The following is a 72,089-nucleotide window of genomic DNA, read 5'->3' as shown; positions in this document are numbered from 1 at the left end:
AAGCCTCTCTTTACTATAGAATGTGGTGGAAGATCAGTTAAAGTCTGCTACTACAGGCTTAAGGGAAGAATCATAAAATCAGTGTCCAAATGACTGTGGGGAGACAACAATATATATACAGGGATGAGAGCAATGCTACAGGAGTCAGAAATCCAGAAGACAGTAAAGGAGGAGCCAGGAGAACACCTACTGCTCTGCAGAGGTGTCTAAAATTCTGTTTTCATCACTACTCATTAGGTTCCTTCCCCAAAAGGATTTTTTTTCCTCTGGTGAGGAAATATTTACTCTAGTCAGGATTTTTACGAGTAAATATAAGGTGCAGATGAAAATGCCTTTACAACTTCACAAATTACCCAGTAAATGAAAAAGTGAAATTATAGTCTCAGGCTTGCAGCACTTCAGTAGTATCCAGGAAAACACAGTTACACAATTTTACAAAGCCGAGATGGTCTTTACACTGCACCTTTTTTCCCAACTAATTATAGCCTCTTCATTTTCTGGGTGCCCAGCAAGCAATACCTGGGCTATATGTACAGCCTTTCTAGATGCAGTGTTTAGCTTCATAATGTAATTTTTAATTTTTCTGTTCCATCGAAGGGCTAGAGGTCTTTTTGGCTGTAATAAAATATTACTTGTAGATAATCACTTCCCCCTCCTTCCCTCTCAATTCCAACAAAGGAAAGTTTTTGTAAACCTTTTAAAAGCTCAGTTATTTGTAATTCTCTCTTTTTGCCTTTAAGAAAGAACTGTGTTTTCTTCAGTTTACACTATTCACTTAATTTCCTTACAGCTAGGATTGATTAAACACATAATAACTAAACCTTCTCTTGAAAGGCAATTTGCAATGGCTATGATGCCATGCATTTCAGATTATATTTTTAAAATAACTGTTTCCCCAAGGGTATTACCTAATCTCTAATACCACTAAAAATTTAAAGGTTTGCATTTAAGAATTCAATTTCATATACAAAAATAGCTGTTTATTACAAACCCACTCTTCGCATTTCAGTCAAAACTGTTCAGACTCTACCTCTAACATGTACTCCCCACTCTGTGATCATGAAGTTATTTTTTAACCTCAGTGGCTTTGATGAAATACCAGATTGAATAAGACCTCCCAAAGTCTTTCAATACTATTAAACTATTTCAACAGAACTTTTCCAGGCTTTTCATTCACAACAGATGTTAACTGGTCACATTGCTTCCATAGATATAATCTGTCACTTATTGCATGTTACTCTCACTTCCAATGACAGCCTTAGCTAAATTACATTTATTTACATTTTGCCTGAATGCTCAAACATATAATTTCTTAATGAAAAGTCATATGTAAAAAGCTGACAAAATAAAAATGAATCAATCCCTGCAGTCACACATAAGAGTATATTAGATATTAAGTATTTTAATTCAAAATTTTACAAATGCACATCTTTTATTTCATGCAATACTGCATACATGCATTAGGAATGGTTTATTTAATTGTTTGGCATTTTCACAATTTTTGGTGAGTTTTAATTACTAAAGCAATTAAGAAGAACCTAGAAAATACTTATAATGAGCTGAAGTCATATGCTTTAGTGTCACCCTGGAGTTTTAAGGCACCTGCCATATGTTCTCTTTAATAATTGCTACTTTTGCTTTCAGTAAGTAAGAGAATTATTAACTTGTAGAAGCTTTTGAGATATATGCACTTGTGACTAGAAATGTCACAAGAAATAATGTGAAAATGTTATTTCAGTCTTAAGCAGTCTGAGTTAATACAAGGTTATACTTAAGGACAGGGGTTAAATTGACACATTTCCATGAAAAAGCAGACACCAGATGAAAAATCACTGTTTTAAAAATGTATATGAAAAATTAAGGAAATTCTTCTGAATTTATCAGTCATGGGGATTACCAGATCTAGTATGTCTGATTGGGTTGAATTACACCCCTAACACATTTCTGAGTTGTGTTTTCTCTAGTACTACTTTATTTATCAGTATTCACTCATTAAACAACAGAGTTTGCTATGCTTTACATTTGCATGTTGCAACAAGCTATATACGAATGTATGAAATTGATACTTGTATTTTTGAGCAGAATTTCTATCAGATTTATACCTGACATTTAAAAAAAGATCCCTACACATTATATATGCTTAAATGCTTCAATTTAAACAAAAAACAAAGAAACAAAAAAGTCATATGACAAAGAAACAGATAGCTGTCACACTTATTAGGGAAGTAACTGATGACTAAAAGCTATCCCATACTACTCATATCCACCACATAAAAGAAATGTATTGTTTTATATAATGACATATGTAATTTATTGCATATCCCGTCATCCAAAACTAAAGCTTTAGAGAGATTGGTTCTAAATTAATTGCTAATATAGCAGTTTCCTTTTACTTACTTTGCTGCCCAATAAACACAGCAAACAAAGTTTTTAGTACATCATATTTTAATATTTTGGAATTGAAATTAGCATCAGCTATTCATTTTAAAGCCATGATGAAATATTTCAGCAAAACCATATGCATTTTCTTGTGCTGAAATCTGGATTGTACTGAAGTAAATGAAGGGTTTGCCATTTACCTCAATGGAGCTGGAATTTCATGCTAACATTTAAGGAAAGAAGCCATCAATCATGACATATTAAAAAGGAAAAGTCCAATTTATGATTGTTTTTCTCATCAGAGGCCTCATCACAGAGTCTGTTAAAGCAATTGGCTTTAAATGATTTTAAATCCTGCTCTTCTTCAGGAGCTTCACTGAGGAAAAAACATTCAGCATATCTTAGTATTATTGGAGAAACAGCAGGCTCAATTGCCCTTGTTAAGTACAAAACAGGGGTTAACAACAGATCACCCATGGATCTATATATCTAATCTACATTTTTATGTACACCTATTTATCTTTGTGTCTCTCTATGCATAAATATTTGAAGACAGCAACAGAAGGAAGAGTTAGTATTTCTTTGTACAAAGTTTAAAGCTTTCATCAGTGAAAACTGCTAGAGTTGATCCATTCTGATAATTAGATGAATATTAAATAGGGCATTTCCTTCAGCAAAGCAAAAGTGCCTCTATCCCAACCAAGCAAAAACATCACAGAAGCAACATTTCTAGCATCTTCATATTGTGATGTGCTTTAAAAATATTCTTTTAGCTTGATGTTATAAGAGACAATCCAATTCCCAAGGCTTTGACACCTGCACTCTTAGCAAACCTTTGCCCAATGTTTTTATTAACTCAATTTAATGGAACCTTTTTTATGGTGACCTTAAGAATTTAATAACTCCTCAATGCAAGGACAATACCACCTGCAGGCTCCTCTGGGATTAAACTGTGGTAGTTCAATATGTCTGCAGGAACACATAGAAGAAAAGCAGAAGAAAAATATTCGAGAACTACACAAATCAGTCACTCATTGCTGAGGCTGGGTATTATGCCTGGTTATGATGTCTGCTCCAAGACATGTGACATGAAACTCTGCATCAGATATATGCTGCAGCCTACTTATTGCTGCTTAATAGTATTAATCTGGCTTTGATCATGTCAGATGTGCTAGCAATTTTCAATTCCAGAGTGTCTTCCTTTCTGACAGACACTATGCATATCTTACAGATACGATCAATACGTTATTAGTCAACAACCTGACAAGAGGCACATAAATTAATCCCTTTCTGTCAACCCAGCAGTTTGTACTCTAGTGAAACCTCACCCTTGCAGTATGCATGAGACTTATCTTAATCCAATTAGGGTAAAATGAACTTTTTTTTTCCTATGGCTCTCTCCATCTATGTTAATTCCAACCTCTGAAGACAGCTGCTCTGAGGAAATAATTTTATGCTTGACCTGTTATGGGCAAGGTTAAAATCAGTATAGATACATATATATGCAAGGAAAGTCAATGAGCTCTCTCTCTTACTTCCCCCTTTAACCTCCACTAGCATCTGTAAAATAATGCCAGGGAACACTGCTGATTTCAAAGTGACAGGGATGTATTTATTTTAGTTGCATAAAGGACTCTGTCACTTTGGCTTTACACTTGGTACAACATGTACCTTTGTTTTGCTGAGGGGGAAATTAATATGGAATGACAGCCCTGTCTGTTGTATTGCAGAATTTGACAAGCAAGGGGTGTTAACAGCCTAGAATATGCAATACAAATAATGTCTTCTCTTTGTGATAGTTATCATATGTAATGACAACCACCATTAAGGAAGGAAGATTTGTTCAGTACTATTATTTCTCCAGCAGAAAATACTTCAGATTGCATTTGAACTCTTTTTGGTGGTAACAGAGAGGGGTGCAGTTCTGTAATAATGATACAGTGCATGTCGAGGAGTCTTTAGTAAGGCAGTACTGACTGATTTCTTTCTTTACTCAGTTTCTCTTACAAGAATACATAATATGACCAATGTGGGCCATGACTGTTCTTCTTTCACCTACACTTCCACTAAATATCTCCCCTACCCATACCTAACTGCCCTGGGCTATTTTACATGGCTAAACTCCACCCCATCCCGCTGCCTAGGCAGCGGAAGGAGGGTGCCTAGAAGATGGCTGCAACTACAGTGTTGCATTTGTGTTGCAGGGGTCCTGTGCTGCTCAGTCAGCTTGGCTGCATGATTGAAACCAGGGACAGGAAAAGACAGAGAAAAATGGCTGCTGCAAACTACAGTAACAGCCTTCTCATGGGAGCACCTGGGGATACCCTACTTGTGCCCATTTTCCTTACTGTACCATCCCACAGCTGTGCAGAATGGAGAGACTTTGTTTTGCACTAGTTTGGACTACTACAGGTTGTGGGAAAGCACCATTTGCATACATGTTGTGACAAGAGGCAGGTGTGTAACCACACTGCCCTATATTCTTTGGTCCTATCTAGATAAGATGTATTCATATAAAATGCTAGCATATGATAACATTACCTAACAGCTGAACCAAAACCTTTAGGTTTTGCAGCACAAAGGGCACCAGACTCTTTTCCAATCTGGATTGTTTACATATAACATTATCCCACTAACAGACAAAAGACCCCACAAAAAACCTGGTCTCTGAAAACTCCCTGAGGCAAAGAAGACGAAGCAAAGACTGCTATTTCTGTATCTAGAAAAGAATGATTTTTAATGCCATTTATGGGGCACTGCAAAACAGACTGTAATCATCTTAAAATCAGCCCAAAGGTTTTCTGAACTGCAGCTTTTAGCCTCTGCTTAGTCAGACATAATTGTAAGACTCATGCCTTACTTAAACCTTTCCCAATTTTATTCACACTAAGAATTTAGTCCTAAGGTTTGTTCCACTTTAATATTATTTTTTTTCTATCTGAAACAAGCAGCTGCATTAAATCAGGAAATCCTTATTTTCCAGCATAATTAAAAAAATAAAAGAATTTTCTCAAACACTTAAAAGTAAAAATCTCAGCTCTGAGAAAGGACAAGCAAAGAAATCTGCAGATCAAAAGTCTGAGGAGTTATGGATGTGTAACCCCTATGCTTATGTCTCATCATAGTATCTCAATACCCAATTCCAAACCTTTGAAACTTTCAACATTATTGTAGCATATCTGTACTATGAAGGGATAATAGGCATTCTGGGTTTGAGCAAAATATTTCTCCAGCTAATAAACATTTACCTTTCTTCATTAAAAGTATATCAACATGCATAATTATATCAAATGCCATCTCACAGCACCCTTTCTAAGCAAAACTATGTGTCAAATTCAGTTCTCAAAAAAACCTAGCTGAAAAAGAATCACATGCCCCTGGCACTAAGTGTCACACCATGAAGGATAGGAAAACAAAGAGGTGAGATGAAAGGAAGTCTCTTTGAAGAAACATTTCCTAAAGGTAAAACTGCATTCCTCTCTTTTTCCTGTACTTAATTCTGGAAAACTTCTTGGCAAGTTGCTCTGTAGATGTTCCTGAACAAGAAGCACCAAGTTCACTGTCAAAGCATAATTCTAGTTATCCTTGATGCCAAAAGATTTAGCCATATCCAAAACCTGTAAGTTCAGGGAAGAAATTATTATTGTTTGGGAATGTTCTAGACAGATTAAAATGAGGTAGGAGCTTCATAACCAAAACCTTTATGTATAACAAATGGTCAGAAGTACTGCTGAAAGTTTTTTCTAATTAGTGGTGGCAGATAGCTATATTTGTCTGACTTTGTAGATTGCTCAGTTCCCAACATATTTGATCATATTCATTGATATGTCATCTTGCAAACAGGGAGCTAAAGCAGAGTTTCCAAGAGTCTGCCACAGGACAAAATATTATCTGCATACAGATTTTTACATACTGATTGATATTCACGGGGCTAACATCTGGATTTACACAGAAATGCACCTATGTAGATAACTTATCAGGCCAACGTTCCAGCTAGCAAAACAGAAGTGGTCAACAGCCCACTGTTCGGAAGGACACTGCATCCAGTTAAGAATACTTACACATACAGCAAGATGTTTCATTCATAATGCCTTTCCTTGATAGTGGGATGCCAATGGAATATACCATAAACACGGTGTCAACATTTTAAAATACCATGTGAATAAGCACACGAAAATTAAGGAATCACCACAAACCTAAATAAAGCCAAATCAAACCATTATTTCTCTAACCTGAATCAAATCCTGAAAGAGCTTGTGTCCCAGCTTGGATTTTGCTTCTTCTTCCATGAAAGTGTGAAAGTACCTCAGCAGAGATCCTGATACCTGGATTTGTTGGTCTGGCTCATGTTGGAGTGAGCAATGCTGTCAGGAAAGGCTGCCTCTCCCCACAGCAGGCACTAGTCTGCACACTCACTTCACAGATGTATGACAAGTGGAGCTGTGGCCATTTTGCTAAGCCCAAGTAACATCCAACATTGCTAAAGCCTGCAGCGAATACTGCCTTTTAGTGTCCTCTCATTCCTTTATCTCATTTGTACACTTTATTGTTCGGACATGCACTACTGTATGTATATGCCTGTTTCCATACATTTGCATATACAAAGCATTTAATGGTGGAGAAGTATTCAAAACATCTCATTTCTTTTCTGACACCTGAAAAGGTACCATCTCCCTTTTCCTTACCATTGTACACTACCATTTGTTTTGGGTAAAGTATGATTTTGCAACTTGTCTCTAAATCCATGATCCTACCAGAAAAGTTCAGAGAGGTGGATGAACTGACAGTGGTGATTACACCCTAGTGAAAATTCAAAAGTGGGGACTAAATCTGCACCTTCACAGCTTTCTCCATCTCAGATGTTACATTTTCTGATGCAGATAGATTACACCACAGCAACTTGAAAGTGTCCGGGTAAAACTGAAACTGGCTTGGACCGGCACTGAACCTAAATAGTTTATAGCATAGTTGAATCTGAATCAGAACTGAACTGAAAAAATTAGTCACTTGACTCCCTGTCAAGAAGCCCAAACAAATATTTTTCACAAATACTTTCCCTATAACTTAAGTACACTATGATCAGCAGAGAGGTGGTTTTGTTTCATTTTACATATTCATTGTATTGTAATACAAAGTTTAATTATAGTCTATTGCCCTCAACACATTCTGAGTTCTATTTGTGAATGCCCAGTGTTGTTTAAGATTTATGCAAGACCACTTGAAATACCCCTACATACAACCCTTCTGAACACTGTAATATTCTGTCTCATAGATGGCTGGCATTCACCTTCCCAAGGAGAAAATTTTCTCCCATTGTAACATTCATGTTTTGTGCGTGGATGGGATGCTTGAGTCAACCTGTTCAGTGATAAATTCTGAAGGAAAAGGAAAAAAAAAAAAGTCTTCATATTGTATTAATTTAGAGAAAGAGACTGTTAATCCACTTAGAGGCATTTTTTTAACCTTTCTGAAAAGGTCTCAGTTGCCCTTCCCTCAGTCCAAGTGCCATCTTCATTACCCTATTTCTGCTGCTCTGATACACATCAAAGTGGGTAGTACTCACTGAGAGTTGAGCATACAATGCAGACCCCCCAGTAAGAGGATAACTGGCACATGTCTTCAAGTAACAGTGACACCTGAGGCCAAGAAGCAGTGGAAGTTCAACTGGACTACTTTTGGAGGCTGGATATTGATGGGATATTAATGTTCCTTATTTATCTGAACTGCTATATTCTCTAAAGCACATACAAATATTAGCACAAGACACTGAAGTAAAACAAGTTCATTCTCCTCAAGATGCAGTTTCTGAGGGAGGAGCCTGAGTATTCTATCTTTACTGCTTTCCAGGAGGTAAGATGGTATGAAACCTGAAGGCAATGGAAGAAAGCAGTCAATGCATAATTTTTTTAATTGCTATAGTTTCCTGTTTATTGTTTGAAGAATGACTTTGACTGTAAATATTCTGTATTTTCATACAACAGAGGTACACAGTCTCTCAGCGCCAAAACATTCTGCTGCCTGTGTCACAGCAGGAACTCACCAAAATGTATGTTCCAGTACCAAAAGATGTTTGTGGTTTGTTTTGGTTTTTTCCTACAGAAGATGCTTTCCTCTATCATTTCATGCTCCTCTGCCTAGAATTGAGAGTGTTTTTCTAATTGGAATAGAGACTGAGAAATCCTGTCATGCACTGAACAGAAGTAAGAATCTCAAGTGCTTTAAAGTCAAGAGCAAATTTCAATAACATATAAATTAAAATATCCTACTAAAAATATCCTAGTAACAAATTTTAGCAATCATAGGGAATTAAATACATTGGTAGCAAGTAGTAGCCATGAAATGAATTTCAGATACTGGCTATTTCTGAACTAATAAATGGAATGACAAAGGAGGCCTCTCAGTACTACAGCCTGAAACGTATTATAGCAAACAATTTCATAGCTGCATTTTTTAAAAGCACTATTCACAATGGTAGAATTGTTGCATTTCTTAAAAGATTTCAGCAGTCTTGGGTGTCTCACTAGATACTTTCTCTGTCTTATATTTTAAAAAGTTAAGTATTCCAAATCTTAGAAAAGGACAGGCCATTGTTACTCATGTACACTTGAGAGCTATTTAATACATCACTTTACAGAGGAGGGGGAAAAAAAAGGAAACTCAGAACCATGTCTGCATCTCCTTGGAGATAGCCAAGGCACAATAGACCAGGTCTCAGAAAGGGCAACTAACACATTATCGCAGGCTTCAAAACTCAACAATTACTTTTTTTTTTTTTTTAAATCATTTCAAATCTTTTCTGAAGTTTTTTTTTGTCAAGAATAAAAACAATTAAGCTCTCACCATCTTTTCCCTAATGGCATCTTGAACTTTTACTGGAAATTTCTGATTTTTCTGTGTGCCCAGTTAAAAGGAAAATACAAAGAAATTAATTTAACCTTTTCTTTCATTTCAGTTCACAGCTTCTATAACAAGGTCACTGGGAGAAGCGTTCTTGTGCTGGTTTTGGCTGGGATAGAGTTAATTTTCTTCACAGTAGCTAGTATGGGGCTATGTTTTGGATTTGTGCTGAAAACACTGTCAATAATGCAGAGACATTTCTGTTATGGCTGAGCAGCGCTGACACAGAGCCCAGGCCTTTTCTGCTTCTCACCCACCCCACCAGTGAGTAGGCTGGGGGTGCACAAGAAGTTGTGAGGGGACACAGCTGGGACAGCTGATCCCAACTGACCAAAGGGATGTTTCATACCATATGACATCATGCTCAGCATGTACAGCTGGGTGAAGAAGAAGGAAAGGGAGGAGACATTCAGAGCAATGGCATTTGTCTTCCTAAGTAACCATTACTTACGCTGGAGCCCTGCTTGCCTGATGGTGGCTGAACACCTGCCTGCTGATGGGAAGTGATGAATGAGTTCCTTGCTTTGATTTGCTTGTGTGCATGGCTTTTGCTTTACTTACTACATTGTTCATATCTCAGCCCTGGAGTTTCACCTTTCTCCCTAGTGCTCCTCCCCATCCTGCTGGGGAGGGGAGAGGGGGGTCAGTGAGTGAGCAGCTTTGTAATACTTAGTTGACAGCTGGGGCTAAATTACAACAGTTCTCATTTCTAAGCCTATGCCACTGACATACAACATTGAAGTATTTTGTTTGTATGCTACCTGAACCCAAGTAGCTACATAGAAGAAAAGAAATCACAGTTCAGCCAGCTCATCTCTCCTTTTTTTAGCTTAGTTTGACATCCACCTAACGATGTCCCATTGGAGCAGTCAGAAGTTTCATGAGCATTTAATCAATCTCAGACAGATTTTCCAAAGATCAACATGCTGATTTTTACAGTAAACACAGTTGGGAGGGATGACACAGTCTTAATTCTTCCTTTTCTTTTACCCTACTGCAAGGAAGCAGTTTAAGATGCCCTTCTTTTTCCCTATCCCTCTTTTCTCCCTTTCTTTTAAAATAGACTAATAGAAAATATATTGTAATATTGAAAAAGAAAGTAAACCAAAAAAGTGGGAAGTGGGGTGGGGGGTGGGGAGGAAAACACACCAGACCCAAGAAAAGCAAATTATTTCGCATGGGAAAGTTTATTTACATTTATCGTCACCTTACTTTTAAAAAAACTGATATTTCCCATCAAACTGTCCTCTAGTCAAATTCCAAAGGGCTTACCATGTGAGCAAAATAATCCAAACTTATTTCACTACCAACTAACTATATTACTAATCAAAATACAGTGAACCTGTAGCTGCAGTAGGCTTTGGAATCAGCATGGTGAAAACATGAAGATTATTGGCTAATAATAGATACATTTTAGCATGTCATTATATTTTATTAGCTACCCAGGATATAAACAAAAACATGCTTGTTGCAAAGCCAAGGAGATTTCACAGGTCACATGGAAAGCAAAGCCCAGTTGCCAATCAGGTAAAATGTGCTCCTTCACATCATATTAAAAAAAAAAAATTAAAAAAAGACTCAAACCTGGATACTGACATATCTTTCATTCCCAGTCAGTCGTAATGAAATATAATCTTGATAAAGATGATATTTTAAAATCACAGAATATGGCATTTAAAAAATGAATAGTATTGTTTGATTTAAAATGCAGTAGCACTGCCTCAAGCAAAAGTAAATCTACTTCCAACCACAAGTATAAAGGAAAAAATATTAGTTTATGTAAACAATACTCATTAATGAATTTCTTCTTAATAGCAGCATTCCAAGGAGTTTAAACTATTTGCTAAAGAATAATAAACTGGTGAATGGTATCTGGTATCTGGCCTTCCTCATGAGTTGTACTAAGTACATTAAAAAGCAATAAATAGACTCTAGAAACTTTGGAAAAAAAACCCCAAGCATTGTCAGGTAACTAGTAACTAGTAATTAAACCAGTTTTCAGTCTTGTTAAAAATCTTAATGATTTTCCACTCTGAAATGATATTACTTTATCATTGGTAATAAAAATTCTTAAAAAATAAATACTAAAACTCTTGATAGAAACTGAAGTAAAGGAAGATTAATTTTGATCCAAAATGGGGAAGAGAAAGAAAGAAAGAAAACTGGCTGGTCTTCTCTATCTGCACGGACCATGTAAGCCCATGAAGGGCAGAAAACAGGTAAGAACAAATATTTTTCACCTTTCCCTTCCACTTTTCTTTCCTATCTGATCCAGAGGTTCATACTTCATGCTCTTCTGAGGCTAATAAAATTTCAATTTCTGGGTACTTCTAACGAATTTAACATGGCATCATCACACCAGAACTCCAATATTTTCTGCTGTGGTGTGCATTTTTCCCAGGAATGATTCTCAAGGTTAGGTCAAAACCACAAGATTTCATCAAGTTCTCTCAGCAGAAATGTCAGCATATTATTACTGACCAAGAAAATTTATAGCAAAATAAATATCTCAAGGGTAATTTCTTGTTCTATTAACCAAGAGAATATTATTACCAACAAGAAGGCTGATGTGATAGAATACAGTTATGGAATTACAAAATGAATGATACAAAGTCTCCAGAAAGATTTTTTTTAAAAGTGACTCAACTATTGGTGTTCTTGATATTCCAGAGAAAACTCCAGAGCACCATCTGATATGCCAACATGTTTAAAAATAATTTTTTGTATGTTTTATATTATTATTTACAACTAGAAGCCAATTAGTATTGAATACAATGAGGAACAAATTCCCATCTTCCTGGCAAAACAGAATTATTACTTTTCTATATTCCTTTCTAGGAAGCATATCACAATAAAAAAGGGAAAAATCTACCCTCACGTTTAAAGCATTCTGCAACAAACTGTGAACAGCTCAATGTCTCCTAAAAAAGAAAAATAAATATTTTATGATAGAACTCAAATAATATGTAAGTTTATATTACTTCTGTATACATGCAAATCATGCAGAAAAACAAATTATTATTGTTATATGTATATTACAGGCTTATCACAAAGCATTTCTGCACTGTTTTGTGGACCCCATTAATAGACACAAAAATAAGTGTTCCTTTGATCATATTACTTGTCATCCATCTGTTTAACCGAGACCTTTGCAACAACAGCTTAAACATGACAACCCCATTTCTCAGATGCTTCTACAAAGTCTTCAGTAAATGAGCAACACAGAAAGGAATTATTGTTCAAAATCTTAAGGCCAGATTTTATGCTTTAAATAAGTGGAAAAGTTTAAGTTGGAAGGCACATCTGAAGGCCTGCTTAAAGCAGCTTCAAAGTGTTATCAGGTTGCTTAAGGCCTTGCTCTGGCAAGTTTATTCAATCTCTAGGGATGGACATTCCACATTCTCTCTGGGCAACCTGTTCCAGTGCATGAGCTAATTGCTACTTTGCCTCATACTTTAAAGAATTTCCAGTAATTTTCCTTTATTTATAACTGTGTATTTTACTATTTTCTAGCACTACTGAAGAAAGAAATCTAAAAATATGCTGATAAAAGTGATTGTGATAACATAGATAAGTGTGAAAAACTTAAGTATAAAATATACATCAGAAAACCTGGGTTTATCAACTTAATTTCAACACGCTGTTATTGCGGTGTCCTATGCTGATCTTTACCATGCCAGTTACTTGTTGCAAATGTCAGATATTGCAGTGCATAGAATTTAGGTAATTTATTAGTTTGGCAGACACCGGAAAGAAATACAGTAAATGGACAGTTGACTATTTACAAAGATAAAAAGAGTTTCCAATCTTTATGTGTTTGAGAGTGTCTCTGATAACCAAAGTTTAGCAGGATGATACAATTTCTCTGATGGTGACCTAGTAACATGTATAAGTCTGCTGTGAGGGAGTGCTCACAAGAGCAGCACGCAAGGTCAGCATGCAACTTGAAACGTTCCTTCTATAGCCACGTGTCCAGTATGCTTTATACTCTGTGTCCTCTTAGAACCTGCTTTCCTTCAGTGCATTCTCCTGCTCAGTTCAGAAAACATAAGGGCACTGAGGAAATGAGATTGTGTTATAAGTCCCTACAAAAGGGGCAGTGCAGAAAGCAGGAAGCTGACAATGATGCACATTACATTGGGAAGCACAGCAGGTCTCTCATCTCCTGCAGAGTAAAGCATCTTTAAAAGGAAGAAGATGTACAAATTTACTGGTTGCTACAGAGAAGGGTAAGAAAATGGCCTCATCTCCTTCCCTTGGAAGACCCCGGTATAAAAAAGTTCAGTAGCCCTTAAAATTAAAGGCAGGCATTTAAAATACTGTCCTTTGTGTTCTGAAAGTGAGACAATATCTAAAGTTCTTATTTCTTCTGAGTTGTCAGAAACTAATCACCTCTTTCCAAATTTTCTTCATGAAATGAGTTCCTCTTTTGCAGTTGGTTTCATTTTATTTTGAAATGGTAGGTTCTTCAATGAACTAAAGTGTGTACAACAAGGTAAACAAATGCTAATCTTTATCAGAATAGCAAAGCACCTAGCCTAATAACTAACCACAAATACTTCTGAATAAGTCATAACAAATGCTGAAATTACCCAGCTACCCAGCATATGCTCCTGTATTCTACTCTTTTCAATTATTCCAGATGATATCCTTAACACCATCAAATGCTGAAAGACACCGCCTTCCCCAGATAGGAGATATCCTCTAAACAGGAAATGTTTGTAGTATTAATTTGGGTTTGTTTGAGTTTTTAAAGTTTTCCAGCAATAGTGATGCCTTGTCTAGTACTGCCAGCCATGGGATCCCTATATACACGGAACTGTTTTTCTGCGGTGTCAGAATGAGACAAAGTGACAGTTAAAATGTGAAGGGATGCTCAGGTCATGAGTCTTCACATGTTGCAGTGTGATCAATGGTACATGACAATGTGCTTGATTTAAACAAAACCCAAACCCACAGTCTCTAGAAACCTGGTTTTGTATTCTTATGGCTCCTAGGTTTTGTTGTTGGTTTTTTGTTTTGGGTTTATTTTTTTGTTGTTGTTGTAGGTTTTTTTTTTTTTATCTAAATTAATTTGTGATTTAGGAAATCACCTGATTTTAAAAGTCTTTGCTGTTTTCAAAGCCATCTCTCACACTTACCCTTCTAACTCTCTCTCACCTTCCTGTCATACCATACACATAGTTTTTACAAACTCGCCTTCATTTATGTATCTTCTAACAGCTTCTGAATTGATTAGTAATATTAATTGACTGCCAGAATCTGCATGAATAGTCTCATTCTTTCTCCCTGCCTCTTTTTAACAGTTCAATGTTCTTTTTACTTTGTTTTACACTGATTTAAAATAGCTTTTAGTACAATCCTTTGGCAATAACTCTTTCACATTTAGTCAAGGGTCAACAAACGTTGGCACAGAACTGCTTTCAAACCAGAAAGGGCTTACCAGGCTAGAGGAATGGCTGTGTTGCTGGATCTCCCGCTTCTCTGTCCAATTTCCATGACTGTATTATTGCAAACTGGATTCTGTTCCTTCTGCCTGCCCTCCTTCACACCTAAAATAAAAGAAGAGCATACATCTTCGTTTTCTAGTGATGGTAGCAGGATTGTTGTTTCTCTGTGTATTAAATACTTAGATACTTTGGCTTTCTTTAGTCAGCAAATTAAAATTAATTCCTTTAAACCTAGTAGATACATAAGATATACCTTGATTTTTCTTACTATAAATCTGTCAGGTGCAGACTTATCCAAAAGGTGAGTGACTAAGAAGCTTTTGCTTTCTTCCCTTCTCCATACAGTATTACTTAGCACAAATAAAAAGACAAGTGACCACACTGTAGGTCTGGAAGCTGAAATACTGTGCTTCACTGCCTCTAACCTCCCCAATTACTGCTGAATTTTCAGTCAAAAACCATGACTGATTTTATAACTCAAATACCATTTTATGTTCTTTAGTTGTTATTTAACAGTGGTTATTTATTCTTTGCTACTTGAGAGCCATTTTTCAGTAAAATCAAATGAGCAAACTGAATATATTGCAGGTAATCCAGTGTAAAAAATCACAGCATTAATTTAATGAGAACTCTGTTATCCGTTTGGCAAATGAGACAGTGGAGTGGCACTGACATATGTAGAGCAGGGACCAGTCAGAGATGAAAATACATTGATTCATGAGTGGCAAAGAGCAGCTTAATGTGACTTGCTGATAAAACTGTCACTGATCTTGCTCTCTATCTGGCATTCCAAGAGAAAATGATGGGAAAGCCATTCTGTGCCATTAATGACCACTGAGTAAAATGTGCCAATGAGAGCTAATAATACACCTGCATGACACAGACCATTAAGCAGCCAGCTACAACAGTCTCAAATAACACAAACAAATGAAAATGACATTTATGGTCAAACCCTTGTGTTATTAAGCTGTTAAATGCTTTTCAGAATAATTAATATGACCTGGAACTGATCATTCAAAATTTTAAACAACTGGCTTGTCTGCTTTCTCCTAGTTAATAACTATTTAAACCACCACTGACAAAATGTGAAACAGTAACAAGCAGAACTATGCAGAAGGAAATGCTTGCGGATGAAATTCAGAGAGGCTAGCAACCCGCAGAATTTAACAGAAAGGACTTCTACCACCGTGAAAAGCCACTGCCATAATACTCTCCCAGGTATGTACATAAAATATGTTTTGAGGTTAAAAGCACCAAAAGTATAAGAATGAGAAATAAATGCAGCATCCTATTTATCATTTCTTTTCCCACTGCACTGGAAACATCTGTGAATATTTTGTGATCTACTGATAGAGATTTTTGGTTTTTCTAAATAACAAATCTGACACAGTTGTCCCCTCTGCACACATGGAGCTGATGCAAGATCTATCTGAAAAGATTTGGAGATACCATTCCTGTGGTACAATCATCTTTCCTATGCCTATATGAGGAATTGTATTACATTCAGCCTTGATCACAGGAAGGAAAAAGACAAAAGACTCCTGAGCAATTCCTCCAAGGCATGTGATACCTACTTACATATGCAAAACCAAGAGAGCTGTTTGCATTGGATGTATTACGTCTTCACGTATTATGTTTTTTAAAACCTCTCAGATGGAGGGTGTTGACAGGACCACAGACAGACAGCAGCCCCCTGTGAGGATACAGTCCTCCCCTCTGTGTATGTCCTGAAAGCTGCACTGCCTTGGGCCCATGCAAAGGAGGACACTGTGCTTGCTCCTCTATAAAGTGTAACATTATCAGCTCCTGCTAGTCTCATTTCAGGGCTGGGAAAATCAGGTCAGTTACCTTGGCTAAATTTCAGAATCAAGACACTTGGAGATAAGCACCCAGCGAAAGCAAAGTGACACACACACAGCTGACACCAACAAAATGATGCACACCTAAAAATTCTTGAATGCTGAGACAGGGGGCAGGGGCTGGGACACAAATGTTTCTTAGGAAGTGAGACTAAAGTCAATACTTTAAAAAACAAGGGCAACCCCCTAATTAAAATAAATTATAATCTCTCAGAAGTCTTAAAAATCACTGCAATTATGTTTAATCTCACCCCATAATATATTTAAGGTGCCTTTTTGCATAACTCTGCTCATACTGATTAATATTAAAAATCTTATCGCAGCAGACAAGACTGATAAACTAAATGTACGGGTAAATAAATGCACAATTTAAATAGTTCCAGTACTGGAATTTAGTGTCATATTTTTCAAACATCATTTTAAACCCAACTATTCTTAGTAATTTTTGTTGTGAGAATAATGATAAAATGTTTTTATTAGGAAATCTTAGATTTTATTTAATGCCAAATCAGTTCAGATGTGGAAATGCAATCTTATTTCTTTAAGCAGACCGATAAATTTATAAGCCTTTGAAAATGCACTTTACTGTATAACTTTTCATTAGGAAAAAAAAACCCAGCAAATAACCACCAAAACCCGTTAAAATCAGAACTATAGAAATTTAAACATTCATTTCCAAATAACAAAAGTAGTCTTTTCATTTACTTAATCTAGGTTAGTAAGGGTCTTGACTCTATTTTGTGTTATAATGGTGTAAATTCAGTGTAACTCTATTCACTTCAAAGAAACTGTACTAGAATAAAGCAAGAGATAATAAAAATAAATAAATAAAGCAGAGGACAAAGTTTATGCACATTCCTTAAAATTAGAAGAGAAAATTCAGATCTCTTTTACTGTGCAGATTCCTACACAACGTAACCTACTATCTTCCCACTTTTCCCATTTCCAAGTCTATTAAAATAATCTGTTAAGTGAGAGGTGCTTTAAATGACTCTCTTGTTCTCATCTTCCATTGCAATGTCATCTACTTAACTTGGTTTAGTTCAAGTGCATCTTTATCATTCTATTCAAATCCAGCCACCTTGCTTTTTTCCCTTGGCTTGCTTCTTTTTTTTGCTTTTGTCAGTCTGGTTGTAGATTCTCTTGGGTAAAGAGCAGCTGTTAATATGCACAGCATCTCCCTCTGTAATCAGTAGTTCTGAAAGGCTGTTACTAATTTTCTCGAAGGACTACTACAAATCATGAATAAGTAGAAAGCCTACACCGTTTCAGGAAAGCTCTGCACCCTGGATATTAGATTACATCCTTTTTATTTTCCACTCTGTGCATCAGTTCGTACACTAGTGACAAAATAAAACCTTGGTCATGTATATACAATTTAACCCAAAATGATGTTCAGCTGTCTTCCTATTTGATTCAAATGGGTCCTTTTTCCTTAATGTTGTGTGCAAATCACTGCATTCTGTGACAAAAAGTGAAATTATCTTGCTTATCTACTTGTTCCCTTCAGGGACACATTTCATTAAAAGCCTTTCTGGTGAAGTATACTCTTTCACAATCCCTCCAAAGAGATGTAAAAATGATCTGATACTGTAGCTTTTGCACTGTCTCAAAAAATCAGTACCAGGATTATTGATATTATTGAAAACAATGCAACATAGAAGCAAATCCCTTTATTGTGCCAAGTATTTTATGAATTATTAATTAGTCCAATACACTTTTGCCTGCAATGGAAACATTAAACAAGACAAAAGTACTTTGAAAGGTGAAACTTCAAGTGGTCTTGCCTGGCAAGCCTACAGCTGCATTCATATTTACAATAAAATCTCTCTATTAGTTAAGTTTTATCTGAATCATTATATTAAAGTGTATAAATAACTGTAGATCTATGGGGGTTCAAAAACGTGAATGCGTAACAGCAATACATCAGCCAGTGAGAGGATTCAAATAGAAAAAGGAAGAAGACGATAGACACATTTGGATGAAGCACAGCTGCAGTGTCTAAAAATATCTCTGCACAATGTTGTTAATGGCTTACTGCATTGATGTATTCAATTTGTGATGTCTAATGAAATATAGCACTCATCTCAATATTTTATCATAAGCTTGTATTGGTTAAAAGCATTTGTCTAAATGCCTAATATTGATGATGGTACTCCTGTGTTGTATTTCACTTCACAGATTTGCAAAGATAATGGCACAGATAAATTCTAGGTATTTCAGACTTTGGAAAGCACACTTTGAAAGGCAAAAGACAGATTAGTAACAGAAAAGGCCAAGAGGGTAACTCAGTTTCTAATAGAAATAGTGCAAGTAGCAAATAATTGTGCCATAATTAAAGAAAATAAAACATGTCATCGTACTTCTAGTGGAAAAAGCTGGAAAGCAATCACATCTGGCATTAATAGTTCCAGTGCTCTGTGCAGTATAAATCTAACAAACTAGAAACAAAGGCTATACTTTTAGAAAGAAAACATTTAGGTGTTCACACTGAGACTTTGCAAGTCTTTTTCTTGCCTCAATGTCCTCATCAGTTTTTAAAATTTATATAAAGCTTGAACAGTCTTATAAAAAATGCATTTATAAGCAGTTCAGTGTTCACTAGATTGCATTTGTTTATAATAAGGTCCATACATTATGTTTTTATAACACAGAGAAAAATCACTATCTCTGTTCTTGGTGGCAATGAATAAAAAGTACCGTAAAAACAGAACATATTTGGTGCAGTTAATAACCTGCCATCGTCACTGGACTGTTGACCCAATAAAAATATCTTTTAAAAACTGTCAGCAAAACAAACTGTTGTTTGCCCAGCTGTATTATGGTTTCACTGGAATTCCAAAAACAATTCAATTAGCAAATGCATCAAGAAGGCCAAGACCAAAATCACATTTACCTAAATCTGAAAACATTGTCAAGCACAGGTTCATCTCATAGCCTGGTTCTTGGTTTATCTGTTCTGTATAAAATACGTCTCGAGACTTTCACTCAGGTTTAATTTGGACAAAACTTCAATTAGCATTAGTGAAATGTGCATGATTCAGAAATTCTAGATTAGCCCAGCATGTGGACCCCATAAGATCATAAAAAAGTAAACAATTCAGAGAAACCATTGGGGAGACCATATTTATGAATTAGAGATTAAGCTTTACAAATAGTAGCAACAACTAAATGCTACAGAAATGCAAGGTTTCAATGACTTCACATAAAGTTGTTTTACACTCATGTGGACTATGCTGCCTTTAAAATATTTCTAAAAGTCTCAGAGCACAAAAGTGTCTGAGGGCAATGCGATCACAGTGTGCTGGTCTTTGGTATTAGTATTTCTGAAACTAGTTTACTAGTTGCATTAGAACTGACTCGGTTTGCTTTAAGGACTATTAGTAGCTGAACAGCTGAAGAACTCTACCTTAAGCCTTTGGCCTTCTATCAGCTTTGGCATGAAAAAGCATAATAAAACTGGATATATATAGAATATATAAATAATTCACTGTCTGTATCACATAGCCCTGACTGTATTATATGGGTACCCATAACTGCATCAAAATGAGTTTTTACATATATTTATAAGAACTACCAGTAGTATCTTACCCAGTGAAACAGTCTATTTCTAATTCTCCAGCTACTCCAGAAATGACTGAAGGAAAACACCCCACTCATTCATTAAATCTCTGGTGTTCCCCACTTTCAGTTACCTTATAGAACCACACTGAGAGAAACGTTTTAGGACACTTAGGTGCAGAGCTGCTGTAACAGAGTAAACTGGCACAGCGTTGCCTTCAAGAACAACACAGCACCACAGACTCAAGTACAAAGGAAATATGACCTTGAAATTCAAGTTTCTGTACAAAAATAGAGTCACTTAGGATTCAGGGCTGAGCTTTGGTCACAAACCTCCACTGTAATCCTAAAGCAATTGATTAAGTTCCAAATTTTGCCACTGACCCATCAAAATGTTACCTCACCCTTGTATAACTACTTGAGCCCTAAATAAAAGATTTCTACAGAAGAAAATGCAGAAAAGAGCAAAATTGTCCCTAACTCATGTGGGGATAGAACCATTACCTGAATGCCAGACTTGTCCGGCTGGCCCATTTAGATATTAGTAGGATAATCTATTACTGCATGTATGTGCGGTACTCAATGAAACTAAGTGCCAATCTCTATGTAGAGGCTGCATGTACTCCTGTAATAGATATAGAAAATGAAGGGTTCGGGGGAAAGAAATGTTAAATATAGAAGATACAAAATAAAAACCTACACCACCAATTCTTAATCACCCTGCATAAACAAAATACTACTATTTCTAATCAACTCTACTGCCCAGACTAAGAACAGAATATTTAATTTGGAACTAGCATCTACCAACAATTATATTAAGCAGTTTGCACAGGAAAATGTATTTGTTAACAAAGACAGTAACATTACTTGTAAAGTGTTGGGTCCAAACTAATTTTCCTAAAGCCCTCATGATTATTGTTTCCTGGAAACATTTAGGCTTCTCTTTGACTGCAGTAGGAGAAGAGAACTCAAAATCTTTCACCTTCCAGTGCAATTTTTTACTTAAACAAAATAAAAATGTCTCCTTCCTAAGGAAGAGAGATATTCACTGGTACTTACAACCATGTTTGCTTTTCTAAATAATCCCCAAATATACAGCATTGCTTTTAGTTTGTAAAATTAAAAGTCAGGTACAGGGCAATATTTTCCAGACATATGGTACAGCCCTTGAAGGTTCTGTTCCCATTAGATGGTAACACACACACATGCGTCACGAGATGCAGTAAATCTCAACAAGTCAGTCAACAGGCTCCGCTTTGTTCACAAGTAAGCCAGTATGAAGGACACCATTACCTGAAAAAGCCCAGCTGTGCTATAATTTGAAGAAATACTTTGTTACAAATCTTATCCTGACTCATAGGCTGTCAACAAGCTTGAGAGCAGGTATCACTGGGTACCTCCATGCATTAAAGCACAACCTACTTTCTCATCTTTCCTAACTGTCTTAAAGTGCCCTGAAGTTGTCCAGCAGAGCGCTCAGTTAGGTCATCTGTTTCGGTTCTGTAACTCCAGTGATGCCATAGTGCTGGCTACCCACAGTCCTATGCCTGCTTTCCTTTTAAACCCCATCTCATCTGTAGGCTTGGTTTCCAGCCCCCCAGTTTAAAGCTCTCATTACTCAAGTTCTCTTTTGCTGCTGCTGAAAATTCATGGTAGATTTTTATTTCCTTGGCATATGAAAGTGAAGTGTTCCCAAAGTAATAATCCCCTCTATATGTTGCTCCAAGCTGGTGAAGCAGTGGTTGCTGTTATCCAAAGGACAGCAATGAAAACATGCAGCCCTGGCTTAGTGTATTATTTTTCTGCCTGCACTTGCAATGTGCCCAGAATCCTTGTTTTCCTTAGTTCCGTGTCAGTAGCTTTGTTTAAAGTACAAACTTGACAGTTTATTTTCTTTAAGGAATTTTACTTCAGGATTTCTACTAAATTTGGAGTCTGTATAATTCATTTACAGATAAAATTCAATATTATTACCTTCATGTTAATATTTTATTTTGATATTGCAGCATTCAAGCATGTAACATTTAATTTGCACCTGATATGCTCAGCCAGGCTGGAAAGGTTATCAGTAAGGACACCTCCCCCTGCCCCAAGTCATTTTTCTCACGGGGAGTTCTAAAACCTGCAGTCTGAAATCAAAAAAGGGACAAGAAGTAAAAATACTTCCCTTGGCTGAAAAGGACATCATGTTTTAAACACTAATTTCTGACATACTTAGTTCCCAAGAAACCCATACTGGAGAACTGAACCACTTGCATAAAATGGTACCCTATAAGAACGGCATTACTTAGCCCAAGTTGAACATAGAAGTAAACTTATTTCTTCCCTTATGCACCAAACATGGGAAAATCACCGCTTAATCTTTGGCATTTGCTCTTTATCTTGTAAATCATGCCTCAGCAGGGAGATTTGCTGCTTGCCCCCATAAATGTAACTTTCGAACAGAATGAGCTCCCGTTCTCTCCTCCCTATAAAACTGGAATAAAATAACTACAAAAATACTGAATTTTTATCTTTACAAAAATCCTGAAAGAAATTGATCACTTAAAATACAATTAAAAACCAATAATTTTGAGCATTCTGTCTCTGAAGTACCTGATAAAGTTTTTTCCTTTACATTTCTCATGGAGTAGTTTTCAGAACTAAATCAAACCTTTCCAAACTAATTCATTTGCTCTGTTCTCTTGTATTAAAGAAAAATTCTGTATACCCCAATCGTTAGCTGAACACTACGTAGCTATTACACATTTTGCATGCATGTGTACTCTGTAGATCAACATGTATCTTACGCTTAGCAACGACTGCTATTCCAAATCCATAACTGTGTGCTGCTGCTCAGGGCAGCCTGTGGTCTGTTTTCTCACTGATGTGCCTTTGCACACACCTTACAGGTCTCAGACATTAGGGATTGCTGTCACTAGAAAAAAAAAACAATCTTGCAACTAGTGTGGAAGAGTCCTGTAACAGCAGGCATCAGCAGGCAGAGTTATGTGCACACATATTTTCAAATAACTCAGCTAAATGATGTTAATGGAGTTTAAAACATTCCCAGCTGCTTCTGTGTAGGTGTGGCAACATTTGTTGTTTCAAAACCTGCATTCAACCTTTTTTGCTGTTGCTTTTTTAATCAGGCACCCAACTTTCAACAGACATAGGCCAAAACATTACAGCCAAAATCCCAATTAATTTTAAGATTTCAGCTTACCAACAATGCCACAACACATAACATTGTTGCCTTGATTGTTATTATTTTTTCCTAGTGGAAGAATCTAGAATTTTTTAAAAGGACAGCTGAGGAGGCAGGCTGTCTCAGAAAGGAAGCTACTGAGCTGCAGTGACTATAAAAGAGGGGAAACAAAGAAACATACTCCTTTGCAGAAAAAAATAATAATAAAAATAGGCAGTTAATTTTTATATGGTAGCCTATTAAAAATTAATCAGAGCTAATTCTAGGTCTATATTAAGACACAGATTTTCAGTTGTGTTCAGAGCATGTTTGCCCTTTTTCTTCAAAAAACATTAATTAGTGATCAAGATAAAATTTATTAACCTGTTGAATAAAAACCTGTCTGAGAGCCATACATTAACCAGTTTAGCTTGAGTCAGCTGCACTTCATGTTACTCTAAATAAAGTTCTAGGTTAAACTGGAAATTATCTCCTGATCATGTTTGTTATCCATGAAACAGAGAGTGGTCTGGATTGACAATACTGGCAGGTTTCAGTACAGTGACAGCATCACTGCCACTGTAGGAGGTACTCTGAAAGCTACATTCTCTCTGACCTAGATTCTAAGGCCAGTCAAGATGATCAGTCAAGGAGGAGTGCAGCAACCCATCTATAAGGAGTGCTGCTGCTGGGACCAAACTATACCTAAACTGCACTGGAATATTTATACTTCCCACATTTATTTCCCATGCTTTAAACTCTTGGACTACATTAGAAACCTGGAATAGATCATTCCAGTTCATCTTAAAAGAGCCTCTTCTCTCATGCAGTACCATGGCAGTCTTCAAGTGTCCAAGACAGCATTCCAAAAAATCAATGCAAAGGACTGCATGTCTTTGAAAACTCGCTTCTAAAATTTAATGTGTTATAAAATTTCTTTCAAAAAAGTTTGACCTTCCAGTGTAAACGATTTAGGATGTTCTAGGTAGGCTTTCTAGCAAGTATTACAAAGCAAGTTTGTACCCCAAAATAATTTTCACTTATTCTCCCTTTGGTATCGTTAGAGTCATCTCTTAATTCTCTTAAATGTAGAGAAAATGTAGTTGCTAACATGGATGCATCAGTTATGCTGTCTGAAGATAGAAAACCTATGTGTTATTATAGTGTCAGAAATAATTCAGTTACAAAGCAGTCATACAGGAGAGAATGCTCTTAACAGAATTGCTTCAGTTTTACAAAAAACAGCAGAGAAAGCTCATTGCAACTTTTCTTAAGCTCCACAATAAAACCATCTGAATACACATTTAGGATCATTTTCTTCTGGATCTGAACCATTAGGGGCTCTACCTATCATTTATACCACTAGATGCCTGTTATTATAGCAAATGCCTTAATATGAAGAGCTATAAGGGATTTTTAAAATTATTATCTTCTTGAATTACTTTGGAAGAATTTTTAGGCACTAACTGCCTAAAGCAAAGAATCAGGTAATTTTATTACCATCTCTAAGTCATTTTTTTTTATGTTATCTTTCTCTTAGTACCTAAGAATTAAAGAAGTAGCAGAGCTAGGTAGAAATCCAGTGATAGGTGAGCTGTTGTAAGGAGGTTCTAAGCACTCTAACATGACACTGATGTTTAGGGTGGAACACCCCTACTATTGTCTTCAATAACTCTTATTCTCACAGTCACTTTGATAATGAAAGACTAGCTATGCTGCCAGTAGCTTTTGGTCCTGGTTGAGCACAATTCAGAAGTTCCTATAAAAAGCATTTTGAGAGTATTGGTGGTTTGGAAGAGGAGTTATCTGCAGCAACACTATGTATCATCCATTGTCTGCCTATCAGTTTCATTACAATAATCCTTCAAAAGATCTTGTTTTGCAGTGTGAGGGGCAGGCAGAAGGTAAAGTTCCAGTAAAGTCAGTAGAGCTTTGAAACGCCCATGACTGTAATGACAGCCAGATCCTTGTGAGGTCCTAGAACCGTCATATATTAAGCCATGCAGTAAAAATATGGACTTGTTTTTTTATCAGAATATTTTATGGAGTTAAACACAAAGACTCCAAGTCCCTACTGTTCATACTATGCTGAATTGTTACAACCAGGCATAAGGAAAATATATTAGAACATGTCAGAAAAAACAAGCCAACTTGCAGAAAAGAAATAAGATGCATGAAAAATTAATTTCCAAAGAATCTGTACCTTTTAAAAACTGACACGAATTTACAGCATTGCATAAGCAGAATTAAAAGACAACACAAACTCCAAACATGACCAAATACATGAATTAATATGGCAGAAGACAAAATAACATCATACTACTGATGAGAGATTAATGCTATGCAAAGACAGAGCCTATCTAATCTTTATTACTAGTGACAGCTCTCAGTTACAACCATAAAAATCCACTGAGCTCCATAGCTCTGTTCCTCTACGTACACATGGACTGAACCAGTCTGCTAGAAGAAAAGCTCAAGAATTCAAAATGTTCACAAGCCACGCTGCTATCCAGCATCTTTTGTATGCAACAAGTACTAAGATGCAATGTCATCAAAATCTACCTCTTATTTCATGTATGAAGAACACTATCGACTTTAATTTGCTAGTTCCATGGATTTTTCTATGGAATTCAATGACAATTGCTTTAATATGACCTACTGTGGCTGGAGTCTTCTATGTAATAAACCAAACAATTGCTAATAAGCGATCACACACTAGAAAAACCTGTCTATCTGCTCTAGTGACCCAAATTGTAACAAAAAATTCACTATACAATCAAGAGCTAAGAGTGAGATTGGACTCCTAGGTCTTGAGGAGCAAGGAAGATACTACATTTTCCAACAACTCTAAAAATATTTTTAAGCACTGGTTTTAAATTTTGAAGGTAAATTCTAAATAGAAAAAGGATATTAAAACATTTTTAAAATAATAAAAATCAATCAGTTGTCTTTGTAGTTGTTTGATATCCCCCTAATCAGACAGTTACATTAAATAATGTGATCAATTTACATGTAATTTAATGTAATATTTTATGTAATTGAATATAATGAAACATATTAGAGCTTAGGTGAATAGTGACAAATCATAATTTTACTTACAAGTACAGTAATTACTCTTATTTCTAAAACAAGAAGTAGCTCATTTGAGGGTGGTTGCAAATATAAAGCCAAAACACAGAAAGCAGAAATTCAGCCTTGGATACTCACTTCTTAAACATAGGTATAACATTTGAGGACTGATTTTCACTCAGCTCTCTACTGTTTTCAAGGAGATTATCATTCAGCAAAAACACTGAACTACTTTACGGTCACACTTTTTACTAAGAGAAAGCTCAGTAAAAGAACCATATATGTTTTTTGAAATGGGTAGGAACCAAGGTCATCTTGATCGCAGATGGTAGAAGTTAACTTAACTAGCAAATTCCCTTTCCAGTGTGCATCTTTTTAAAGTACGAGCAAATCATGATGAGCTGATAAAACCTTTAAATCTGAGGAACCTTCTTAACTTAGATTAAAACCTCACTTTGAAATAACGGGAAAACAATCTCTTCTCACTTACCCATCTTCTTTTACTGCAAAAGTACATTCATGTACTTAAACAAGCAACGGATTTTGCATATGTGCTTCGATTTTAACTGTGACAAATCAGAACAACTTCCCCACTGGGGCAAGAGCTATGGAATTTAAGTTGCAAGTGAGACAAAGGATGAAATGCTTGTCCTTTTGTTATGGTTGTGTAACTGGATGTCAGAGCTGTGCCCACATGTACACCCAGTGCACTTAATTCCCTGGATGGTCCAGCGACTCCCCAGCTAGTCATCTACACTGTTAAGAGCAGAATAGCTGGAGACAAGACTGAACTCCTAGCTGCCCTCAAGACAAAGTGCTACCCTATGCAAAAAAAAGATTCAACAACTTTCTTTAAACAAATACTCTGCCCATGAGCATCTAACATGATCCAGAAGGACAAATTGAATGATTCTCATCCTTGAGCTTCTGCAGCAAAGGAAAAGAGAGCAAAACATCCTTTTCGAGGTGATACTGAAAAGGACTGCCAAGTCCTTTAATATCATTGTTCTCCAGGAAACACAATACATCTCTGAAGAAGGGCCATGAAGGGTTCGCATGCCCAAACCTGAATTTTTACAACTATACCAGTTGTTAATAAAAGATAATGCCTGAATCAACAATTCTTGTCATGCCTACCACCCTTAGAGTTCCAGAGTTATACTAAAGGACCATTAAAAACTCTTTTCATAGTAGATCTAAAGATCTGGAAAAAAAGTTCAGTGTTATTGAAGTAGGGATGTGAAACCATTGTCTAGATAGGTTTCCTTCTCTCAATTTAGAATGGCAGTTCAATACAGTAGAACCAGCTCTTGTACTGATAAAAATAACTTCCAAAAGTGTGTGACTGAAAAAAACTAAAAGACTCAAAAATTTAAATTAAAGTGTGGGGGTTTAGTTTTTGTTTTAAATGCACATACATTAAAAGCTTTACTCCTTTTGTTATTATTTAGGGTCATTGAACAGTTGGAATCTTGCTTTAACATTTTACCTTAAATATGCAGGTCCTAAGCAACCTTTTCTCACATATAATATAAGTAAACGGTATACCAAGTGTATCAGACAGGAAAAGAAGTTCATAAGCCATTATTAATAATCATTAGTGATTCCTATAAAGAAGGAAAATCTGCAGCTTTTTTTTTTTTTTTTTTTACATTAATTTTTAGCTCCCACTTGAAACTTCTGACTTTGAAACTCAACTGTTTTTTTCCTGTCAGGAGCACAGATTAACAATTTCACTATACAGAAATTATGTTATGTTGATTTAATTAAGACTGCAGGATGATGAAGAATTAGTATGAGAAATTGCGAAAACAAGCAAGCAAAAAAAAACCCCCAAAACCTACACTGGTATCTCAAGACAGAGTCTTAATATTCCAAAAATTTTTCTCTTATTTCATATAGATTACTGACCCAATATTTCATAAGCACGATTAAATTAATATATGAAAACAATCTAAAGCAATGACACAAAAAAAAGAATGCTAGTTCATATTTCTTCCAAAATTCCTCTTATCAAGTCAAGACCCTATCATTTTTGCATGAACCAGTTTTGGACCTCCCGAAGGCCATGTCACCCATCATGCAACTCTGTTATCCATTTAATGAAAACTGTGCAATTACTTTCAAGCATAATGTGAAGACTATATTTTACTTAAGCTAGTAATGAAGTGTGCAGGTGAAACTATTGGTTCTTTACAATATAACTTGGTTTAGTTGAAATCAGCTCATTGGATCCCTAGCTTGATATTAAGAATCTAACCCTAACCGAAGTTTGTGAGAAATCTATAATACATGTCTAAGAAAATGCAACTGAGTTTCTGAACTAGAGCTTTTATAATTTGGTATGACACTTTAAAGTCCATTTTGACTGCTGCTTCCATTATTTCAGGATTTCAATCTGCATTTAGAATCTGAAAGTGGAGAGAGATCTTCAAACCTAAACTTGAAGAGTAGACTAAATTCAAAGGAAGATTTGAATTCCAAGCACACCAAAGATTTTGTATGTTTCACTGCTTTTTTTTTTTTTTTTTTTAATGGCTGCAAGAAAATTCTGTTGAAAACAAAATAGTTGTCGACAACACGTGTCCTAAAGAACAGTGGCCAGAAATGTACTTTAATTCACCTCTTTACAGAAGGCTAGAATATGCTATACATTATTTGAGGAGACAACAAATGTTATAATAATGAGCTAAGGGAAAACCCCTATGAGTGGTATTTCTTTGAAACAAAAAATCCCAAACCAAAAACCAACCCCCACCATTCTTTTTCTCCTCTTCAGTTTACCGACAGATGTCAAATATGGTTAACCTTCACTGATTTTCATCCAAAAAAAAAAGTGAGTTTAAATAAAGGGCAAGTAAAAATATCCACTAGAGGGAATACAAGCATTAGCACACAGAGGTAACAAAGAGAAACAGTGACTGAAGAAATTGAAAAATCAGCATCTAACAACATCAAGGAATTTTAATATAAAACTTACAGAGCAAATTTATACAATTCAGGTTTAGAGATATGACTACACTTCGATTTTTACAAACCCATCTTTCCAATAGAAAGAAAAATACTCTTAATTGGCACTTAAAAAGCTCTGTTTGTACAGATCTTTAATAATCCTTCATAAGACACAAATGACATTTTTATGGAAGGGTAAGGGAGCATGTTTTTATGTAATTTTACATTTATGTAAGAGAACACAGTTTTTTAAATGAATTTCTAAAGTTACAATATTATACTATTATAAAAGTAAATTTAGCGTGCTGAACATTTGGAGAGAAAAACAATACTTTGGTTTCAGATTGTTAACAAGCCTTTTGCTCCAGTAACTCTTATTTGCAATTCCCACATGAATAAAAACAATAATATTTCCAAAAGTCTAATTGGAATACAGTTCCTGAAACTTGACTTATTGTCCTGTGCATCTTTTAGTCCTTTGATAAAACTCTAGAAAGAGCTTTTACAAATTGTTAATTCCTATTTAATGTGACCCTAAGAAATGTCACACTGAATTTACATTAATTTTTCTGGGCATGATATTACAGTGGTAGCATACCAACTGCCAATACTACTAGCACTGCAAGATTAAGTTCTTTCAAGATTATTTCAGTCAGAAAACACCATGCCTCTCTATAACCGTCATATTTGCCAGCATAATTTTCTTATCTTCCTCAGTGCCATAAAATCAGTCTCAGACTATTATTTCTTAGAAATATCCATCTTCTACGGTAACTACTTTTTTATGAAATTATCTGAATAATTTACAACATCTGATGCATATATCCTCTATAGTACAGATGCATTCTTTTTTGTCACTTGACTTTAGGGTAGGACAGAGATGTTAAAAGCTAAATCTGATTAAAAATGCCTATAAAACAAGGGATGAAATTTAGGTATGTAAATAAAATCTAGAACCCTGAATGTGGCGCTGAGGGACTCAGCAGACAGTGATGTAAAAATCTGGCAGAATTCACTTTCAACTGCACCTCAGATGCTGAGCTGCTTAAACTTTGTATTTTGTACGATAAGCAAATAAGGACATTGAAGCCAAGTGTCCCACCCTGGAAGTATGAAGCAGTATCTCTCTAACTTTGATCTGCATACCTACATTTCCTCTAAAACCAGGTACCTATTCCCTCCTCCTCTTTTAAAAGACTGAAGGAAGAACTATTTACCTTTTTCAGGTGACGGTACTAAGTCTAATAGTCATAACACCCGTACAGGAAATAGCACAAGGAATCATCTCTTCTGTTTTTCTGAGATACAAACCCAAGTATTTTCCTGTCATCCAGCATGGCTTGGGTGAGGGCTATTCAGTTTTCCAGCTCAACCTAAAACCCAGATGACAAGTCAATGTGAAATTGTATTCGTATACTGAAATGCATTCATTCTGACACACAGCGTTGGTTTGTTCTTGTAGTTTTGCTTGGGTGATTATAGAAAAATAGGACAAAATACATTTATGCCTTTTTCCACAGAATCTCTGCCACAGCAGGTGTGAAAAAATACCTATTGAATATCTCCTGCTTTAGCCACAAAACATATTGAATATTTTCTGCAGCTGAGTGGTCTGAAATGAACACACCCAAATGGAGCATGTTATAGTTAGCCCCTTAGTACTGTATCAGAGGTAAATCTGGTTGTAAGGGAGCTAGTTTTAGTTACTCACTGGCAACCAGGTTCTCACACTTAGGCTGCTAAACAGGACAATTTCTTTGTTCTTTTCAAATGTCCTTGCTAACACCATTGTCAACATTTCTCTCAAATCCAGCATAAGTGTTATTGGTGTAGCCATGTAAATATGACTTTTGCTGTTGCCAGTAGAAGGCCATAGTTTTTTTGTGTCCCGGAGAGCAGGGCCGCAGGAGCTGTCTGGGCTTGTACTGGCCAGAGCTGGATGAGGCTTACTGTCCTGTGGCCAGTGGTCTTGAGCCCATGGGCTCCTTAGCTCTGTGAGTGCCAGGGCTGGGGAAGCACCGGCACCTGGGGGTCAGCGGGTGACCACCCGCGACCTGGTGCCGGCTGAGGCTGGGGCACGAACATGAGCAACTTCCAGGCTGTGGCTGGGAACCACTGGGAAGGCAGAGTGATATGAAAATAGGTAAACACATGTAGCCAAGACCGCAGGGGAGCTCCACCCTCCCCAATGTACATTATACATTTCTAACAGAATACATCATTTTGGAGGTCTAGATTCTTGTATTGGGAAAGCAATGAAAGCAGCTTAGGAAATTTTTGGGTTGATTTTCCCATGCCTTCTGGGAAAAGAAAAAAGGAAAACGAGTGAGTTTCAGTTTAAATGTCTGGTCTGCATTCAGCCTCTATTTTCTATTCAAAGAACATGAAGTATAAGGAGGAGCAAAGGGAAGGTCTACAATATGCCTTTGCACTTCAGCTTGGTTTCCATTGAAAAGTTACTGGAGAGGAAAACTGAGACACTTAAATGCCCTGAGTTACCCAGAGACATCACTGTTGGGATATGCTATCCACTTCCTAACAACCAACTAGGGCAACTTCGAACTTCCAAGTAGCTTTTTTTAAAGACTTCTGCTACAAAACACCACACTGGCTTGAAAGACATGCTGTTCAAAATCAGAGGATTGATCAGAACTGCTGCCATCCTGACTTTGCAACAGTTTACCCTTTCAGAGCAAAGTGTGCCATGTGGACCTAGTGTCTCCTCATCATTGGATCAGAAGCTAAGACACATCTGACCTAGCAATTTCTGCATCTTTAAAATGTTATTAGTTTACCCTAATAAAACTAAGAATTATGGTATGTCTGGCATAGTAATGATACAAAGGTCATCTTTTTCATAAGATGTGAAAACCATATTTATTCCATATTCTGAACACAACAGCATTTGTGTCATTCTGCCATTATGGTAATGAGGTACCTATTACCCCTAAGTGCTGAAAAACTCTGGTAATACTGTAGAAAAAGACAACAAGGAATTTCCATCCAAATAATACTGTCTTACAAGGCTTTTGACAACTGCACTGTTGTGACTCTGAAAGACAGTTAATCATAAGTTGCTCTTACCCATAAAATATATCAATTGAATTTTGAAATGTGACATAATTCTAAATTTATGCTGCTTGTTTTGACACACGAATGATTTGTCACATTTCTATCTGGGAGCACCAGTTACCTTTAGGGGAGGTAGGAGAGAGGAGAGTAGTTTCTGTATTTTGATCCAGAGTGGCTCGGCTGGCAACTGCCCAGCCACCCTCCAGGTATTTCCTGAAGGAGCTGCCCTTTCAGTGAGCAGGGAGAAGGGCTGTAGCTCTCACTTGATGCATGAGAGCTGGTTACATAGTTGGCAATAGGCAACTGTGTTGCTACACCGAGTATTTAGGAATATGGAATTGTCACTCTAATGACTTATGTGTGATGTTATCTTTAAATTAATACATCCTAAATTCCTTGTGAACTTAAAATACAGTGTACTTCCATATGACTCAAAAGCCCTGTTCTGTTAATTAAGAGCTACAGACCTATATAATGTGTTAACTTAGGGCTGGACAATTAGCTTTACATTGTTATAGGAATGGAACTGTGTTAAATGAGCGAGAAGAGCACAGTATTTTGTGGTACATTGACACCCCAATCTATTTTCAGTTACTCTGGTGTAATTTGCTGTAAATTTATGATGGTGTTAATTAAGATCAGAATTTGGACTTTGAGGTTTAATCTACCTTGTTTTGTGTGCATGTCTCATTATAACCGAGCATAAACTGTTATTAAATTATTTCTATGGTACAGTACTGATTAAAATGCTTGGAGTTTAGTTACAGGCTTTTTTGATGTTGCATTCCTCTGAAAGTATTAAATGATGATTTTATATTTTATTCATGTTCACACTTGAGAAAAACTGTATGTCCAAAAAAAGAGAAAGAGCATTTAGAGAGGGGTAATTACTCACTGTAATTTAACTATGTTACTTGGTCTAATTTCCTTGAGCCTGATCCTATGCCTACTAATACAAACATTATTCTTGAAAGTAGAACTAACAAGATCTTTTCAATGTTTAAAAATGATACACAAACGTTTCACTTCCCCCCACCCAGAAACTAAAAATTAAATTGTATTGTAACTAACAAGTGAATTGAAGCTTAGATAAACAAAAAAGTTCTAACTACCTAAGATTTAGTGTTATAGAACTAATTCCATTATGTTAGAGTTTGAACTTGTGAAAGACAATATCTGGTTTTTAAAACCCCATTTTATTAGTGTAATTTTAGAAGCTTTCTCCTTTCACTAAGAAAAAGATCTTTCTGCTCTAGTATAAGTTCAAATACAGTTTCCAGCCATGGGTTGGGATTTTTATGGAAGTAGCTCATCTTCTGAAGGAAGCAGAGGCAAGGCACCTATCATTTCACAAAGTTGCAAATCTCTGGCAGGTACTCCTGGCCTAAAATATGGTGGCTTAAATAAATAGATAGTATAAGCAATATTTCTATCCATTTGCAGCCTTTAGGAAATGTAGTCATTATTACTTCCCAGGCAGATCTTCAGTTGGTTTCAACTATACCTACCAAGTATGTCTCAGAAATCTAGATCCTGGTCCTGCCCAAGCCTGGAAAGTGACGGTCTGGGAGGCTGCTCACAGGTACGCAGTGGCAAGCACTGCAACTCGTTTTCCCTAGCAAGGTACCAGGTCCCACATTCTGACTCGGATGCCAATTCTGTCTGCAGCATAGATCAAATTATCTTACAAATCAGGAAAAAGAGAAAGGAATAACTAATGCCTAAGGTTAAATTTCTCCATCAGTATTGGCCACATGTGCAAACTAGCAGATGTTGAAAAATGACGAGATCCAGCATCTTCAAGCTCTGTCTTAAAGATATATTGGTACTTTCAAATGGCCACATGCTACTGTCTCTTCCCACAGCACCGCCTCAGCATAGAGCGCTTTGCTCTGGGCCCGTCAGCTTTGCTGGCACTACCCTGCCTCATACTTATCAAATAGTAGGAGTTTCTTTTTAGCTGGGAAGCTCTTGAGAGAACAGTTATTGCTGAGGAAAGGTTATGCCTGCAATTCTTGTGGTATTTTTAGTTCCTACTCCTGGTTTTCTTTAACATTTTCTCAAACTATTCTACATCATGAAACACTGAGCTTCTTAAAAAACATCCAAAATACAATCTTTTCTTGGTGCTGTATTGCTGAAGCGAGCAGAATCCAACCTGTACATGACACATTAATCAAGGAATATTTCTGAAACTGGAAAAAAAGGATTTAAGTTCTTCTCTCAGAAAAATATGTGGGGATAGCTCAGAATGTTAACACATGTTATAGATACAGTCAGAAACGACAAGAGCAATACGTACTCATGTTTTCCTTTACACTTAAGCTGAGCTTAGGAAAAAAACTGGTGCTAAATGCACTCGGTTAAAAATGTGGAAATTCTTTTTTCTGTCAGGATACCAACAGAGCGAAGTATATAGTATTTCCAAAAGCTTGAAGCACACACAAGAGGCCTTGACTTAGTATGATCACTTTTCATATGATGTGGCAGACAAAGGTCATGCAAGTCACACCTGCCAGGTACTGCAGTGACCAGTCATCACCCACACATCGCCTTGGATACTATCTACTCAGCACACAGGGTCTGAGGCTTACTCACAAACAGTTATTTTGAGCACTGCCTGTACTTACAACATATTCCAATGCAGAATTCAGTCTGGATAAGCAAGACTTTCTATCAAAAGTTTGTAACACGGTAAGCTGCCACGTGACCTTTAACAAACCTAACCATCCAGGGATTTATGCCTCCTTGGAGCATTTGCTTGATGCACATGCAGCAAATGTTTGCTCAAACTGGGAGATATTCCAGGTGCTGAAAACACATATATTTATTAATCATTCCCTAGAAATCTATGGAGATATAAATGTGAAATTACATAGCTTAGTTCAGATCATATATTATGTTTTTGGATGCAGTCTCAAAGCCACAGAGCAGTAATTTTCTTAAAAAAGATCTACAGGAAAAATATGACTTACAGAAACCAGGGCTTAGATGCCATAGGTAATCATGCCTATCCTAAGTGAGCAATATTAACCATTGAATCAGGTTTAACCTGCAAAGCTGAACGTATGAGATACTGTTGCTAAAAAAATAACATCCAGCTTTTGGAAACAGATGAGAAAACAAACCAAAATCCAAAGAAAACTTTTTTTTCCACATGACCAATCAGAAAGACAGATCTCATTTTTTTGGTCATAATTTTGATGTCCTTGTCTTTATTCTTAAAGAATACATCAGGTCATATTTCCTTAGACAAAGAAGAACTCAAAACAGAAGGATTTTTCTTAATACTGTGCCTCTTAGAGTCAGCAATGAGCCCCAAAACAGCCACCTGCCTTTTCTGTCTTGTTTTGAAACACGACACTGATGCTGTTAATTCCTCATTACTCACTCTATCTGCCTTGCAGAACTTCCTGTTGTTTTCCCTCATAAACACATGCATTTTTAATCAGCACCTAAACCGCATGTTTATTTTATCAGTCTCCAGACCACGCACTTCAGCCTTAACTCAACCCTGACACTTTCTATTCTGGACAAAATTCATGACAGTTTTCAGCTCTTTTACAGAAGTAGATGCATATTCTTTTGTACCTATAACAGATGAAAAGGACCAACATGTCCCTTTCTACTCCTGATGATAAACTGGTTATTACATTTCCAAATGTTCCAATCAGTGGTGCTGAGGTTTCAGAAACATGTAGCAATACAGGAGTAATTTTTTTTTGTTTGTCGTCTCTGTCACAGCATACTATTTCTTTATTCATGCCCTGTTGCCCGTATGGCTCCACAACTGCTGGATATCACAAGGACATAAACAAGACGCCAGAGACCAAGGAAGGGACAAAAAGGAAAATCTGCAAAGGGAGGTCCTCAGTCTGACATTGCTGCCAAAGATTTCCAGCTACAGCCTGGAGCATGAGCAGCACGCAGCATACATTGACTACGGGAGCAAGACATTATATTTCTCACCACAGCAATTTAAGACCCCAACTTGATAGTGGCTCATATAGTTTAGGGCAATTTTGATGTTTACCAGGTAGTAAAAGGCCTACCAAAGTCAAGCCCACAGAACAGCAGTTTCGCACCCTACATCCCTGATACTCACTCACAGTCCCACCACACCAGCTGAGGACTCCCACATACCAGAAAACTCTTAGAGCAATGAACCATTTTCTTGCCCCTAGTCATGCATTAACAGACAAGGCTACGTAGCAGCATATGAACCTGTAAGTCTATCCACACATCTAGATCAAAGCCAAGAAGACATTTGTGTCACAAGTAATTATTTAAATGTCTTAACTCTAACAGGTGAGGCACTATTAAGGTGATTCCAGCAAGACTATACATCTCCTTTTACATGAGGGTTGTTTTCCCTATTAATTGAAGTGATAAAATCATATAGGAAACCAAGCTCTGTAATGAATTAGTAATGGACTTCAAGCTTACAAATACTCTAAAATAAGTAGGGGTTGAGGTTGCCACCACCACCCACCCCAAAAGACTTCACTAGGAGGCGGAAAGGAAAATTAAATTTACGCAAATATATCCAGCTTGCAAAAACAACTGCAAAATTTATTGTTCCCTCTTCTGTTTGTGTGTATTAAGGATATGTACTGACTTTATGGAATTACTTCAGCAAGCTGTGAATGATGATGCATGAAATGAAAAAAATTCAGTCCAGTGCACAAGAAGAATACAGAGAACAGTAGGCAGTCAACAATACACTTTTTAGAGAAGAATGGATATACACCACACCTTTTTGGATGCAACTGTGCTGAATTCAGTGACAATATCTCACAGTAAGTAGGGGGCACTTCCAGGTTCTCATCAGACAATCAGATCCCAATTCTGCAAGACAGCACTGAATAATTAATTCCAAATTCATTTTTTAAATCTAATCAAGCAATATTTTGTCTCAGTTGCAGGTAGTTGTAAATAGAATCAGCTGGAAGCCTAACAAAAAGATGCATGACCATTAGATCATTGGCCAGAAAAAAATAGCTGGTCATCATCTATATTCCATGTATCTCTATTTTACTCATCTGTTTAATTGCAAGAACAGGCAAATTCCAGGTAACAGAGAAAAATGAATAAACCCTCTTTGCAAACCTCCAGCCATTGACTACAGTCTCGGTCATGATACAAAGACCCGTCTTTTAAAAAAACCCATTCATTAAGAAGATTAAACATTTCACCAGGCAGGCATCACAGAATACCTGTTACAGAAGGCAAAAAAGAGACTTGGATGAACTCCAAAGCAGTGGCCTCTTTTCCAATTCCAAGACACAAGACATTACTCCTGCCAGTCAACATTTCAAGAAGCAAGATTACCTATTACTAAATACTTGCCAAAACCAAGATAGGTTGCTTTGAATGCATTCAATTAAAAAAAAAAAACAAACAACCAAAAACCAAAAAAACAACCAAAAAAACCACCAACACCAAAACAAAACAAAGGAGAAATCCACCCATGCCTATATGAGATGACAGATTCGAAAGCAAAGACACCGAAAGAGGCACTCCAGTGTTTTCATTTAGACAGGGAAGATTTGTCTTCCCTTTGCCTTTTTTGGAGTGTAATGTATTCTAGAGATATAGTTGTTTGATGCCATAGGCCTTCAACACAGCTGATCTTTATGGAGGCTGCCTGAAGGTATAATATGAAGATTCCCTGTATGTCCATGTTCCAGGTATACTTGAGAGTGCTGGAGCTTGAGTCATCGTGTGATTAGATGCAGGTTTAGAGCAGCTGACAGAAGAGATACCTTTCTCCTTTAGTATGGAAGGCAATACACAGGAAAGCGAACTGACTAAACATATTTACCTTCGCAGAAAAATGGTCTTTCTTCTCTTACTATTGAGAAGAACATTCAGAAATAAGTGTCTTCCAGAAAGCTGTCAACAATATATTCTAATTAGAATCACAGACACCATGAGGGTACACAGTGCACACGTGTAACTACAGATCCAAAGGTCTTGTAAAAGGAAGCATGATGCTAATCAGCATCTCATTGAGTGTGCAAACCTCTGCCGGTGATGTGTAATGAGACACACATAAATGGCGCTGCCTGAAAAGCCAGGCAGATGATTTCCACTACAACAAATGTTTCTTATTATTTCCATGCAGTACACAAAAACAAACAAACAAACAAAACCACCACAGTTGAAGTAATTTAAAAAAAATATATAATTATTCATAGCCTACAAAAGAAAAACACAGACAACAGTAATGGAAAGGGGCTCAAATATTGTTTGTTTCTTTATTTTGTATAATACAAACTGCATGAAATTGCCACACCATTTTTGACACGCTTGCAAATCAGATAGTGTAACACATCTTGGGAAATTTGCAGTTCAAAGACACAAGAGGCTGTTTCTACAGAATTAATGCAGTCTGAACTTTGTGTGTGAAGAAAGCTAGTTATCCATTATAGCTCCCATTTAAGACAAAACCTGGCAGATAAAGAAAAGCTCAAAGTAATTGAAAAGATACACATTTAAATAAACAAGATATAGACTGGAGTCTTTAAGAATATTTTTAAGCAAAACTGGTTCCCTAATATGTATCAGTATTTTACGGGTAAAAAACCCCCACCTTTGACATATAAAACCCCATTCCATTAAAAATGCTTCTATAGCATTAAAATAACATCCCTTTCTGTCTTGGCTGAGATTGAATGAGAGAGTATTCTGCCCAATGGTTGTGAACATTACTGTGTAACTACTTCCAGGTTCCCTTGACATTAGGCATCACTCTGTTCTTACAGACCTGTTGGAGATGCTAGAGCAGGACCTTAAGTTGAAACCCACCTGCTACATTTTTTTCCTTCATAAAGCTGCTAGAGTATCTGCCTGAGGGCAGTTTGCTAAAAATCTTAGCAAAAGACATAAATGAATACCACCGATGAGTTTCAGATTTCAACTAAATATATTACTAAGTGTGTACAAGAGAAGCAGTGGAGACAATAACGTAGTGTCCTACATTCACACTCACATTACAGGGACTTAAGAGACATATTTAGGACCAAGTGGACAAGACCTGAAATATGGACTTCAATTTTTAATACACTTGCTAGAATAATCTTTTATAAAAATGTAGAACACAAGCATCAGATGGAGAGGTGATTATTCTACTGCCAGTTATTCTGTCAGCCCCTTACAGTCCTTGAGAGAGGAATACAGTTGATTGCTGCTTAGCACTGAGAAAGGGAGAGGACACATCCTGGATCCCTGTTTAGGATGTAAACAGCATTAGAAAAGAAAATTTAATTGAAGCAGGGTAACTGAAGCATTGAAAAACTGCTAGCAAAGATTCGTTATTGCTCCAGCAAGAGAAACTGTAATACACAGTTTAGGCCTTAGCCTAATATTAAATATTCTACTGTGAGGGTTTGCGTTTGGCGTTGGTTTGTTTGGATTTTTTGTATTGGCACTAGTTGGGGCAGAAGTCTGTGAAGTCCTGGGAACCTGCCACTGATTTTCAGTAGGGACATGACCTCCAAGCATCTTTTCAAACTAAAGCAGATGTAGCACTCTAACAGTGTAGCTGTACGGCTCTCCTCTCTCCCTCTTGGCCAAAGGCTGTTCTAGTACTCCGTTCAGAGCAGACGGTGTTCTGGCAAGAGGCAGAGAGCTTCCCCAGCTACGTCACCGGAGCCTAGCAAGGGGGATGCCTTCTTGTCCCTACCAGTGAACCTGGACAGGGTCCCAAAGCAGTTCAAAAGCCCTACTGCTCAGCCTGTCAAGGAGGATTTGGGTCATGGCCAAAGGCAAAAATCTCATTTTCTAGAACCTTCCTGGCACAAACATGGGAACCTTGAAAGATTACCGCAGATTTTGGGGTGGGATTTTTTTTGCAGGATGTTGTACTTCTCTTCCTGCTTTGCTTTTGTCCAGGTTGCTTGAGAGTAATGTTGTGCACGAGGATTAACTAAAAAGGCTAATTTTTCAGCCATAAAGTCAGATCAAGATGTTCAGCTACAAAATAAAAATGTTTAAATGAGAAATAATAGAGATTGTGAGGGGGAACTGAAAGATTGTTTTGCATCATTTTGTTTTAACACAAACATTTTTTTCTGCTACGAAGCAGGATTTATTTTTTTTTTTTAATTAACATTAGACAGCTGCATCTATCATTTACATTGTTTTGCTTCCACCATACACACCACCACCACCACCACCCCTCCCTAGCATCTGAGATACAATAATCACATCTGAGGAGAGGTGGGGAGCAGAGCAGACATAGATGGGACAGCAGAAAGCACTCTAGTTGGCATGCTTTCCCGAAACAGCATCACCTGTTGCCGCTGGCACAGGCTGGCCTAGACTATTTATTTCACCCATGTAGCAGAGAAAGAAAACAAAATGAGCTTAATAGCCAGTCCTGCCTGAATTTTTATTAAAACTTCATGAAGAAAGTTGCAGAAATTCCCTTCTTTCCATATTAACTGAGAAGTTATAAGTTCATCAAAGCCTTGCAATTCTAGTAAGCAAAGCTTACAGAGAAAAAACAAACTCAGTAAATGGAAGCTAAGGCTTTTGCTCAACCACATTGTAGCCCAGGAAAAATTAATCCTAGAGCTTCCACCACTGTGATCTGTTCCGGTTGAATCTTGTGACCTACATGCATCACAGTGAAATAATGCTTTCAGGTTTGTTTGGGTTTGCTGGGGTTTTCGGGGTTTTTTTGGGGGGTGGGGTTTAATTTTCGATAATCTATTATAAATCTATTTAGCTTTTTAGTAGTTCCTGTTCAACTGTGAAAATGGATTAAAAAAGACCAACTGTTTCAACTGTCTTGCAAGAGAAAATAACTTCAGTACACCTAACCGCTGAACAGAAAATAGCAAAGTTTTACCTCAGATAATTTTCATACCTGTTTATTTCTAGACCAATAAAGGAAAAGATAATGACTTGAAAGTTTAGAAATACCAGATATGTTAATTTTTTAATTAATGCTTTTAAACTAACATGGCATTAAAACTGCCATACAAATGTGTCAACCATTACTGTAGTAAACATATATATACAAAACATACATAAAACTCAAGCAATGAGAAATGCGAATGGCTACTCATGCTTAAATTAAAAACATAAATAAATATCCTAAATCAAGATGTTAACTAAATATCAAATTCAAAAGTCTGTTACCTTTCATTACGCTTCTCCTGTCAAAGGCTGGCATGTATAACAATTGTTCCTGAAAAGTTTCTTGCATTTTTAAAAGATGCACAGATAGCTGGAATCCCTGAAATATTTCATTGTTAACACATAGGTAATCACTATGATAAAATCCTAAGGACATCAAAGAATTTAGAGCAGAATAACTTGAATAGCTAACAGGTTTACATATACAAAAAGAAATCCTGGCCTTGGTCATGTCAGCCCTAAAACTACTATAAACATCAAGATAACCTGAATTTCATCCTTACTGTTTGACAGCTTTGCAATATAGATTAAACAGTTCCCCAAAGCATGTGATTTTTTGTATTTTTCAAAATTAAATCAGTCATTAACATAAATTTCAGAAAAAATATATGGGGGTTTTTTTTGTTTAGTTTTTTCCAGAACATTTATCCTTGGGATCTTTTTCCAGATTTCTACAGAGCCAGCAGTCCTTCCACTGACTTCTCTCAGTTTTGGATCAAGTATTTAGTGATCTACATCTCACATTAAAACACTTGACTTACATGATCAAAATACGTAGGGACTTTAGAATAATCACACAAGTTGAGATTTCTGCAACAGTTAGCAAGAGTAGTGTGAAACCAATGAGACAAATACAATTTTAACATAAAATTGAGTTCAGAACACAGCTGCAGACCTTAGGAGGGAAGATGTAAAATAAGGGTGGAGTGCTGTGTTGTAAATACGCAGCAAATACTTCTTAGTATCTCCAAGGTAAAGTGAATAGTGAAAATAAACGACAGGAACAGATCAGAGACAACAGATGGAGAGAAGAATTTTGCAAGAGACGGTCAAATGGAAAGATCAAGCTGTGGTTCGGTAAACACAGAATAATCAAAAGCAAACCATGCTAATTTTGAAATTTCACGTTTCAGTGTTTGAATTACATCCCTACCCTGCAATATATCTCCTCAAAAAATCTAAATAAACCAGAAATCTGAGCTAATAAAATCTTTTACAGTGTACCGATATATTAATTTATTTTTATATAACTTAAATTTGTGAACCATGTACTATAGATAAACTGAATGATTTTGGATGTCCTGGTATATTCAGAGATGATTATTGAGGTTCCTAAGGGATACTCCTTTAACTTTTTAAGTAGATTATGTATAGATATCTTACCATTGTAGACAGGTTAAAAAAGGCACCAACTGAGCATATTCCCAAACCACTACAAATTTCCCATTAAACCTTGCTTGCCTGTTTGAACTAAATGTAACTAGCACTGATACCAAGGTTTTGGGTTTTTATTATTCTTATTGTTGTTTAGAGTGCATAAGAATAGAGAAAGTACTGAATTTAACGTCATCTCCTTTTCAGATATTTATTCTTTCAGGTCTCACAAGCTGTACATCCACTATTGACTCTGTTACAGCACTGGCTGGATTATATACTTCAAGTTTACCATCCGCATCTACTATTTGTTCTCGTGGGAAAGAAAACACTATATTGCCATTACAATACAAGAAAGAATTAGACATCTCTCTGTCAGCTTACAACTCCTGTTTGAAAGCCCATCATACTAGCAGGTCAACTATACCCAGCACATGTACAACTGCAAACACTAAAACCATAGGAGAGCAACTTTTGTAAAACCAAAAGTTTTTTTTCAGCTTTAACTTTCCACCCAGAAAAGATACTCAGATCTGAAAAGCCCTTCTACTAAAGGTGTTTCCAAAAAAAATTCTGACCATCTTCAGGAGTCATTCTGGTATCAGAGAAGATAAATTGCTGGAAAGAAGACCATAGTCTGCTGCATTCTAAATCAACAAATGAGAAATATTGAGTTATAATTATAGCTCCATACAGATGGTAACTAGTGTAAAATTCCATTACAAGTTCCCCTTTGCCTAATTTGATTTCTCATACATTAAACAAAAACCTCCAAAAAGACTGACCAAAATATAGATATGATTTGCTTGCTTTGGAAATAAAGTTTGACAGATAAGGAAATCTTGCACCAGATCTCAGTAGATGTTAAGACGGCTAACTTTTATTACTAGTTAATCCAATCCAATGGTAAAAGCTTATTGCATGCCATAACAATAAGGTGCACACACACTGAGAATGAATGCACATCTCCATATTTTCCAACTTTAGACCCACATTGTAGTAAGTATAGAAGACAGTAGGTATGATCTTTCCAAAGCCTGAGAAAAACAAAGGCAAAAGGTTGTCCGTATGCAAACATTATCACCAAATTGCTGGCCCAGGGCTGGATATGCTTACAGACCTCACTGAAAAGCTGTTCAGGTGCACACTCTGCTATGGTGCACAGGAGAGCGCAAAGCAGCACAGACTTTACCTTGTACTCATCACACTTAGAAACATTGAATAATGGACAGAAAAATAACGTAAATCATCAACAATGGCTTTGTACTTTTATAGTCTGAAGTCCAGGTTTGTGCTGTATTCATAAGAGGCCTGACATGCCTCGGCTTAAGCTCGAGTTATGCAAATCCTGGCAGACTGATCTGCAGAGGTTTTGTGCAAGTTTCATTACAATTCACATTTGTGCAGTTCCAGTCTCTGCTCACTGAGTCTGGAAATTTCCGCTTGTTGGAGTTGAATGAATGGTTCATAGCCAAGAAATTCTTCACAGTTATGGTTACTTAATTCCCTTAGGCACTTGGAATTTACATGTGAAATATGTGTGCATACATATGTGCTTGTACCACAGGTGTCCATGTGTATATACCACATGTATGCACAGAAGGGCAAAACTGTGAGCATCTGACATAGTCAACATTTATAGAACTCTGGCAATGCACAGTAAAATATAATTTTGTTACTACTGATGATAAAGTCACATGCCAAAGTTTGTGTTCCTAGCATCAGTCTTCTCAGAATTACTGCCACAAACACTTGCATACGAGAATTTAAAACACTAGTAGCCTCTCAACCACATGACTGAAAATCTGATTTCCTTTAACAGTTCAGTTTGATTTTTATATTGGTTTCAATCAATATTGTTATGATGCAATTCTCACTCTGCTTTATCTAAGCACATCTATTCACACATGTGGTCAGTTCACATACGTGGTCAATTTAACAAGACTGTCAACTCAAGAAAACCAGCTGTGATGGAGTTGTACCTACCTCCAAAATCTTCCCAACCCACTGGTTACAGGATAATTTGTAAATGCCCTTGCAACAGGTGGCACCATGATCTGCTAATCCTGATTTCAGACAGGTCTGGGGGAAAATCAATGAGTAGCACTCACGCTGAAGGTACTGCCTCTGGCAGTAAGTTCGCATAACTTTATCTTTGATGAAAAGGCACTGGGATTAATAACACTGAGAACAGAGACAAGACATGAAAATAGTTTTTTTCTTGCTGGTTTTGCTGTCAGTGTTTAAGCAGGACTACTAACCCTGGTATGTCTGATCCTTGGATCATCCCTTTCCTCCTCCCCAAAATTAAACAACAAAAATGCATCTCCTTAGAAAAAGTGTGCTTTCACAGGAGCTAGATCATATTTTGTCCCTCTTGGCCCTCCCCTGGGGAGCTGAAGTTAGTGAACTGACTTTTATCTTAACAGCACAGCTCCACAGTAAATAAAACACTTGTCAAAAGAATGCTGAAAATTAATGCAGAAGGCAACCAAGAAACTCAGAAAATGCTGCAGCTGGAGGTTAAATGTTCCAACTGCAACTCCCTGAGAGCCACTGGCACAGTGTTTGACCCCTGCTGGCTTCTGAAGTCAGCAAGAAACGGGAACTCACCTAGCACATATGCAGCATATTACCCTGACTGTTAGCACAACAGACAACAAGCCACTCAAAATCTGCCTGTGTCCCTCTAGCAAGCTTGGTTACTCCATTGGGTTATTACCCTGCTTGGATAGCCCTTCTCCAGTATAGATTTGCTCTACAGTTGCCTGGGTTCCAGAAATGAATGCATCCATTTTGGAAACAGTGGCTGAAAACATAGAGATCTTCAGATTATTTTCCTAATTCTAGTGTTTGGGTTTTTTTCCAGGCCCTTTTAGATTAGCTGTGTTTCTGCAAAATTTTTATACCTTAAAAAGTGTCAGGAAAAAATGAGACAATGTTCAACGTTCGTACGTTTTAGTACCCTAACAATAGCCTTTTTTGAGCATAACTACTTAAGTAGAAACTAATACTGCTTAAGTCATTCAGATACGAGCTAAAACTGGAATGCCAAATCATCTAACTTTTGGAAGGCATAACTGAAAGAAGTGTAGGGGGAAAACAGGGAGAGTTTTTGTTCTTAAATTCCTAAATAAAAAGCCCAGGTGCAAGCTGCTTCCTTGAAGTGAGACTAGCCCTTAACTTCGTGCAAGTCTAGATACCACCTTTTACTCATCACTACCTACCCTTGAGTGATATATATATCTAAAAATACAAGTCTACATCAGAAAATGAGACATTTTACGTATAAAAGACATATCAAGAAGTAGTATCATTTCTCTGTAGAAGACTGATAGCAGTTCCATTTAGAGAGGTCACTTTGAACCCACGTCCAGAGTGTGATTGTAGTATATGATTTAGTAGTCAATATCTTTTCTCTTTTTCTCCATAATACTTCTGTAGGTAAAGTATCCACTTTTAGCTAGAACCTGAATGTCCCAAGGGAGAGTTTACTCACTTACTCAATTCTTCATTTCTGCCACATTTTTAGCATTTCTGTAAAGACTATGTATCTGCAAATATCACGTCCTTTCTACTGCATACTGAACTTCTGAAAAGAAAATGGTTGAAAAGAAAGATAACTTCACACAGATCCAGATTTAAGAAGGTATTCTGGGGAAAGAGCTGTCATAGGTTTGTGCTGGGTTTTTTTTTCAGAATACCTGACAGTTTTTCTTTGGGAAGACGGAGAGGGGAAACAGCACAAGGACATCCTGGCAAGCGTTTCAAAGTATGGTAAAGTTAGGGCAAGAATAGTTCTTCAAGAATCCAGGTAGCATCCTCATTGTGCAGCAGGAAAAGAAAAAAATTCATACCCAGGAGCTATAAAAGTCTGAAAGGCATGGAATTTAGTTCAGTTACCAGTGGCTTTTGTAAGTAAAGAAAACTGAGTTCCACTAAATATAGAATTTGGAACTGCAATCCAATACCTATTTGAAAAAATACTGTCTTACAACAAGATTTCCATCTAAACACCATTTGTATTATGATATTTTTCTTGAATTTTAAATGAGCACTGCAAACATGATCTTTAACAAATCATTTACTACAGTGTAATGAACAATCCTAATTTATAAAGATTTGAAGTTATTAATTTTGCTGTTTAATTTGTTTAGAAACACTACTTCAAACTGGTATTAACAGTGCTGTCTCTTGAAATTTATTAGAAAAACAAGACTATATTTGGCTATATAAAAATTATTTACATTTTATTATGTTTCCAATTCAAATGAATGAAAGCCAGGATATTTGGTAGAGAAATTTGACTTTTTCATAAAAACTTCTCCAAGTTTGTAACAACCTTTTGCAGAGTCTGGCAGCAATATGCACCCTGTTTGTGTGTACATATATATGTACTTTTTTTTTTTTTTTCCACTGAACAGGTATGTAGGTTTCAATAACATAGCTTGAAAGGTCTTTCCTTTATCTCCCTTTAAACTCTCAAAGTCGTCCATGCATGGGATCTGAGAAAAGTTCCTACTTTACCCTGACCAAGAACATGTTATCGAACCAGAACATGTAGAGAAGGAGGCAGGAAGTTTTGCCGAGTTTTTCCTTTAGTCCAACGTTCAATGTATACATAGACAACATTTCACCAAGATACTGAAACTGAAGTTTTCAGCTAGATATCAATTTGTTTAAGATCATCACCAGAATGCAAGTTCGAAGTAATGCTTACAGTCTAACAAGAGCTCATGGAAACATTTTCAATTCCCAGTATTTCTGGGACATTAGATGTCACAGCCATTACAGAATGTAAGTCCTCCATCTTGTCACACTAAATAGGACAGAATGACCTTTTAAAATCAGCTTTCCCAAAACAAAAAGCACATAATAGTGACTTTGCATTATTTAACCTTCATTACTATTCACTGGATAAGTTAGTACTCTGGGATATCAGTCTTGAAAGGCTGTACTGTTAATGCTCACCTTTGCCAATCTAGACAAAAGCACTCCTCATAGCTGAGGGTCATTAGGAAATACTACTACACCTTCTGCTTCTGCAACAGGCACCTTAATTCCTGCAGAGGTACACACACTATTTCACAAAACAGCCTTACTAAGATGCATAGCGCACAATGCAAAGCAGATCCACTTGTGATAAAATTCATTCATGGTAAATTTTTGGTGTGCATGATCAATAGAGAGTGCACAGGTTTTCCTTTTACTACAGAAAAGAATATGAGGGAACTTTACCCTACTGATGTTCAAGTCACTCACTCCACTATTCTTAAAGCATCCAGCTACCATAGCAAATAACAGTAAAGAAGATGAAGCAGTAGAGCAATTTTCAAAGTCAAAGCTTTCTACTGCATATTCTGTCATCCAGTTTCACAGCTCTTAGCCTGTGCAGCTGAAAAGAGCAAAACTGACATATTAAATCACGAAAAAGCTACGCTTTTAAACAGTTTGCTCCAACAGCCACTGAAAATCCAACAAGTGCTAGATCTGGGAGAAAAAAAAAAAAAAAAAACAAAAACAACAAAAACCAAAAAGAACACAAAAGATGACCTTTTTTTTTGTAACTATGTAACAATTTTAGGTCTTTAAGATTTCAGTTCTTCCTTTCAAGTTGAACGGACCTGTTGAACAGGTTCAGATATTACTAGGAACAAGTCAACAGATACTTATACACAGCAACACATGATTGTAAATCCCCACTCTCCTTCAGAAACAAAGCTGAAACCACACATGCAGAGCTTATCTTGCTCAAAGCCTTCTGTACAAAAGGACACCCAAAAAAGCCGTAGGGTTCAGTACAGGTCTGCAGCCACGCTCTTATTCCTGTGGCTCAGAAGCTATACCTTAAAAAACCACACAACCATCACCCTAAAATATTCTCATTGCAGACACACATTTAATGACCCCTACTAATACAGTACACAACAGTATTACTTTTTATGGCCTTTTTATTTCAAACGTAACAAAATGACTTGACTCCTTCTCATGTGACGATACCAAATAATACATTTTGAGTAAAAATACACATTCAAATAGATCAATGACTTAGTGGCTAACTGAAGTAAAATCCAGATATCATGTATCAAAAAATGACATACCAGAATAGTAACAGTGTCACAACAAGCAATGAAGATATACAAATTACTTTCAGCTGAAATTAGATTCAGTTTTTCTCTAAAGGATGACAGGAGGTGCTTCTTCCATTTAATAAGCCATACATTAACTGAACAATACTAGTAGCTAAATTACTTATATGACCAACATAATGACATCACTTAAAAATTAAAATTCAAACTACCTCTAAGCACAGAAGTACCAACCACAGTGTTTCTATCACTGCAAAAAATGACCAACTTTTTATTTAATTCTTGGGAACAGCAGGTATTTAGAACCAAACTCTGCCAAAGATTAATATGCAGAGATATCAATCAACAGCAGTAAGACTGTAAATCATGCCAAATTTCCATTGAATGTAAAACCTAACATATATCTATGAATAGCAAAAGGAAGAAACATAGAAAGTCAAAGCAAGATATTGAGTAAGGTAATTAAATACAGAAGCAAAAGCAATTGCCATACTTCTTTTAAAAGAAGCAATTGTTTTTTCCTTATACTTTAGAAAAAAAATTCTTAAATGTATGAATTAAGATTTTTTGATTTAATTAGAAAAAAACATATCCAAAATCTTCCATTTCAACACATATGAGGACTGGGGATTTAAAATTCATGTAGATAAATGATGAATTGGAAATTTACTTTTTTCAAATATTTACATATAAATGTTGTCTCGATTATTCACTAGATAACCACTGACATGCATTCTTACCATGCCAGACATGCGTGTCCTCAATTAAGAACAGGCCTATGCTTATAACATCACATTACGTTGTGGATTGTTTGGGGGTTTTATTTTTATCTGAACCATGCCTGTTTTGGTTCTAGAAAATCCATTAAACTTTGATATTGTTCAAGGTAATAAGGAAAAGCAGCAAATGTTATTATTTTAATTAAACCCTAAGATGTGGATTTAGGTTAGGAAATAAGCGTTTCAGTAAACAGAATCTTAGAGTGATACGAATTAATTTTGCAGGTATCCCACCTATTCAATGGAATCAATTCACAGTATATCAGGTGACAGAGCAAATAAAAACAATGACAGCGTAGGAAGTACAAATTGCAATGCTCTTCACTAATTTACCTACTAAAATGTAAAATCAAAAGCAAATCAGCCATATGAAAGTTGCAAAAAAATGCTTATATGACAGTAACTACAACTCCAGTTTTAATGATGTCACTTTTTTCCTCTAACTCTGGAAAAAAAGTAGAATTTAATTGGTTTAAGTTCAATCCTCTCTAAATGAATTAAAAACCTCACAGCAGTCAAAAGTCTGTAAAATTGTTCAAAAGTCCATGAAAGGGATGCTAAATAGAATATTAAGTAGAGAGGACTGCAATGAAGCCTGTTGATTTTTTGACCTACAGCAGTCTGTGTTGTTTTTTCATTGAACATGTACATTTCCAACGTGAGTGAGTGTCTGGTCAATGGGAATTATTTGATCAGCTACCATAGAAGACCCAAAAGATGCACTCACAGTTGTTTCCCTTCCTAATTCTATATCATAAAATATACAATTTACAGTTTAATGGAGTGCTCAGCACAAACCTTTCTGAGGTATCCCATAATCATGGGAGAAGTATTTTTCCAGCAAGTTAAGGAATATGATTAAAATCCACTTTCTAGCAATAATTCCTACTCAGCATATTACTCAATATCTTTCACAGATTCCTTGTATTACTAAATTAATTTTTACACAGCATAATTTTTTTTTGTGATTAAAAACCCTTGGCACTGTGTGCCATAATTTAAGATAGAAACATTTCCATTGAGTATCAAATGCAATGGCTCAATGTGTAAAGAAAACTGAAATGGGGCGGAGGGAGTGGGATGAAGCAAGCTTCCAGTAATAATTTCAATATTAGTTTTCAGCAGCATGGATTTAAAACCAAAAAGTGTGACTTTTAGGTTTTCTTTATGTTGCTATGACAACTATGCAACTACATAAGTGGAAGTGTTCTAAGGATGCAAAAAAGCTCCTTGACCTGTGGCAAAATTTTAAATTCTCCATAAGTGCTCTCCTTGTAGTGTCCTATTGGCTCAGATGAAACTTAAGCAGATAAAATTCTGTCTTTTCATTTATATCTCTTGAATTTCATTTGAGTCACTAGCACTATACATAGGGAAAAAAAAGAAATATCCCCGTTGAGTATTATTTAATATCATAGAATCATAGAATCATTGAGTAAATCTCAGTTTTATTTAGATATACTTCAGTGGCTTATCATTGTTATTAATAATCTAAAAACTTATTTCCAACATCAATTAATTTTAACACTCAGCAGCCTTGTAGTCTACAATATATTTATTCCTGGAGCTAACTCTCATTAATAACTCTCATTAAGTACACACTTAGAGATAGAAAACTTGCACATAAATTCACAGAAAAATGATCCATTTTGCAACAGACCATCTTCAAGAGCATGCAAAAGTCTGGAACAAATTCTGCAGGAAAAAAATAATTAAACTAGTTGAACCTGGAAAACAAGATCTAACGCAATGCAATTTGTCGGCTATGGATCACACTAGGCGAACCTGACAGCTTTTCTTCAATAGATTTTCAATACAACATAAGTGAGGTACAAAGAAAATCTTGTCTAACAGGATTTCAGGAAAGCGTTACAGATGGTGTCACATTAGAGCTAGTAGTAAAGTCAGGAAGCAAGGATTAGCAGCAGAATTTAAAACATGCAAGGAATTAAGGATTTGAAAGGAGAAGGAAAATGACAGTGAAAGGGAATGCACCTGGTAAGAAACAGGTTATTTCAAATTCCTCAAGAATTATTCTTGTGAAACATTTTGTTCAGTGCTCTTGTCAATGGCATGGACAGAAACAGGAGTAAGTGACACTATCTTTAGCAAAACGGAAGATGAAATTATCAAAGAGATGGAAATCTTGAGGATTGCAGCAAGAGAAGCCGCAAAATTCATATTATAAGAAGAAAGCCATATACTTGGCTAACTTGGAATTCATGCATTGAAAGCATCTGGAGAAAGTATGAGGAGGAAAGTTGATCATAAAAAGGCTATGACCTATAAATGTGATACAGCTGCAAGAGAATCTAATATGACCTTAGACACACTGAGCAAGGAAAATAATATAGTTATACAAGATGTTCTCTGGATCAATGTATATCACACCAACTGTCTTCAAGAAAGACTTATTTAAACTAGAATTGGTACAGAAAAGGATCCCTAGTTTGAACAGGAAAACAAAGAGCTGACAATAAGGGAGTTTTGTTGTGGATTATTTGGGGTTTTTCGGGGGTGTTAAATCTAAACAAATTAATTGTTACAAGCAGGGCCAAGGCATACGCAGCTCTAAAGAACTACTTTGATGCTAAAGGACAATGCTGACCAAAAAAAAAACCCAAACAACAACAAAAAACCCCAAACCAAACAAAACAAAAAACAACCAAAACAGATATTGGCTGGCTGTAATTTTAGGCTTGAAACGAGAAAAAAACCCTAACCATTAGATCAATTAGGTCTTTCATGGTTTTCCTGTTTTAAACATAAGACTCACTAAATTAATGAAAGGAATTGCATGACATGGAATTTGTAGTATTAGAGGACAAAACCTGATGACATTAAAAGTTCCTTCTAGCTCAGTTTATCCATCACCTTATATCATGTTAGGAAAAAATAGTAACCTCTTTTTACACTAGAAATCAGAGAGAAGCATGTATAGCTGATTTACATTTAAAACCTGTCTTCTGCAGTAGAGGTCAATCATTCTGTCCAAAACAGTGACCTCGAGGGAAAAACTTGCCATTTCACATACAGAAAATACACTGTTCAGACACAAACCTTTTGAATCAGCTGCATATTTTCAGCATTTGCAGCTCCTCATTATTTTGAGACTATTTGTAGACATCTTTTAGCATCTATCTATGGCAAGAAATAGTCATGACAAATGCAAAATAAAACTTTTCCTGATGAGTGGCTGACCTAAAACTTCACAGTCCCTAACGTACTGAACAGTCCTTGTTCACAACTCATTATCTACAATATATTCCAAAGTGCCAAGTAAATACAGTAAAAACAATGAATTACAGTTCTTGTTCTACTAAAAGGAAGATGTTGGAGATCAATTAGCAACATTGTGTGTAGATGTTATCACTTAGCAATACTCCCTTGAATATAAATTAGTATTTTTAATAGATACATCACCTGTTTATTTCAGGTAAAAATAGATGCCAAAACAAAATTTTCTTTTCTCCTATCCTTTTTTCCTACCACTATTTCTTTATTTAACTCATAGCCTTCTCTGCTACTGCTATTTACACTTTGTTTGTTTCCAGTGGTCATAGCTCTTTTTCTCCCAGCTCATTCCACTCTGTTTTTATGCATGTAGCATTGGAAAACATCTTAAATACTCTGCCTCAAAAGCTCATCCCTCTCAACAGGTACTTATCTAGACCAATGTGGTGGTCTGACCCTGGCTGGTTGCCAGGAGTCCACCAAAGCTGCTCTATCACTCCCCTCCTCAACCAGAGGGAAAAAAATAACGAAAGGCTTGTTGGTTCAAGATTAGGACAGGAAGATCACTCAGCAATTACCATCACTGGCAAACCAGACTCCATTTGGGGTAATTACTTTAATTCATTACCATTCAATTCAGAGTAGGATAATAAGGAATACAAATAAAAAATTAAAACCACCTTCCATCCACCCCATCTGCCTTCCTGGGCTTAACTTAATTCCCGATTTCTCTATCTCCTTCTCCCCTCCAAGCAGTGCAGGGGAATGAGGAATCGGTGTTATGGTCAGTTCTATCACACTCTTTCCTGCTCACACTCTTCCCCAGCTCCAGTGTGGGGTCCCTCCCACAGGAGGCAGTCCTCCATGAACTTCTCCAATGTAAGTCCTTTCCACAGGCTGCAGTTCTTCATGAACTGCTCCAGCGTGGGTCCCTTCCACTGTGCGCAATCCTTCAGAAACAGAATGCTCCTTGAACAGGTTCCCCATGGGTCCAAAAGTCCTGCCAGCAAACAGTCTTCAGGGCAGGCTTCCCATGGGTCACAGTCTCTTTCAGGCATCCAGCTGCTCTGGTGTGGGGTTTTCCCCAGGCTGCAGGTGGATATCTGCTCCACCATGGGCCTCCATGGGCTGCAGCGGCACAGCCTGCCTCACAATAGTCTTCACCATGGGCTTCAGGGGGATTCTCTGCTCTGGCATGGAACACGTCCTCACCCTCCTTCTGCACTGACCCTGGTGTTTGAAGAGTTGTTGGTGTATGCAGTTGTTGCTTTCACATGTTTTCACTCCTCTCTTCCACTGCAATTTTGTTGCACAGATTTCTTTTCCCTTCTTAAATATGCTAGCACAGAGGTGCTACCACCATTGCCGATTGGCTCAGCGTTGGCCAGCGGCGGGTCCATCTTGGAGCTGGCTGGCATTGGCTGCATTGGATGTTGTGATAGCTTGTAGCAGCTTTTCACAGAAGCCACCCCTGCAGCCCCTCGACTTCCAAAACCTTGCTGGGCAAAACTGCTACAACTCTGTGCAACATTACTTCCACTGCTATCACGTATACACATATATGTGATATATGTATATGTATAATCACTTCAGTCACTATTAAGTTGCCCTCTCTTGATACTGTGATGAATGCAGAACCTGCAGGTCTCCACAATATAACAGTTTCCATCCAAATTTTTAAATCCTTAGATTTTTAAAAACATTTAAATTTTTTAAAAAACATTACAGCAAGGCCTACCTTCTCTAATCATCATGGAGCTCCAAGTTACAGTGAAATAAGGGGACCACGAAGATCTCCAAGCCAACAGAAACCTTTGCCAGGAAACCCATGCCGCTGGGAATAGCACTGCATATGAACCTGCCAACTGTGTCACAAACGCAGTATGTGCATTTTCATGGAGGACTCTGCTCAAGAGAGTGTTCCATATGCTACACTAGACCCCCAGCCCAGAACAGTTTGTCTCTCTGTGCAGTTGTTTCCCTTGTTAGCAGTTCCCTTACTAAGGAGCAGGCTTTCACTGCAAACACCTCTTAAAATCACCGTGCTTTCCACAGTACAAAAACATGGGACAAGTCTTTGGTCTTCTGTCATGTGAAAAGACCCTGGTCCCTGTGCTTCTCTTCCAGCCTATGCAAGCAAACCTTGTGAACAGTGTGGTTCTCTATTTGAAAAAAAAAAAAAAAATATCCCCTCATTTACACTTTAGCTTTCATCTGGAAAAAAATTATAGATACAACCTAAGAAACAGTTTATTAAGTGCACACATTGCTTTGAAATAAGAAAATCTTCCTAAGCCTATTAGGACTATCTGAAAAAGAATATATTTTATTCGTACTTAGTGAGCAGAACGAACAGGGAAAGTCTCTTATGTTTGTAAAATCAACAGTAATTTGACCCTCTGTCTCTCTAATTTTTCTTACTGCTGATGCAAACATTGTCTCTTAGCAGGCATTTGGCCTTTCAGCTGAGCAACAGGCACTAGGAACACACAAACGTTGTGACACTTACACCTATGACAATTATTCTTTACAAACATAGAGGTGGAGACTGTCACCAACCCCTTAATGATCAGCAGAGCCATTCATCCTGTGTGTACTGAATGAAACAGGATGGGAAGAGAGACAGAATTTGAGAAAGTCCACCCTTATTATTTCTATGGCCTTAATCTTTGAATCATTGCCAGGAAGTAAAAGACTGAAAAAAGACAGGGGTTTTGCCTCTCCCACTTTGTTCTGGATCAAATCACAAAGCTCGTTCATTTACCCAGGTCACCTATTCAGAAGTGTTACCACAGATCTTTGCCTTCCAACTCTACTGAGGTACTTTGAAGAATCCCTCTCTACAGCAAACACTTCTCCTAAAGTATGTGTGGCTGGTAAAGTCTCCTTTATATAGGAGGAAAAATGAATTAAAATTCCAAGGGCTGCTCTGCCACTTGTATTTGTTTCAGTCTGTGCTCATGCTATGCTCCAAAGAAACTGATAAAAGCAAAAGAGCAGGTACATTCTGTACCGTTATTCCATCAAAACTGCATTAGAGATGAGAAATAAATCTCAAGGTGCATTACTTTGTTAAGCATGAAAAGAAAATCATCTCTTTCTAAAGTCCAGTTACTCTCTCATTTCTAAAGCAGCTTCACATTGTACAATTGCCCTATTTCTGAGCCACCAGTACAAGAAACTTTAGTTTTGTGCTGGGAAGGGTTTGGGTTTTTTCCTCTGGGGTGATCGCTACATGCGGTGTAGACCCATAACTCAAAGGGGATTAGGATTTTAGGAGTTCATCGAATCTGTGTAACAACCTTTAAAACTTATAAACAAAACAACACCCCAACAACATCAACCACCACAACCCAACACCCTGTCTCCTGCCCCCTACCTGAAGCTCAACAGCCAGGAAAAATAACAGCCAACAACATTCCTAATTTTGCAAGAACCACCAGTTTACTACAGGAAGAATCATTTGGAAATGTGCCAGGGAACCCTGGCACCTCTCTCTTTCAGAACAACACAGCTGGGAAGTGGCAAGAAGGTGATAGATAGGTAGATTAGTTAAAGATGTGGTCAACCAAAGTTCTGGCACTTTTCAGAAGCATTATTTTTTTTTTTATTATTATTCATATCTTCTGATTAATTTCTGTCAGTTAAATTATCAGCACACTGCTAGGGCACAATACGTCACTTTAACAAGGCAGAGCAGGTTAGAGACCAAGAATGCAGCTCTAACACAGAACTGTGCACTGAGTTCACCAGATGAAAACAATGTACCTTGTAGAGGTACCACCATCACTCATGTTTCTTTGTAAATAGCCCACAAACACAACACACACTTCCCCCATGCTAAGAATGCATTCCAGAGGAGTGAAAGGGAGGCAGTAAAATATTTTCACATACCTTTTTTTCAATACTCCGTTCTCACTTCTCTTGAAAGTCTTGAAACTCTTCCCAGGTTTTCTAGCGTCCCTCACATACTACAAAGTTCATCCACTCATTTTTTCCTCTAGCAGATTCTCTGTCTCTGAAATCAAAGTGTTGCTGCCTCCTTTTGTGGGGAATGTGGACTCTGCTTCCTAAAAAGAATTTACACAATCTAGCTAGAAGTTGTTTTGTGTATTGCCATGGCCTCCCTGATCTCAGCCACAGATTACCAACTGCCCCAAGGATTGTGAAACTACCCTGGGAGCTGAAACATCTGACTTAACAGAAAAGTTGCAACATCAAAAAGTAAATATAACAAACTTCAGTCCGGCTGATTCAGCTCTGCACACATCACCTTGTCATTTGATCCAGCACAAGGAAAGCGTTGCAAGAGCAGGATGAGCCTTCTGGAGTCAGATGTATGTGGATTACATACATCATGAAACCACAGTCTAAGGAAACCAATTGGAATGCAAGTGAAGGACTAGCAAAAATGTAGTTATTAGAGCAACCTGGTCTTTAACAGAGGGAGCAAGAACACTGGATACATACTCACACACAGATTTTGATTTATCTTGTTTGCTGAGACTGCATGCTGGAGAGTTGAAAAGAAGTTAGAAAAATAGTGGGGAGGGTGGGGGTCTGGTGGGAGGTGGAGGACAGAAACCAAACCCAAATCATTCTACACTCTTCAATTTGGCAGTAAAAATAAAATATCTGACCTCTTATCCAGAGGAAAAGGAGCAGCTTTTGAGGAGGGAGCAGCAGCACATTTTCTCTCAGCATTTCTTGAAGAGCTGACTAGAAAGGACCAGTGACCATGAGATATGTTGGTACAGGGAACAGGAGTTGCTGGTAACAAGCAATGCAACCTCTAGCAAAACATTGCTAAGGTTTCCAGAGTAAAACATCTGCTCTAAGCAGAAAGAGGGATACAGACCTCAGAAGCTGAACAATGAGACCGTTTCTAAACACAAAGAACAAACCACAAAGCAGTACAGCTGAGGGAGGAAGAAGGTGACTGGCTACCCTAGCAGCTGCTCAGCTAGAACTACAGCCAGTGCATACTTCAGAGGCAGTAATCCTCCTTACTATGTATTGTTCAGTTTTAAGTATTTCAACCACTTGTTATACCCAAAATCTTTTGTTGCACAAAACTAAAACATACCTACTATGAAAAGTCAATATTTTTTTTTAATACAACTGAGATGTTAACAGTCTAATCAAAGAATTATTATTAATCTAACTTTATTACAGAAAAAGGAAAAAAATAGTCCACAGGAAAAAAAAAAAAAAGTCTGAACACTTTCAAGTTAAATTTTTTACGCACATAGCTGCTAATACCTACCCCTTTCCCCATTGCTATTAAGCATAGCAATGCTTCATACCCTTGCTCTGTTCCTCTGGGTCCTAATGTCAGCAGCTTCAGTGCAGCCATGGGAGATGTACAGTGAGACATATGCATGTCAGGTCTTTCACTAGGAGGAATATGATGGTGGTCGTTTCTCCTTCATCATTCCAGGATCTGATTTGGGTTGTTTCTATATGTTTCCTAACACACTTTTTAGACATTGCTTTTTCCTCAATGGTCTGCAAGTTCATTTTTTATATGTTTACTATATATGGCATGCTTTATACATGTTAGTTACTATTTCTTTGTATGCCTAAAGCCAATTTTGTCCAATTCCCATACCCGTATTTCTTTTACTGAACCCCGGTGGGGTTTTTTTACAATTTCAAGGGTCTCCAGTGTCAGCTTGTGTCTGTCTCCTGTCATCCCCTACTTGTACTCTACTGCTCTGTATCCCATGTCCTCACTTTCAAGGCCTCTGCCGTCATACCAGCCCTGCATTTCTACATTACTCTAGAGTCGTAAATATCTCATTCTACACTTCTTACTATTATCTATATGAAAACTAATTTTGTACCATGCAAAGATATGCATAGGTAAAACAAATTTGGCACAGCCACTGATCAGAAGAAAAGCTGTTGTCATAGCAAGTCCAAGTTAAACCAAAGCTCCAAGGAAGCTGAGTTCAGACAAAGTCTAAGAAACCTCAGTCCAAGGGCCTTGCAAACTTAGCACAACACTTGGGGTCTGTAGCTAGCAATGGCTATACAATATTACTGTGCAACAGGAACATACATTTCAATCCCAGTCAGCCTCACCAGTATAACATCAGTTTCACATTAAAACTAAGATTCATTATTTCAGCAGTCTCTGGCAGGAATTTGTTCCTGGCCTCAGCTAGTACACAAACACAGGGACCTGTTCTTTCAAAAACAGCAGTAGACAGAAATACCAGTGGCACTGTCGAGTAGAGTGAAGAGAAGCAGAAAAAACATCTAGGCAGCTCTGCACTGCATCTTCTCTCATTCATGTTCCTGTTCCAGATACATGTCAAAATCGTAACTGATGTTAAGTAGTGTTTTACTACTTAACCTTATTTAGTAAATAAATAACTTCAAATTATTTACCAAGATCTACATTGTTAAAATGCCTTCTATATGCTTTCTGAGAGCATTTGATGTAAACGCTGCCTGAGAAATGAAAAGTGCTGAGCCTCTAATCTGGAAATTTTGTTTCTCTTGGGCTACCCTTAATTTCAGCTGTTGGCAGTAAATAACTACCATGTGAGGGATATTAAGAAACAATCATTCAGGGTAAGCCTCATGGGTGACAGAGACTGTGTTGCCAGAATTTTGTTTAAAACTGGACAGACACAAATATGTAGAAAATACAACTCAGCTGCATGGATTAATAAGATAGAAATAAAAATCTGGCTAACAAAATTTAATATTCTGACTTATGTGTGTGTAATTTTATTAAATATGTGCCATTAAGCTTGTGAGTAACATATTAGAAACATTTTCTTACAACATGTGGGCATGCTACTGAACTTAAAAATTATTTCTAAACAGTTTTAAGTCCTGCACGTAGAATGTTTTAATATGAAAATAGAAGGTTTTTTTCCACCCACCATGCCAGTCCCGACCTTTTCATGCCTGATTCTTTTATAAAAATCCAAAGAGATTTCGTAACACAAAAATGAAACTGGTTTAGATATGGTAATAATCTAATGCTTTTTATCCGATATGTATGCAGAAATACCAGAAGTCAAACACTTCTAAGCCTTCCCCCCCCTACTCCCCTGAATACTCCCACAACGGTTCTTTAAAGCTATGCTGTGGATTTTGAGGCAGAGTAATGCTGTGGCTGTTTCATGGCATAGCCCGAGGCTGCAAATGCTCTCAGTCCTCAAACATTATCCTTCAAAGTTTTTAGAAGTTTCTCAATTTTTTGTTTAGCTGTCACATGGAGTCTCACATACGTTTCACGCAACCCAGCACTGAAAATGATTAAAAATCCATCTGTCTTTATAAATAATTCATTACAGAAAATGCAACATGTATCATGCTGGCTGTATTTCATTGTTAAACTAGAGGTGTGCATTTTGCTAGTGGGCATTGAGGGCTGCTTTCTCAATGAGTGCATAAACATCACTTGATTGACTTAAAAAAAGACATTTAAGGCTGAACTGTCCCATTTCAGTTTATAATTGTGGGCTAACCAATTAAAAGCGATTCAATAGGATTCAACCTGATTAAGTTTCTGCATTTTCCTTCAAATGACTAGATGTGGATATGAAAAATAACACAAGTTTCAAGAAAGTAATGAAAGAGATACTTTTGAGCGCAAGAACTATTGGATATTAAGGGCAAGGCAGACGTCCCCTGTATCTCAGCAATGATTATCTGCCTGTACATACACAACTTTATTTGGATAGGGAAGTTGTTATGTCTCTAAATTCAGAGCAAAAATATAATGTGAGAGTTGCAGAAAGAATTAATTATAAAACAAATCAACTGCTGATGAGAACAATTTTTCAAAATACATCTTTGATTTTCAAAGTTTTTTATATTCTGAAAGCATAATAAGCTAACAGGCATTTAATACTTATTTATTTAAAAAATAAATTTAGCAATCTCATTTGAAAGCAAGTTTGATTTGTAGCTGGACAAAAAATAACCCAACCAAAAACCTTACAAGCAAAGTTAAGTAAGCCAACAAAAATGCTGCATTTTTTTCTTTATGCTGCACATTCTGTTTCTGAGTTATGGGTTGTCATGCCACTGGGGTGGACTCATTCTGGTGACCTGCACCAATAGAAAATTACCCAACTTCAGTGAGTTTAAAACCAGAATATTACTTGTGATTCATATTTGGAGAAGGATCTGTAATACTGAAGATTAATAACTGATAAATTAATAAGCGCAGCTGGTATTGCTTCTACATTTCTATATAATGGCAGAATGAAATTAGTAAGACAGATCTGTTTTACTACTGCCCATTCAGAATTCTCTGGCAGCAGTAAAACCCTCAAGAATTATATCAGATTGAGGCTGCTGCTGCTCTGAAAAGCTACCAAGAACAAAGGACAACTGAGATACAGATATAAATATTATATCTTTCCCCCCCTTCAAGGCAATGAGAATAAAATGTTTTATATCAGGTGCATCCTCTTCTCACAACAGTGAGAAGGAACACAAAAAAGACGACAAGATCTCAGCAAAATTCCTCCCTTTATGTTTTGAATGCAGCCAGGTGTGCACCTGGCCAGACATCAGTTAAAGGACAGACTTAGGCAGAACTGCCTGACACCATCCAGACCCTGCCTAAGACACCCAATATTGGCCCTGAAGGGGAGCCACTGGATTTCCACAGGCTTGCTGACTAAGAGGATGTTTGGAATCAGGTGATAAGCAGTAACTGGCTGCCTCTAATCCTATATATTCTGGCTGTGAACTTGCTTGTGGAATAAGAGTTTGCAACCACGTCTTTAAAAGTATCCTCCTTCTGTGTAAATTAACTTTCCACTATCAAAGTCCTACCCAGCAAAATTGGAGACAGGAGAAATATGTCTCATTAGGGACATACTGTGCCAAGCGAAAAAATAAATAGGACAGATTTTTATCTCAGTTATTCTGGAATAATTCAGCTATAATTTCACTGACTTACATAGTATTGCTATCATTCATTAGTTTTCTGTGGATGCAATCCAGCATAAATGAGGTTAGGCTCAGACTCATCCCAAACAGACTATAACATGTCTTGTAAAGAGCTAAAGTATTAACCATGCTGATTCACTCTCAGTTACTTGAAACTTTAAATAGTGACTTGGATATATAAACCCAGTATGGCACTGCTTGCATTTGTAGGATTGGGAAATTAATTCATTTTTCAAAGATATTCCTTTTGAGCAGAAGTAATGTTTTAGCTTTCACTAATCCTAAGCTTTCAGTTCTGATTAAGGAGATCAGCATCAAAACCAAATGAAAAATTGAGCAATTTTACTTATTTGAGTTTAATAACTTCTTAATTTAAGATAGGATATTTATTTTCACATAAAGTATTGGCAATCTTTTGGATTACAATACTTTCCCTTTTAAAAATGAAGAAAAAAACACTCCACTTGTGATTGCTTTGATGGTATATTACTCCATCATGTAGAATAACTTGAGCTCTCCAGACCAAAGCTGACATTCAGAAAGCAAAATGATCAAGCCATGTCAGTAACTTAGCTCAATTTCTAAATATTTGGGCACTCTGCACTCTTCAGTGCTTTTAGTTGAATACAAAGACTGTGAAACCTGCCCTCATTCTTTTTCTGCTTTACTTTTTTTGAAAAGAACTTACTTAAATTGTTAAGTTTTTGGATATTCACTATGATTGTCCAAAATGTTAGACAATGGTAGACAATGGAGTCCAGGAATTTTGCAATAATCATAGCATTGATTAAAGAAAAACTAGTGATGAAAGAAAGCATTTCTAGTATTATGGGATGAAAGAAAAAATCGAAATAATAACCAGTTTCCTTAGACAATCACACTCCCTGTAGTCAGCACTGGTGAGGCTGCATCTTGAATACTGTGTTCAGTTTTGGGACCCTCACTACAAGAAAGACACTGAGGTGCTGGAGTGTGTCCAGAGAGCAACAGCAAAGCTGGTGAAGGGTCCGGAGCACAAGTCTTTTGAGGAGAGGCTGAGAGAACTGGGGTTGTCTATCCTGGAGACGAGGATGCTTAGGGGAGACCTTACCACTCTCTACAACTACCTGAAAGGAGGCTGTAAGTGAAGTGTGTGTTGGTCTCTTTTCCCAAGTAAGAAGCAACAGGACAAGAGGAACTGGCCTCCAGTAGCACCAGGGGTGCTTAAATTGGATATTAGGAAAAATGTCTTCATGGAAAGGGTGGTCAAGCATTAAAACAGGCTGCCCATGGAGGTGATGGAGTCACCATCCCTGGAGATATTTAAAAGACACAAAGATGTGATGCTTAGGAATATGGGTTAGACTTGGCAGTGGCAGGTTAATGGTTGGACTTGATCTTAAAGATCTTTTTCAACCTAAACAACTGTATGATTCTGAGATAGAGTTCACAATTCCTGATCCAATGCTGCACATTTCTGCTTGTTTACATCTGGAAACCATTTCTTGATCTTTTTAACTGACCATTATCAAAGCTGTGGCTTGATTTGTTGCTGTAGAAGTTTTATTTAAAGAAATTTCTCATATTCTTATTACTGCAGCTAAGAAAATGGGAAACAGTCCTTCTGAGAGCCTTTGTCAGGTTTCATGTTCATCACAAACCAGCTGGTGCTTAAAATTAATTACAGTTGGTTACCTTAGTAACACTAAATCATGCTTGAAAGTTTCAATATTGTTTATCATTAGTTTCCACAGCAATTTCAGTTGAAGAGTAAAAGGCTGGGGACCCAATCTCAGCAGAAAAGCAATATAAACTGACCCCGCCACTGAATCAGCACCCCTTTCTCTCTTCACCTTTCATATGAGTCTTTATACCTTGTTGCATTATGTCTTAAAAACATTTGAACTTTGGGTATCTGCTCTTAAAAGGCTGTTCATCAAATGCCTACTGTTCACATCAGACACCTACTGTTCAAGTTATAGATTCTTAGATCTCTGCTAAATTGATATTGATTTCAGATGTTCAATTAAAAGCATACAATAACCGGGTTGAAAGCAAAGACTGAAGAGCTTGTTATGTTGTTTTTAAATAGGGTAGAGAAGAACAAAGCTACTTTCAAATACATCAGGCTATTCCCAGCAGTCCGAATTCCCCTATTATTTAGGATAAAGAAGCATCAGAACATTAAGTCTTACTCAGTTCCTTAGATTTGGAAGAGAAATTTCATTTTATTAGTTAGATGGGCTTCTCAGTACATAGATTTTCCTGCAGGGTGAAGGGTAGAGGCTTATAAACTCCTAAGTGCTTGGGTATATATTGATAATCCTCCCTTTTCTACCTTAGTTTTAAAAGGCTTTAAAGGTAAAGTTCTTATTTATTCTGCAATTGCCAAATGTGTAGCTTAATTTTCTACTTGCTACAGAACTGGTTTGAGTCTTATCTCTTAAATTCTGTATAATATTTTCTGTATTCAATGAACTATTTATGTCCCTGTAAAACATGAGCTGATACAGTCATCCCACTTACCTGTTATATGATCTCTCTACCATGAAATTTACCTCTTTCACTGAAATACAAGGAAAAAGTAGCCTTTTTTTGGATATACAGAATTGGTTTTTTTTCCCTTCCTACAGCTAAGGCACTCTTAACAACCCCACCCTGCAAACACTTTTCCACAGTTACTTCTTTCTCCTCATCTTTTGTTACAAGAATTCAGGGATGAGGAATTACACTAGATTAACATACCCTCTCCTTACAGGTCTGCAGGAGAAAACTGGGAGACAAAGCTCAGAGTTTCAGCAAGCCATGAGTCTTGAGAGCTCAGATATCTGCCTCTCACATAGCTAAGGCTTAAGGTAAGAAGAAAAATGGTTGAAGTTGTCAATAATAGACCTGTAAAGTCTCACTCATTTTTCTCCTTATCATCACTACCTTCACACTGCCACTTGCTGAAGCATTCATAGTGAAACACCCACCATTTTATCTTCCTGACCCATATGACAATAACCCATGCTGGACACTTGGAGTGGAAGAAATCACATTTGTATGGTGTAGAGAAAGCACCTAGCAGGGCCTCACACCCTCTGAAAAGTAGATCCTCTCTCCCTCCCAAATACTTCGTATGGCCCATCACGGATGCATGCACTTATCTAATGAACCACACAAATAGCCATCTCAGACATTCCCCTGATAATGAGACCAAATATAGGCAGATGCATGCATTGCCACCCAACAAATTGCCACAGAATTTCACTAAATTCCCTAGCTCTTTTAGAGCCTGGAGTAAGGACAGAAAAAGTAAATTGACAACTGCTGAGCTGAAGAATACAATGACCTCCATCAGTAAAAATACCAGTATAAATCAATGTAAAATAACGTCTATTCAGAAGGTGAAGGATGAGGTGCAATTAACCTTACACTGCAATTGAGGCATGCGTACAGGCAGATTTCTAGTACCCATCATGAAAGCAAGTAAAAGGCCTTTCTTGAAAAGTGCTATTTAAAACGCGCCCCCTCTTTCATAGTAAGAAGCGAAAAACGTGCTCTTTGTACTTTCTAGTTGCATAGAGAATTGCCGCCATGGAGACAAGGGGCTCCATATTAGGCCAGCACAGCAGATGGAGCACGTTAACATCCCTCTTTCTTTTCTCATATTATATGGAAGTTTTCAGGTGTTTCTTTTGCAACTAATACAACATGAAACCAAAATCTTTAACTATAACAAACTATGCATTGAAGTGTAAGTACTTAATGGAGTAGCAAAGTTCTGACCTTTTCCTGCTCTTACTGCTGCTCTTACTGGCACAAACCATACAGAAAGAAGTCGGCTGACCAGAACACAGCTGTAAGAACAAACATGGGACATACAGGGATAGAAAGTCTTTTACTGTCCATCAGGAGGAGAAAGAAGTGGGTCAGAAAAGCACGTAATTAAACACTCGCTACATTCCTTCTGAACAGAGACAAAAACACGGGAGTACCCGGTGGGTGAATTAGATGCACCTTTGCTTGAAATGATTAATTCATACAACAGCCTGTTAGTGGCTCATTAACTCCACAGATCTGGGGCTGAGATGTGCAGCACCGCTTTGCCCTTTGAATGCTACTCCATTCCAATGCAGTCTTTCATTACAATTAATATTAGTTAAGGACTAATTGACAAGAATAAAGATTGAAGAGCTGAGTCACTGTAATTTCATGTATTATGTTTCTGCAAGTTTCAAGGGTCGACACAGTCTGCCAAAGCCTGGGGAGCTTTTCAGCTAAGTTCAAATTCAAGCCTTTACCTAAAACTTATCTAAAGCCTACCTTTTCTCATCTCATATTGTCCCACAACACATCTTTCCTTGGCTAAACACAGCTGTCAAGAGACATACAGAATTTTACCCCTATAATACCTGTGCCACTGCATTGTTCACAAATAAAAGGAAATAAATAGTTTTTAAAACCTGATCAATTTTTCATACGGCTCTTCTGTGTCATGTAAAATCCACCAGCTACACAGCTATTTCAGCCAGAGATTTCTTTATAGGAGAAATCACTAATCAAGTTGAAATGTCTGCTAAGGAGGATGACATCTCAAAATTTGGCCTTGATAATGAACTTAAAAACTGCATCTTCAGCTTAGATCTTCTGTGTGACAAGCTAACACAGTACCTTACTGGTCTGCCTAGTTCTCTCTTTCTTGAAAATCTTGATCTTACGTTGCATGTATAGATATCTGCCCTCTGTATGTGCTGCTCATGAGATAACACTAGGTTGCTATAGTGATTGCTTAAAAAAAGAGAAAAAAGTGAAAGCTGAATTGTGGAGAACCCTGAGGCTAAAAGATGGATAAATGACCAATCTTGAAAATGAAACTTAAGTACCATTTTTCCTGAATTCTGCTGCAACTGTTTGTAGGGGAGGATATTCTCCTTTACGAAAAAAAGGCAGCTCATTTCTTCTATTAAGTCTTTCTGATTGGTACCTATGTTGGAGGGGATCATAAAAAAGGAGTAAGTTGAAACAGGAAAAAAAAAATATCTGTAATATTAATTCTGTACTTACAGAAGCAGATTTTTTGTTCCAGGATCAAAAAGGGGGGGGTGGGGGGTGGGGTAGGGGAAATTACCCTCATGTAACACAAAGTGATACATATCACAAGGAAGTTAAAGAATGCCCTAAGGCCAAAAAGGGTCATTGCTTCCTTAAACCTGAACTCCATCACTCTACATTACTGTTTCAGATAAAGCTTTTTATGTAAAAGTCCTTTACTTAATAAAAAGTGGATGCACACGGACATGTGCACTTCAGCTTATTAGGTAATAGATATTTATACAGTCATATAATTTATAGAGAAAACACAAAATTAGTACTAAATATCCAACCAAAGCTAACATTTAAGGCCTTACAAGTTTAAAGCTTAAATTGTCACACAAATGTTTCCCTTGGTGAACCTACAGAACACAGCCTGCACTGGAGTATGAATGTATACATTACCTGGATAGTGCTTCATCAACCACCATGGCCCTCTAACTCCATTTGCCCTACCATGGCCCAGAGGGTAGATGACTGCAGTCCTCAGGAAGAGCTGAGAGTCCCACAGTGTTCAAAATGAATTAGTGAAGCCTCAGAACAGCAAGTCTTTACACAACAAAAGATAAGAGAGGAATAGAAGTTGGGACCCAGAGTCACTGACATAAAAGGCAGCATCAGCATCCCCTCAGGGAACCCCGTGGCTTTAAAGAATTTCCAACAGTTAAAACAATCACTTGAAAGCTATGACTCAAACTAGCCAACTTGCTGCAAGTGGAATAATTAATATGCTATTACAATCAGCCATAGAGATAGATCTAAGGATCAGCATCTACTTATAATATTCTATTTCTTTTTTAGCCAAACATTCACTACTGCTACATGAACTTTCATAGGCACGAATATCTCTAGATCTGAACGACCTAAGTTTGGTGAATTATTTCAGGAATACAGGCATATTTGAAGACAGTTCCAAGGGAAAACTTGAGAAACCAAAGCCTAACTAGACCTTCATTACTGGCTTCGTTTCCTTATAGTTCTGTGTGCAAGAGAATTTAGCTGCCTATCACTAGCACCTAAATCGGTGATCTTCATAGTTCTAATTTTAGTGGATTTAATCATCACACCACTATTCTTTTTGCTTTAGAGGTTCATCTACCAGGATATGTCAATGCTGGCAGCAGGTGACGAACACCGCAATGTCTGAAATTTGTACTTAAAGGTAAAATACTTGTGTGCTGGGAAACTGTTGGGGCTTTTTACTACAATTTTATTCCTTAGTCACAAAAAGTTTAGGGAATAGTACCTGCTTTTCAGCAGATGGAGAATGTGCAATAGCTTTCACTTCATTCTGTTTTCTTAATTAATGGTGGGTACTGAGTCTCTCAAGATACATAGCCTTTGTTCTGATCCTTGATTGAAAGGACAGGTTGTAAGCTTTGTAATGCATAAATTGCCTGTTAAATAGTCATCATCTTCCAGTCTCTGTAAGGATAACCCAGCACTGATTCAACCAGGGCATTTATACAATATTATGCTCTTCATGAGAATTTTCAAACACAAGAATTCTCAGATACTGAGAAATACCATTGAGATACCTACTTCAGATAATCAAGGAAAACTATAACTTTAATGAAACAAAGGAATGATCTGAAAAATATTTGGACAAAATTTCTAGTAAATGACACAATTTGTTGTCATTCTGATGATGATCTAATTTCAAAGCTCAACAAAGAAATGAAGATTTAAGTTTACTGCTTTATCTGAGTGCAAAAATATTAAAAAAAAAAAAACAGAGAAAAAAATACTTAAAAGGTAGAAACAGGGCATGTGAGTAGGCAGGAGGAAGAAAAGAAACTACTTGGCAGCAAGCAGGAGATTGTAAAGCCATTACAATTCCAAGACAGAAATTGCTTCAGCTACATTTTAAGTAGATGCCTTCAGGTACCTTGTGTAATTTGTGGACAGCTGCAAGTCTAGAAGCATCTATGACAGCCACAGAATTACATTCCTCTAATGAAGTTAACTAAGGGTATTTAAAATGTCATTTCTTAATCTAAAACTGAATAAAAGCCATAATTTCTCTTATGGGTATTTACACATCTGAGATGAAGTGACTGCACAATGGGAATTCTAAAAGTAATTACTTCCCATACTTTTATATTGCAGCCCAAAGAGTTAGTACCTGTTGGTTGCCTTTCCTATAGAGAATTACTTGAAAGTTTTTTGCATGCTCTCCTAGGGGTGAAATACAATAGGAATCTACAGAGAACATCAATTTTCTTTGCTTTTCTAAGGTTTACAACTTCCCTGTAGTATTTATCAAGAAAGACACAACTCCCCATAGTTAGAGCTGTGCAGTCTAACAGTAGGAATTCTTGGTGTTGATGGGGCTATTGATCATACAAACATTAAAATTATGTCTCCTGTGGTAAACGCCAATAAAACAGAGGTACATTAATCAGGAAATCAATATGCTTGTCAATAGAAAGGCTAACTTTGACAATGTAATGCAGCAGGCAGACCTACTGGATGGCGGACCAAAACACAAGTAACCCCAGTAGTGACCTTTTCGTTTGACTTCCGATTGCGCTAAACTACTGTATGAATCACTGGAATGTAAGGAATTAAAGGAGGGAGGCAAGGAGTTAGCTGTTTAAATAGTTCCATGGGAGCAAACTTTAATTTATTGCTACAGTGACCTTTAGTTGTTCACTTATAAAAAAAAAAAAAAAAACACCAAACAAAAAACAGACAAAAACCCCCACACCAAAACTGGAAGAAAACCACACACACATCCCCCCCAAAAAACCCAAAGCAAAATACAAACCAAACAACCAAACTCCAAACTTCTGCCTCATGCTTTTTAGTAGCTCTGTATTAAGGGACAGCATTAGCAGCATAATATTAAAAAATTATTGTATTCTTGGGAAGCAAAAAAGGCCACATTTCCATCTTTATGATTTTTTCTTTAAAACATTAACACTATGTTGTGTAATAGGCTCATTATTTATTCTTTCAAAGCCTTAAATAATTAAGTAAGAAAACGTACCTCAGGTGTGGTCTGACCATTAGATTGGAAACAAAACAGCACACATTTTTCTGGACAAAACCAGCATCTATTTTAGCACCTTTTTCATATGGGTTAACAAAAATTACATATTTGAAACCCTGTGAACAAATTCTAGACCTCACGAGACAGCACAGCATAAGTGAGCCCTGTACTCTGAACAAATACTTCTAAAGTTCTTAGACTGAGCACTGAGCTGCAAGATACTTTGGGACAACTTAGTTTTTTTCCATTTGTTGAAGAACATAAAGTTACTGAACAAACATTTTAAAATTCGTATGTGAAAAGCAGAATTGTATATGAGTTAAATAGGAAAGTTATTTTTCTGAGTTACATTTAAATATTTTACCAAGTATTTGATGAAAAAACATGGATTAATAGAAAAAACAGGTAGTAAACAGCAGTTCATTACAGCCAATTTTATAATTCAAAACATTATTGCAAGAAGTTTTGTTATTTGAGCTAACTCTGTAAATGTAATGTTGTAAAAAAAGAAACACATAAAAAATAGATTTTCACAAAGGGAGTGCTCATAGAAGATTTCCAACATTAATACTTTTCATTTGTATGTCTGGACTTATGTTATAAAGCAATAAACTTTTCAAATATGTATTACTATTCCTGATGCCAAAAATCGTTGTTGGAGCCAAAGAGAATAATTTAAGCCACATAAAATTTACTCAACCCCCCACTCCCTCACCCTCCAAAACCACACCAAAAAAAAAAAAAAAAAAAAAAAAAAAATCCATGACAAAAATATCTCTCCCCATCACCATCCCGAGCATTCTCCAAAGTTAAAGCTGTCCTTGCCTTTAACCTTCCCGTTATAATCTGGGAAGAAAAAAATAAAATAAAAATGGTCCAAATCTTGGTAATAGTATCTAAATCAGAGTTTTCCACAGTGCAGATCCACATGTTAATTCATTTATTTTAAACATTCCATGCTGAGACAAAGTCAATTCTTAATTTTATAAATTCCATATACAGAACTATTGTAGACTGGCTAGTGCAGTCCTGACCACTTCATCCTCTATTGCTGCTAAATATATTAAGAAAAGACCAAAAGCTGACAGGAATTAACGAGCTAGTGTTTGGGTATAGATGATTCTGTCCATCCAATTGCAGATCAATTACTAAGCTTCTGTCAGTGGATTACTTGTTTTGAGGAGGAATGAAGAAAAAAGAGATCTGCTCACTGACTAGCTAAATAGTACTGGATATATGAAACAGGTAAATTTATCAAACAGCAAATGAGCTAAATGTTCTGCCTAGTGTATCCAAAAAGAAAGGGAAAATAAAAGAAAATAATTAGAAATATAAAAAAAGAAAAAGGTTTTGGCCTATCAAAGACAGAGGTAAACCTGCTAGAGAAAAGTAACCCATATATATACATGCTTGCTAGATAGACCACTGAGGTGGTACCCAATACACATGTGGCAGTATCAATAATAATATTGATAGCATATGAGTCAGCCACAAATGTAACCTCCCCCCTTCAAGGGGAGGAAAAAAAAAAAAAAAACCAAAGAAAAAGGAAAGAACCCTTCCCCAGTGAAACAGAAAACCCCCAAACCTCAAATAAGCATCTCATCTTGGACCTGTGATTTACTTGTCATTACACTGATAAAAACCCTAAAAATTATAAAGTTGTGGATACATTTTAGGATTCCTTTTGCATGCATGTTGAAATAAAAACTGATCTGATACAATCTAAAGTATATGGGAAAAGTACAACATAATGTTAATCCTGCACCTTGTTATTAAACAATATATGGTGGCAAAGTTTAGATTCTTAAAATTATAGTGCAACATCTCTAAATTTTATTCTCCTAAACTAAGTTATGAAAGTGATTTTCTTTTCTTTTTTTCTCAATTAAAAAAGCATTGTTTTGTCTCTCACAGCTCTCCTTTTCTCTCTTTTCCTGTCTGTGTTCCTTTTTCTCTATTATTGCTTTGGTGCTAAACATTAACCAAGCCATAACTGGTAGCAGCCTAGGCAGCTATTTTGATGGCAATTTTGTTTGGCTGTTTATGAGCTTATAAAAACATCCTTAAGTATCAGAAATCCATTGTTTGCATCTTACGATGTTCTGCGTTCTTTCAGAGTGAAATCTGGAGAGTATTCAGACAATCCCACTTAACAAATAACTCCAAAGTCAGATGCTTTATTCAGCAATAAAGTATGACTTTGTAAAAGAAATAAAGTTTGGAACATTTTTGTTCCTTTAAGACTTAATCACAAAGGAGACTGGCCTTGTAGCCTGATCTGATTTATCAGTAATGCTAG

The sequence above is a fragment of the Falco peregrinus genome, chromosome 10 (assembly GCF_023634155.1).
Source record: "Falco peregrinus isolate bFalPer1 chromosome 10, bFalPer1.pri, whole genome shotgun sequence".
Taxonomy (NCBI): domain Eukaryota; kingdom Metazoa; phylum Chordata; class Aves; order Falconiformes; family Falconidae; genus Falco; species Falco peregrinus.
The sequence above is the reverse complement of the archived record's forward strand: the minus strand, read 5'-3'. Positions refer to the sequence as shown.